Source organism: Pinus tabuliformis, chromosome J (assembly GCF_031772625.1).
Source record: "Pinus tabuliformis cultivar Carrire ecotype Pingquan chromosome J, CPIR1, whole genome shotgun sequence".
Taxonomy (NCBI): domain Eukaryota; kingdom Viridiplantae; phylum Streptophyta; class Pinopsida; order Pinales; family Pinaceae; genus Pinus; species Pinus tabuliformis.
In genome coordinates, this window is record NC_142295.1 from 148,121,405 (window position 1) to 148,193,493 (window position 72,089).

Here is a 72,089-nt window from a genome sequence, read left to right on the forward strand (position 1 = left end):
TGGAAGGGATAGCCTCAATATCATATTTCCATATGCTTCATGAGCATAAATAAATATGCTAATGAAGGGTGCAACTTAGGACATATCATTGTATTCGACCTCATAAAGCACCTTAGAAGTTAAACAAAGAGAGTTTACACTTCGTATCAAGTACATTATAGATCAAATCCAAGTCTTGTGGCTTTGTGTCAAGTCAGGTGATGGTCTCATTATAAAGGAAGATGGGAAGGGTGCAACCCATAAATGTGGGATTAATGGAAGGAGGATGCCACCTCTATTCACACACGAGTGTAGTCAATTAAGGGGGAGTACAGGGGAAGTAAGAGGAATTTAAGGCAACGAATAGTAAGTTTCCTTGGAATTGTTAGACTATTGAAAATATGCATAAACATATTATAATATAAACAAGTTAGATCTTTATTGATATAGCCTCCAATAAGCATAATAACAACATTTAATCAATAGAAAGGAGAAGAAAAAGGAGAGCACACACTGCATTTATGTGGATTGAAAATATGCATAAACATATAACAATATAAACAAGTTAGATCTTTATTAATATAACCTCCTATAAGGAGAATAATAACATTTAAGAAAGGAGAAGAAAAAGGAGAGCACACACTGCATTTATGTGGTAGAACCCCAATTGGAGAAACATCCACGGGAAGGTAATAATGCCTTTACTATTTTCATAAATATCCAATCTTACAAGAGCACCACCACAAATTCTTCACCACTTTACAATGATAAGACTATCATATATCTTCTTCTTGTGTGATTTATCAGACTCCCTAACCTATATTATATAACATGAGATATTGAGAAATTGCATTCCCATAATACATGTGGGATAACTACTACAAGGATTTGAAAATAGTTTTATGTTTTGCTTGGCTAATATTTTAGAAATGTGATCAGTGGTCCCTTTTGTTAGGGTCCCACCCTAACCCCCTTATTTATGTAATGGGATCGAGTCATAGTCAAGAGTCAATAAAGCCCATATTAATAATTGTAAGTGGTTAACCCGCAATTAATGACGGGACCACAGTTAGTTGCAAATGGGTCGTAGTATTAGATAAATGGTATTAATAAAACCCATGGTATTGATCCTTGGTATTGCATGTATGAGTCATATATAAAGGATAGAGACTCCCTGCAAGGAGCATTGTGTCTTATTTTTGTATCGAGCTCTGCTCTATTGGAGGTTGCCCCCTCGAAGAGGCCAGTGAACATTGCTTTCTGAATAATAAAATATTTGTTGTTGTCTCTCACTATTCTATGTTCTGGGTATCTTTCTTCGCATATTCTGTATTTGGGTATCTTTTTGCAGGTTAAGAGCATAACAAGTGGTATCAGAGCACTTCCCAGGGCCAGTGGGATATCCATTTCTTAGCAATTTTTTTTTTTGGCTAGAGACGTTTTTCGGCATCTTTAAACCACAGGATCTGTCGTTGAGTGCATAAACCTACGGATTTGGGGAGGCATGCACGCAGGAAATACAAGAGGTGGTCACGCTTGTTGGACTCCCTTGTAACCCTTGTGGGAACCCCTTCGAGTAGTAGCGCATTAGACAGAACCGCGTACGGACTGTCTTCCAAGTACCTTCTGGGTATATCGGAAGCCCCTTAGCTCCTCTGCAACCTCACCATAGATAAACCGTTGGTTGTCTTGCTGCTATAGTACACCGAGAACAGCACTCGGAGATATTACTCGCCTGTACAATAAGGTAGTCGGGTTGTATGGCTAAGGGTACAGTTGATCCTCCTTAGAGCCCTGAAACATTGGGCCGAGTACTACTGTCATACCCTTATGTATATTGCGATCTGTAGCACCTAACACTCCTCGAGACCATAGTTCCCTTTTCTATCTGGGGATCACGCATCATCTCTGCCAGATCAGCGCGCAAAGAGGTGCAGCAGCAGCAGACATCAGTCCCGCAGTTCCGAGTTAGCAGACCAGCCATTCCGATCTATTAGATCCATCAGATCCGCAGTAGTAGTCTGTTCCACCGCCCAGAGCTATCCGATCCGCCATTCAGATCTCTCGGATCCACTAGATCTGAGTAGTTGTGTGGGGTTCCTATGCCGGGGTATAATTTTCGCAGGACTTTTGGCCGCATTGACATTTTGAGGATTTGGCGACTGCAGTATTCATAAGGAAGGAGTAAAACTCCGTTAGGAGTTTTCAAAAAAAAAGTCTGAGATCTCCCGGGGCACTTATTGGTGATCTAGCCCATCAGAATCAGGACGACGAGCTGAGCACGGTGGTACCATTCAATTCTTAGTGAAAAAAAAAATTAGGCGGTCCCAATTTTCAAGAACATCAGGTCGGTGCATGGTAGAAACTAGAGCTCAAGCTATGGCCAATGAAAGGATGGACAAACTTGAAGAATCCTTGCAATCCCTCCACATTCAGCTTGACCAACTAAATAGCATGATCCCGAGCATAATCCCGACGGGCAAGGAGGAAGCCCATGAGGAGGCGTATATTGGCAATGGACACAGTGAGGGTGAGTCTAGCCACTCTCTTCACCTCGGGGGCCCCCACCAACAATCCCGTCCGCGACCTCCCAAGTTGGATATGCATAAATTTGATGGTTCTCACCCGGCAGCATGGATAGCACAAATGGAGCAGTATTTCAATCTGAATAACATCTTAGATAATGAGACTGAGCTTATGGTGGGAAGCATGTACTTGGACAATGAAAGGTGGTAATGGTGGGAACGACATCAATGTTGCAATGGACCTTTTAGGACTTGGAACTCCTTCAAAAAAGCTCTTACAGAACGCTTTGACCAGGAATCTTCTTTTTTGGGTCGTCTTACTAAGCTCCGACAGACTGGCACAGTGGATGAATATATTACAGCCTTTGAAGCCTTAGCCTTCCACACTAGGGGTCTCTTAGATGTGTTCTACACGGAATGTTTTATCAACGGTCTTAAAGAAGCCATAAAAGCCCACATCTTACTGCACCACCCTCCCACATGGATGGAGGCTTGTAAGGTAGCTCGTAACGTGGAACGTGCATTAGCAGCCCAGTACAATCGCCCAAATTTCACCGCTAAGGGTCGCCCCCCACAGGCTCATAGCACGACTCAAACACTTAAGGTTCAAAAAGTGTCACCTGCAGAAATGGCCGAAAGAAGAAAGCAAGGATTATGTTACTACTGTGATGAAAAATACTCCCCAGGTCATAAATGAAAGGAGCCCAAATTTTTTCCAATTGATGCCACTGATTACAGCTCATCGGAGGAAGATCCACCACTGGAGGAACATGAGGCGATGGAAGAGGACAACCAAAAGGACAATGTCCCTGACGAACCAGTTATTTTGCTGCATGTTTGGCAGGGATTTCTTCACCTCAAACTCTCAAAATCAGAGGTTTTATTAAACATCGCCCAGAAGTAGTCTTGATTGATAGTGGAAGTACACATAATTTCATCCATCAAAAAGTCGCGAAAGCAGTGCATTGTTTTGTACGAGCAGTTTCTAACTTCCAAGTCCAAATTGCGGATGGGAGCACAATGAAAAGTGAAGACCGTTGTGAAAATGTCAAACTTCAAATGGGGGATTATCAGTTGAAGACCCACATGTTTGCCATACACATGGGAGGGTGCGACATTGTCCTCGGTGCTGAATGGCTTCGCACTCTTGGGCCAATCACAATGGATTTCCAGGAATTATATATGAGTTTTAAGTAGAAAAACTCCACACATACCCTCCGTAGACTCCAGGCGGTAGCTCCCTCTATCATCAGCTCGCATAGGATGGAAAAATTGCTAAAAAAGGGCCATCATGGAGTTATAGCTCAATTTAATGCCATCCAGGAAGTCGAAACCAAGTCTCTGCCGATTCATCTTGAGATGCAACAGATTTTAAATAACCATCTGTCGGTCTTTAACAAGCCTCATGAGCTTCCACCCTCGAGAGGGGAACATGATCATAGCATCACCTTGGTTCCAGGGGCCCAACCCCCAAATGTGCGCCCATACAGATATACGTTCACCCAAAAGAATGAAATAGAAAAAATAATCAAGGAACTTTTGGAAGCAGGTGTCATTCGTCCCAGCATTAGTCCTTATTCATCATCGGTGGTCATGGTGCTCAAGAAAGATGGGGAGTGGCGGATGTGTCCAAACTTTAGGGCCCTCAATAAGTTGGTAGTCAAAGATAAATTTCCCATCCCGGTGGTTGACGATTTGCTGGATGAACTCAATGGGGCTCAATTCTTCACTAAGCTGGATCTTCGCTCGGGCTACCACCAAATTCGCATGAAGGAAGTCGACATTCCAAAGACTGCTTTCAGAACTCATGAAGGCCATTATGAATTCCTGGTCATGCCATTCAGTCTTTGTAATGCCCCCTCTACTTTTCAGAGCCTTATGAACCACATTCTCAAACCATATCTCAGGAAATTTGTCCTTGTCTTCTTCGATGACATCCTCATCTATAGTTGCACTTGGGCCACACATCTTCAGCATGTAGATCTACTCTTGCAACTGCTCCGCAAGCATAAATTATTTGTCAAGATGTCCAAGTGTTTGTTTGGCATGGAAGAAGTTGAGTATTTGGGTCACATTGTGGGGCGTGAAGGTGTCAAGGTGGACCCCAAAAAGATCCAGGCAATGCAGGATTGGCCTCAACCTAAGACCTTGAAGAGCTTGAGAGGATTTTTGGGTCTCATAGGCTATTATCGTAAATTTGTCCGCAACTATGGTCGCATAGTGAAGCCCCTCACTCAACTCCTGAAGAAAAATTCATTCTTCTGGAATGAGGACGCACAACAGGCATTTACAGCTCTCAAAAATGCCATGTGTTCCACTCCAGTCTTAGCACTACCTGACTTCACCAAATCTTTTGTCATTGAATGTGATGCTTCAGGTACAGGTATTGGGGCGGTCTTAATGCGGGAAGGGCGACCTTTGGCCTTCACAAGCCAACAACTAAGTGGGAAGAATCTGGGCCAATCTACCTACGAGAATGAAATGATGGCCATCTTACATGCAATAGAGACCTGGCGACCTTACTTATTGGGGCGACGTTTCCAAATCCGCACAGACCATCACAGTCTTAAATATTTTTTGGAGCAACGCCTATCCTTCCCACAACAAAATAAATGGCTCACCAAAATGTTGGGATATGATTATAAGATCATTTACAAGAAAGGGCAAGACAATAGTGTAGCAGATGCATTATCTTGCCAATTTGAGGAGGAAAGTACTCTGCTAGCAATTTCCCTCCCCATTCCAGAATGGATTGAAGAGGCTCGCAGGGAATGGTTTTCACATCCCGGGCTCTCCCAACTCATTTCTCAATTGCAGGTAGATCCAAATTCCACCAAGGGCTACTCGTGGCAGGATGAGATTCTTTGCTACAGGGACAGAGTCGTAATATCACCAACATCCACCCTCAAAAGTTTCATTTTGGCAGAATTGCACTCATCCCCCATTGCAGGACATTCAAGCTTTCAGAAGACGTATGCTCGCACCAGAAGATCATTTTTTTGGACAGGCATGAAAAAGGACATCCTTACTTTCGTAGCAGAATGCGATGTTTGTCAACGCCACAAAGGGGAGACCATCAACACACCAGACACATTACAACCGTTGCCCATCTCGGCATCAATTTGGACGGATGTTTCTATGGATTTCATTACAGGTCTTCCAAAGTCAGGAAACAAGTCAGTCATCATGGTGGTTGTTGACAGACTTTCGAAGTATGCTCATTTCTGCGCCCTACCCCACCCATTTACACCAACTTTGGTCGCTCAATCTTTCATGGATCAGATCTTCAAATTGCATGGCATGCCCACTTCTATTGTGTCCGATCGCGACCCGATCTTCACCAGTAATTTTTGGCAGGAACTCTTCAGGCTACAAGGCACTCAACTAAAACTCAGTACTTCCTATCATCCGCAAACGGATGGTCAAACTGAAGCCGTCAAAAAATGTCTGGAAACCTACCTTAGGTGTTTCACTTAAGAAAAGCAACATCTTTGGGTACAGTGGTTACCTCTGGTTGAATGGTGGTATAACACTAACTATCATGCCACCACCAAAATGACTCCCTATGAAGCAGTATATGGTAAAATCCCTCCTTCCCCTACTTCTTATATCAAGGGGTGCTCAAAGTTACAATCAATGGATCAACTCCTACAACACCGCGCAACCATGCTCGCCCATCTTAGAGACAATCTTCATCAAGCTCAAAACCGCATGAAGCAACAGGTAGACCAGCATCGCTCAGAGCGCAAATTTCAAGAAGGGGATCAGGTCTTTTTGAGGCTGCAACCATATAAGCAAACATCACTCAAAGACAAGGGTTGTCAGAAACTATTTCCAAAATTCTACGGACCATATCAAGTACTTCAGCGCATTGGAGAAGTGGCTTACAAGTTGGCTTTGCCACCTACTGCAAAAATCCATCCAGTTTTCCATGTCTCATGCCTCAAGAAAGTGATTGGGAACAATTGCAGACTTCAAACCAATCTACCTGAATTGGAAGAAGAAGGGTCAATCTGGCTCCAACCTGAATAGGTCCTAGACACACGAGACAGGCACATGTGGGGCCGCATGATTAGGGAAGTCCTCGTCAAGTGGAAAGACACCTCTCCGGAAGATGCAACTTTGGAACCAGCCACTATTCTTCAGCAATTTCCGCAGCTTCAGCCTTGAGGACAAGGCTAGTCTTAAGGGGGAGGGCATGTTAGGGTCCCACCCTAACCCCCTTATTTATGTAATGGGATCGAGTCATAGTCAAGAGTCAATAAAGCCCATATTAATAATTGTAAGTTGTTAACCCGCAATTAATGATGGGACCACAGTTAGTTGCAAATGGGTCGTAGTATTAGATAGATGATATTAATAAAACCCATGGTATTGATCCTTGGTATTGCATGTATGAGTCATATATAAAGGATAGAGACTCCCTGCGAGGAGCATTGTGTCTTATTTTTGTATCGAGCTCTACTCTATTGGAGGTTGCCCCCTCGAATAGGCCAGTGAACATTGCTTTCTAAATAATAAAGTATTTGCTGTTGTCTCTCACTATTCTATGTTCTGGGTATCTTTCTTCGCATATTCTGTATTTGGGTATCTTTTTGCAGGTTAAGAGCATAACACCTTTGATATAGGAAAGTGAAACCATAGTTCGGGGGAAAGGAGTGGGGTGGGGGTTAAAGTTGCTTAGAGGAAGGGAATCAAGTTGATTGGTATGCCTTGTTGAATTGAATGGGCAATATCAATTGTTTTTAAAGGATTTCGTTAGATGTGATTTTTCTTTGGTGACGAAATGGGGATAAAAAATGCAAATAGCCCTAGTAAAGAGGGTCTTTAAGACAACAATTTTTTTATCATGATGGTGATGGGAATGTGTAGAGGTACAAGTAAGTGTGGTTATTTTTGCAATTCACTTGATGAGAAAGTGAACCATCAAGATGTCGTGAGACCAACACATCTAGAAATGGTAATGAAGAGTTTTCTTCTAATTCCATAGTAAATTAGGTGTGAGGGGATAGGTCATTGAGGTGGTTCAAGAATCCATGAAGGGTAGGAATTCCATGGGACAAAATACCAAAATTATTATCCACAAATCATTGCCAACATTTAGGCTTAAGGTGCTAAGAGTTGATGGCATTAATTTCAAAATGTTCCATGAAGAAATTAATGATCATCGAAGATAGAGATGATTACATTGTGGTTCCTTTAGTTTGTTTGTAACATGTGCCACGAAAGGAAAAGAAGGTGGAGTTGAGGTAGATACAGAGGAGGTCGAGGGCTTTAGGATCAACAAGATTGAAAATCAATTCAAAGGTTTCAGGGACATGTTTTTTGTGAAAAGGGACACCGTGTCGAAGCTAACCATGATGTCATTTAGATCAAGGTGAAGGTGTAAGGTTTTTTGAATAAAATGGGTGGAATTTAATATAAGAATAGGAGTGTCCAATAAAGGGTTGAATATTATCAGTGAGAAATTGAGAGAGAGAGTAAGTAGGAGCTCCAATGGCGCTTTCTATGGACCTAAGTGTGTTGTATTTTTTGTGAATTTTTGTTGTCCTTAGATTCTAGGAGTTATAAGGTAGGACGACATACGATACTTTTGAATTTGGGGGAAAAGAGATGAAGATTTTATAGTTTTAATGACTACGCAAGGTAATATAATTAATAGTTTCCCTCTGAGATACTGGAAAAGGTTGGAGAGAACACATATGTATTCAATCTACTCCTATACATGCACATTTACTCAGTGATGGATGAAGAAAAGTTGCAACTCTATGAGCCTTCCATGTTGGATTAGGAAGAGGAACATGTCATCCCTTTTGTAGAGGATTTGGCACCAAATGCTTAGGTAAATTTGAAAAAGGATGTATTTTTGCAAAAGAGATCTAGAATTACAAGAGAGGGGCAACATAACCTTTGGAAGAATGTGTTGAAAGGAAAGCTTCCAAGCAAAGAGAAATGGTACTTCGGGGAGAAGGTAGAGGAAAAATTTCCTCACCTCATTCAGTAGAAGCTTTTCGGGACCAAAAGCATCCCAAAATGGGGAGGTATGATCCATATTGGATCATTATATTATTTTTCATTCATCTTGATGCTTTCAGAGTGGAAAAATTAGAGGAATCAACTCATAGACCCTTTTTACCGGGAGATCCTAGTTTGGTGAATTAAGGTTTGAAACCTTCTAAAAGTAGTTTGAGGCATTAAATAACAATTTTTGGGGGTAAAAATTTATTTCTTAAGAGTGACACCCTCTAGTGCTCTTCTACACCATATACCTTTCCAATGGCATACGAAATACCTAAAACTAAGTCTGTATGCAAAAGTTATGCCACCCAATAGTTGACCTTCCATATTTGACCACAATGATTCTAGAGGATGTCTTGTCAACTCCCATTATTTATGGAAAAGGGGATAGTCACATGACCATGATGAAGAAGACTCTAGAAGAGTCAATATTGTAACTCTAGTAACAGTTGAAGGAGTCAAACTTAAAACCACTCGTAGGCTATTAGGTTATATTATAATTGGGCCATTGGTAGGAAAAGAGGTTTCATTCTATTCTATTACATTTTGTTCCAAAGATAAGATGAGTAGTTGAGAATGGATAAAGAGAAAGAAAACATAGAGGGTTTGTGTACTGTAGCATCCCACAGGCCAATTACATTTTCTCACCTCAATACATGTTCCTTTTAATTTTATTATGGGAACTTTTGTCAAAACTTTAGCATTATAAGATTAAATGGCCCTTTTGAAGGTTATATATCAAGGACAATACAATTTCCTTTTGATTTTATGATGGGTATTATTGTTAAAACTTGCAATTTATAGGTTTTAATGGTTGTATATCAAGTACACATTACAGTTTCCTTTCATTATAGTTTACTCTCATTCTTAATTGTTTTGCGTTGTCATGTACCCGTGTGTTAAGTTACCCGAAGGATGATGTATCTTGTATGATTCAATTGTTTCTCATTACAACAAGGTTAAACACCTTAGGTTATTGGTAATGCAATGTAAAGGCATACAATTTCCTACAACTACGTGAAATGTATTTTAATTCTCTCTGATTCCTTTAAGAAGATATCTATTACAAAGTAATACACACACACACACACATACACAACATTTGTCAATTGAGTGTATCTAAGGTGGTTAGGAGGGTTTAATGATAACCTCCTCACCCTAGATTCAAGTCTCATTGGCATGATGCTCCTTTGGGAGTCACCTATGTATTGTTTATATCAACTATGTTTACTATGCAACTCTTCCTTGATTCTTGTGAATAACAGGAAGATTTATAAAAAGGCTCAAGGGTTAGCTCAATTGGTTGAGTCCACGATATTAAGGTACCTTTTCTATTGAGAGGTCATGGGTTCAATTCTCTCAACAATCTTGGAGTTACGATCCATGGGTGAACCGACTGGAAGTGATCCCTTTAGTTGGATCTACCTGAACTCACTCTCTCTCTCTCTCTCTCAAGCATTTCATTATTTTTTTACTAATTCAATTATTCCATCAACTATGTTGTCTTTCCTTTTTTTTATATAGTAATAATAATATAATTTTAAGGTCAAAATCAAATTAAAAACCAATTTGGTATATGATATTTCTTTGTTTGTGGGACAATGGACTTGTTGGGCATGGAATCCCCCCACAACATGTTTTGGGGCTCAGAGCCCAAGTTTTGAGTGATATTAGTGTAAAGATCCACAAATTGTGGGCGCAAGATGTATGCTAGAGTCATAGGGTTATCCGCCCTAAGTTTGAATGTAATGTCGGCCTACCCATGGTCCATGGACCATGGGATTGTATAAATAGAGTGAAGCTCTAAGTGTAAAAGATATTTAGAAGTTAGAGCGAAGTATGAGATAGAAGTACAGAGCAAGTGTCTACATGTGTCTTGGGTTGTAGAGTAGGAGAAGGCTCTGCAGCTGAGTGCGCAGAGGCCTAGTAGTCCATAGTTGAGTGCGTGGACCCCTGTAGCTGAGTGTGCGGGGCAGAATAGAGTCTGTAACCGAAGGAAGAAAGTAATAATGAGAAGTTTGATCTGAATTCCGTGTATCTGTTCTTTAGTTATTACATGTTTGATATCAATTATTAATGTACTGTTTATTTACTGCGCGCACTTGTATGAATGATTTCTATTGTTAATCACTTAATATTGGAATACTAGTAAGGACTTGGATAATAACATTGTTCGACCCCCGAGTAGGGCTGCACGAAGACAACATCACAGGCTGCGAGGAACAGGTAAGTGCGAGTAGCGAGGTGCGCATAGGGTCGAACCACGGACCACTTGAAACCATCAAACATCCCCAGGGTGCGGAAACCTGGTTCTAGCACCCTCAAATACTACTTCGGGTGAGACTTTAGTCTGTGCTCCATATGGGAATGAATATGCTAAAAGACTTGCGATAGCCTCCAATGTTTCAACACTTTTCCAGGTGTTGTTCCATTACACATTTTCTTGGCCACATTAATGACCAATTCAGAGTCAGCGCCAATGATGGCATTGTGTGGATTTGACTCCACCAGGATTTCCAGGCATTGCTCTAGGGCCATGAGCTCCACCATGTTGTTTGTGGCATTCCCCAAATGACTGTGAAAGATATCCTTTATGTGTCTCTGCTCATCTCTGATGACACCACCAAATCCAGCCATCCTTGGGTTGCCCTAAGAAGCTCTGTCTATATTGATTTTCAAAAAACCATGAGGAGGAGGCTTCCAGATATCTTTACTAGCAGTTGTTTTTTCACACCCTTGTCAATGCCTTGGGGAACCAGAGAATGGAGACCTAACTGCAGTAGTATTCTAGCATCTTGGGGCAATGGAGGGTCATTGGGAATTTTCCAAATTAAGGCTCCTACTGTATCTTTGAGTTGTCGTAAAATTTGGACAATGATGTTCTGGGTCGAGCCTGTTTTTTTCTTGAAAATCCTGCCATTGCGTTCTTTCCAGACATCCCAGATAATAAAGCCTGGAACCAGAGTCCAAGCCTTGTTAATAATTTCATTACTTGAGAAGTCTTTCCTCAAAGTCTTCAAAGTTTTGGTGATGCTGAGTTTGTCCCTGTCAATTTGCCTGAAGACTAAGGCCGCCCAATCCCACAAGGTTGAGGTGAAGGGGCAGAGGTTTAGTAAATGTTCCATCGTCTCCTCCTATAGGCCACATATATGGCATTTTGATGGGCCCACAAAACCATGTTTCAAAAGATTCTCCCATGTGAGAATTTTCTTTTGGTGAACCAGCCACATAAACAACTTGATTTTCATCCATTACGGGTTCTGCCATAGGTCCTTCCACACCTGATCAGGGTTTGGATGATTAAAACCTAGGGCCTTGCATTTAGCTTCTTTGAGGTTAAAGGTGCCTTCGGTGTTTCGACCCCATCTCAGTTGGTCAAATGAGGATGAAACCAAAATCTTCCTCTGTTCTAGGTCAAAAGCTAGGGAATCTGCCCGGGCCTTCAAAGGACTCGCTTCACTATAACCAAGATCCTTCCACATTCTCCATTTACCACTGTCCCTTACCTGATCCCAGAAGTCACTTACCCTAAGTAAACCTTTGTTGCCAGTGTCATTTTTTAGAGCAGTTAGTTCTTCTCTAAAAAAATTTGGTTTCTGCTACCAGTTATCCTCCCAAAACCGTACAAGGTTCCCAGCTCATATCTCCCAGAAACTATGTTGTTGGACAATGGCTCTATTCTCCCAAGCAAGGTTCCAAATGTGGGAGCCTTTGATGAGCCCAGAAATCTGGATATGATCCTCCCCTGCCAATTATATGCATATTTTTGTTTTCAAAGCTTGGCCCAAGGGGTAGCCGATTCCTTAAGCCACCTCCACCAAATTTTTTCTCCTGAAACTCTGCTAAGGGTTTCAGGGTTAGTAAGCCCCAAACCACCATGGTCCTTAGGTTTTCCGAGCTTGTCCCAAGCTACCAAAGCCCACTTCCTTTTCTCTTCCCCTTTGCCCCAAATAAAATCTCGTTGAATACTCTTGATTTGTTGCATAACTCCTTTAGGAGTAGGAAGATATGAAAACATGAAAATGGAAATAGCTTGCAGGATAGCCTTTGTAAGCACAAGACGCCTCGCCAAATTCAAAGACCTGTAGGTCCATTTCTTGACTTTGTCCTGCAGTTTATTAGTTACCGACTCCCACACTCCCTTGCTTAGAGGTTTGTCTATAAGAGGCATTCCAAGGTACTTAGATGGTAACTGATCCCTTTGAAACCCAAGAATTCTGGTGAGGTTCCTCTAAATAGCAATGTCAGTGTTAAAAAAGAAAACTTTTGATTTTTCAAGGCTTATCTCTGTACCAGCGGCCAAAGCAAAGTCGTTCAGGATCTGTTTGAAAGCTCTGGCTTCCTTGACCATGGGAACACCCTACAGCATTGTGTCATCCACAAATTGTTGATGAGTAGAAGCATCACCCTCAGGGGTAAGTTTCGGACCTTGGATTCTTCCTTCAGCATTTGCCATTTTGATCGCTCTACCTAGCCCTTCCATCATGAGAACAAAGAGGAAGGGGGAGAGCGGATCCCCTTGTCTGAGACCCCTGGAAGGCTTAAAGGTTCTAGAGGGAGAGCCATTAAGAAGAATGGAGAAGCTAGTCGTGGATACAAGGGCCATAACCCATCTTATCCAGTTGTGGTCAAATCCATAAGCTCTTAGCACTACCCTAATGTAAGACCAGCTTAGCTTATTATAATATTTCGCTAGATCAAGCTGCATGATCATACCAGCTTGTTTATTACTCTTAAGAGAGTGTACCACCTCGTGAGCTTGTATAAGGTTGTTGAGAATTTGTCTCCCTTCCAGAAATCCAGTTTGCTCCTCTAAGACAAGAGTAGGAAGAAGGGGCTTGAGTCTATTAGTGATCACTTTGGAAATAATTTTTTATATCACATTACATAAGGCTATTGGTCTGAATCTATCCGAAGTCATAGCTTTTTCCTACTTCAAAATCAAAACTATGAAAGAGGCATTAAGAGCCTTTAGGACTGTTTTGGATCTTCTAGAGTCCTCCACAACATCTAGGATGTCTTCTTTGACTATTTTCCAACAGGATTTGAAGAAGTCCACATTGAAACCATCAGGGCCAGGAGCTTTCCCATTTTGCATCTCATTGATAACTTCACTGACTTCCTCTTCAGACACTGGCCTGTAAAGATTGTGGTTGTCTTCCTTGGTTACAAGCTTAGGAATGAACTTTGTGAAGTTGTTAATGAACCGAGATCTGTCGACGAGAGGCTCCTCTGCTATGCTAAGGAAGTGTTGAACTAGGACAGATTCCATTTCTTTGTGAGAGACGAGCTCTTTCCCTTGAGAATCTTTAAGTTTTGAAATTCTATTATGTGATCTGTGATCCAAGGTTGATTTATGAAAAAACTTCATGTTTCTTTCTCCTTCTCTAATCCACTGCACCCTCGATTTCTATCTCCAGAAAATCTCCTCTTGCATGCACCGATCTTCCCATTCATTCTGAAGAGAGTTAGCCTGAATTTTCCATTCCTTGGTAAAACCTTCTATGATGATGATCTGATTAATCCCCTGGAGTTTCTGCTCAACTTCTTTTTTGGCTTTAAAAATATTACCAAACTCTTTTGCGTTCCAATCTTTAAGCCTAGATTTGATGTGTTTAAGTCTCTGCTGTAACATGAACATTTTAGTGCCTTGAATGGGCATATCTTCCTTCCACCATTTTTCAATATTGTTGGTGAAGTCAGGGTGAGAGAGCCAGACATTTTCAAACCTAAAAGGTTTGTTCCTCGGTGTACCCATAAAAGTAGCTTCAAGTTGGATAGGCCAGTGGTCCGAGCCTCCGAAGGGAAGGATTACAGTTGACACATCAAGGCCTGTTAGAAGGAGGTCCTTTGAGATTATGAATCTATCTAGTTTAGAGGAAACTTGAGAAATCCCTCCCCTCTTATTGTTCCAAGTAAAAGTGCCATTCACTATTTCAGTATCCATTAGCCCCATGTTATTCATGAAGTTCTGGAAGGCAATGGAGTCTCTGCCTAGTTTTCTGGTACCACCTTTTTTCTCTGTAAGAGATCTCATCATATTAAAATCCCTTGCCAGAATCCAGGGCACATTAGGATATCTCTCTCTCAGCTCCTCAAGTGAGGTGAGAAGCTTAAGTTTGTCTTCTAGTTTTTGAGGACCATATACGTTAGTGATCATGTAGATCTCCTTATCACCCAAAGGTTGAATCACCAGTGATAGATAGTTCCTAGAAGCTTCAGCATCCAGGATTCCAAGTTTTTGAGGATCCCATAGCGTAAGAATCCCACCCGCCGAGTTGTCAGCTTTAACCTCTAGATACTCATACTTGATTAACCATTTGCTGTGTATCTCTCTGATCTTGTCCATCGAACATTTTGTTTCCTGAATAAAAACCATATTAGGTTTTTCTTCTTTTATTCTATTGCTAAGATTTATTTGTTTCCTTTTACTTCCTAGACCCTAATGTTCCAGGTTGTAAGCTTCATTAAGAAAGGTTTGCAAAGGAGTAACTAGTTAGATCCCTCATCTTACCTGAGTTGATCATAAGTTTCCCACATTCCGTCAGCAACTCATTCTGTTTTTTTCTTCCTCTTTTCCTACCCGGGTTCTTGGAAGAATACATCGGTGTGTCCTCCATCATTTTCACCCCTCTGTTCTCCTAGCTATCATGGTTTCTTTTGACTCCAGAACCCTTCATTTGTGATCTCCAGAGGAAGAGTTGTTGAACTTTGTCTAACTCCTCTTTTGGCAGAGAGTCTACCCCTTTAGTGATTCCATGCTCCAGAAACTTTTCTAGATCTAAATTCTCCCTCTCTAGAATCTCCTACAATTCATGGTCTTCCGTTCCAGCCTCACTTGGGGTCATCTCATGCTCCCTACTGAGCTCCATCATGCTCGGAATATCATCCTTTTGTTTGTTGTTCTCTGGTATATCCTCCATATTGGCATCCCTTTCCTTCTCAGTGGGATTATTCTCTGATTCCTGGTTTATCCCATTGTTTCCATCTTCTTCTTCTAATATCTTGAAATTATTGTGGCTTGGTTGTTTGTCTTCATTAATTTTCTTTTGGTACCTCTTGCCTCCTTTCCCTTTACTCCCCACCTTAGTAAAACCCTCGGGATCTTTTCCTGCAGTGTCTTTTGTCTTGCTTTCCAGCTTGTTCAATGGGCAGTCCTTGTATAGGTGCCCGTGTTCATGGCACTTACGACATCTAAATGGGATGTGTTCATAGTCCACTGCCTACACCCATTCCTCGTCATACACCTCTAAAATGATTTCTTCCAGAAGTGCCCCAGATAAGTCCATTTCCACACATATCCGAGCGAAGGAGGTATATTTGCCTCTTAGAGTAGCATTAGAGATATTTATAAAATGCCCTAGCTTGTTGTCGATAGCCTTTAGAGACTCTGATAGCCAATAATCTAAAGGAAGGGAGTAGAGTCTTATCCATACCGGTACCGATGTGAAAGTTTCTCATTCCGGGACAAATTTCATTACCCATGGTCGAATGTAAAGGCCTGCAGAAACGTAAAAATAGGGTCCTCCCTCGAAAACTCTGTCTTTATCCTCTAAGCTTGAGAACACCACTGTGAAGAAACCCTTGGACCCAAGGTGAAGGTTGATTTCCCCCTTTGGTTTCCAGTGGTTCCTTATCCATGCTTGCATGGCCTTCTCCGTCGGCCAAATCCCCATAAATTTGCAAATAACCACATATTCTGCCATGTGATCTCTGTGCACCTGTAGCGCTGGATCACTTAAAACGACCCGAGGAATAGTGGTCGACTTGGGTTTACATACCCCTATTTTACTCATAGGAGCAACTTTCTGACTGCTAACCTCTGTCCTCTTCTCCTTACTAGCTTCCTCATGATTCTCCTCCTATCCATGAGGTCTGATATTTTCCGCTTTTTCTGTATTCGTAGCCTCTGAGGCCACCTCCGTTGGTTTCTTGAAGCTATGCGATCTAGTTCCCTTGCTCCTGTCCGCAACCACTTGTCTGTAGGAGGGAGGTGAACTCCCTCCTTCGCGCCCCGCCATGGTGACCAACAACAAAACCCTAACTCAAAACCCTAGTTCAGGTTCTTTCTTGCTCACATTGTACAAAATTCTCGAAACACATAGTTGCATTCAATGCCCAGTCATCTACGAACCATATTTAGAACATTATGCATCTTTATTATTTAAACCCTTGGCAAGATCAAATCTTTCATCTTGGTCCTGATAATGTAAATAATGACATAGGACAATATTAATATACAACTAAATAATGATATAATTATGAGTGATGTTAATACGAAGATGAAGATAGGTCGATATAAATAATAACAATCACAAATTCTAAAACTGGGTTATAATATTTAAATTCTAGGTGATGTTTCATAATTTTTCATAACATATATTTTATTATTATTATTATTATTAGTATTATTATTTTGTAATTTAATATATAATTATTGGTGATGGTATTACGAAGATGAAGGTAAGCAGTTATAAATAATAATTATAAATACCGTAATCTAAAAATTATGCTTTTTCTTCGTGAAAGTTATGGAAATTTTGGCCATATTTTGAAAAAATCCGATAAGAATTTTTGTAAATCCAAGTAAAAGTTGTTAAAATTCGTAATTTTAGGTGCCCTAAACATTTTTGATGGTGTTGAATCCATTTTCACCATAAAAAATATGATTCAAACACTGCATCTACAAGTTTTTTGGAAATATTTTTGTCTGGATTCCGACCACTTTTGACCGTGCCTCCATGGAAGACTCCATACATTAATATGGTCATATGCCATTTTTTTAAAAATAATTTTCCAGTCATTATTTATGCACCAGTTATATATTAATATTGTCCTACTCTTCGAAGGATTTCCCTGTTACCATTATATTAAACAAAAAAATAATAATTATAATAATAATAAATATATGTTAGGAAACATCATTTAAAATTTAAATATTATAACCCATAATTTGTAATGGAGTTGTTTATGGAGGCAGAGGAATTGCCTGGACGGTCAAAAGTGGCCGAAATCCAGGCAAAAAAATTTCAAAATATCTTGTAGATGTAGTGTTTGAATCATGTTTTTGATGGTGAAAATGGATTCAGCACTATCAAAAACGTCTAGGCCACCTAAAATCTCGAATTTTAACAGCTTTTAATTGGATTTACAAAAATCCCTACTGAATTTTTTCAAAATATAATGATATACTTATTAGTGATCTCAATACTATGATGGTATTGAAAGTAAGCATACAATTATAAATAATAATCACAAATTATAAAATTTGATTATAATATTTAAATTCTGAGTGATGTTTCATAACCAACTAACATATATATATTTTTATTTATTATAATAATAATAATAATAAAAAAAAGTAAAGTGTTTCAATAAGCTTTATATTTTTGTTTATTATAATAATAATAATAAAAAGTGAAGTGTTTCAATAAGCTTGATTGGATAATTTTTTGTTAAAAGATTAATTAATTTTTTAAATACCATATAATAATATAAAACAGAAAATATTTATAAGGAAACACTCTGAATTTATTAATAATATTATATTAAATAAATAATAAATATAATTTTAAAATAATTATTAATATTATTAAAAAATAAATTACAATTAAAAAAATATATATATATATATTATTAATAAGGAAATAGATTTATCATTATAAAAAAGTAGAATCACAAAATTATATTAAATAATAAGAAAGAAATAAGAGTTAAGCTCGTATCCCTTTAGATTCTATCTCCAATTATAATGAAACACTTTGAATTTATTAAAAATATTATATTAAATAAATAATAAGTATAATTTTAAAATAATTATTAGTATAATTTTAAAATAATTATTAATATTATTAAAAAATTACAATTAAACAAATATATTTTATATTATTATATCTCTTTAAGTCTTAATCTATTTTCTTTTTTATCTCTCAATTAAATCACAATTAAATCTATCCCATTTTTAATTTATATTTAATAATAAATTAATTCTACATTAATTTTATCCCAACACAATTTGAATTTGACTTATTTGTAACATATATTAATAAATAATTTTCATCAACAATTACAGTCTCTCTTTTTAATCCCTCTACGGTCATATTTAATTTCTTTACACCTTTTATACTTAGTTTGGCATTTTTCAACATATCATTTCAGCTTATCGTTTTTGAAAATGGGTGAAATATTTATCCTATGGACACCATATTCAATTAACACATTGTTCTAAAAGCTCCGAGCAACGGAAAAAAAATCTATATTTATTTCAAAATAAAAATAAAAATAAAAAAATTGAAAATTTTTACTCATCTTTTAAATACTAATCTTAAAATAATTAAGAATACTATGTTTATAAAAAAACCTTTACTCACTATTATATTTAATTTTTTTTATAAATTTTATATAAATTAAAAATATATATATATATTGAGAAAAAAATATTTTAATATTATATTAAATGCGATTGATCAATAAGTAAGTACTACTTCGGATCTCGGGACATTTTGAAGAATATTTTGGAAATCCAGATATGATGTAGAAGACTTTAATATTAAAAGTTCAGTTGATCTACAAGTGCCTCTTTTATTCATTACGCCCTTCTCCCTCCTCATTTATGTTACCATTACGAACTATTGACATAATTTTGTAGGTCTCCCTTCCGTCATTCATCATACTAAGAGTACCCTGCATCTATTACATCAATGAGGATCGATGATCTGCCCCCTTCTCACGTTCCTATCTTTAAATCATTTTTAAAAAAAATACTATTTTATTCAGATTAAAAATATGAAAAATTTGTTTATAAATATATATATATATATATATATATATATATATAAAATTTTTAATATTTTCTAATTAAAAATATTAATATGAAATAAAATCCAAAATTTATATCTTAATTGCCCTTATAAGCTAGTTTGTAAATTAATTTAATTGTAATTTAATAATAAATTATTATACATGGTCATGTTTTATTTTCAATGCAATTTATTTCGGTCACATAAAGTTTATTAAAATGAAAATTTTTAATAGGATAGTTACAAAAATTATATTAAAAAAATAGATAATTTGTAATTATGATTATATAGAGATCTGTTTTCCAGATCCATCACATAAATTAAAAAAAATATAGATATAAAATACAAAATTCTATTCACAAAAGCCTCCATTCAAATAATTATAATATTTTAAAAAATTACATCTTAAAACTAATTTCCAAATTAACAAATTTTTAGTGCGAATAATGATCATGAAGTACCTTTCTTTCATTATTTTTATTGGTGAGATAAATTATGGTAATCATCAATAAATCAATTCTTAAATAAAATCAGCATAGATCCATCTTTATTCTAGATCTACCAAGCACTGAGAGGGATCAAATCTTTTTTCACTCTATGCTAATTTGTATATCAGGATATTTGATCCCTCTCGGGCTTAGTAGATCCAGAGTAAAGATGAATCTTTGCTAGTTTAATTCACCATGGGTTAATACCATAGGTCAATACCATTGGTTCTCAATACCATGGATCAATACCATGTGCCATTTTTATTAATATTAATATTAGGGTTAATAATGTTTTTTTTGCATGGTATTAATAATAATTTGGCCCATGGTATTTGGTCCATAGGCTTTACCTAAATAAAACCTCATTTTTGAGTGTTTGTAAATATAAAGTGAATTATAGAGTAAATATAAAAAAAATGTTTTATTTATTTACCATACCTCTGGTTTATTTATATTTTTATTAATTTACCATACCTCTTTTATAAATATGCTATTTGGCCCATGGTATTAAAATGGTATTTGGTCCATAGGCTTTACCTAAATAAAACCTCTTTTTTGAGTCTTAGTAAATATAAAGAGGTTTATGGACTAAATATAAAAAGAGATTTTATTTATTTATCATACCTCTAGTTTATTTATATTTTTATTTATTTACCATGCCTTTGGAGTAAGTATAAAAAGAAGTTTTATTTATTTACCATACCTCCAATTTATTTATATTTTTATTTATTTCCCATACCTAATTTTTTTAGTATTTATAAACCTCTTTATATTTTAAATTTACATTGTGTTTATATATAATAATAATTAAATTGATTTCTAAATAAAGCGCACATTAAATTAAAAATGTTAAATGTTAAATATTACATGTTAAATGTTTACATTTACATTTACATGTTTATGTAAGATCTACCCCCAATATGGGCTCTAAAATAATTATATTTTAATGTATTTATATTTTTTATTAACAATATTATTTTGAAATATTTTGATCATTTCATTCACTTATTTAAAAATATAATATTATTATTTTGTAAGCTTGGTAAGACTACATTTTCATCATGTCCAACTTCTCACCCCAATAGAGGGGATAACACAAGATTCGAACCCAAGACTTGATTTCCGGTTCAGTGAGACTTCATTTCCACGACCATTGCCAATTGAGCTATCCCAAGCAAACATTATTATTATTATTATTATTTCTAAAATTAAAAATTGGTTTATTAATTAAAATAATATAACCATTATTTTATAAAATGTTATATTATAGTGTTTAAAAAAAATATATTTAGAAGAAAAATTGAGGATATTAAAAAAGAGAATAGAATTGATGTTAAATTCATTGAGCTCATTATACAAAATATTTATTAAATCAGTATTTAAGATGAATTTATCTCTTAGATCCATATTTAAAATAGATCTATATTGATATTAGATACAAAAATAAAATAATAGATCTATATGATTTTGATATTAATAAATTTAAAGGAAAAGATAAAACCACTCGTCACAATCCGGTTGAATTCACCCAACGCCTAAATGTTGACTATCATATTTGTTACTTTAAAATTTAATCATATTAGTGACTTTAAAATTTAATCATACTTTGGTCGAATAGCTTGAACAAAGCGACTCTCAAACCTCCAACATAAATGGTAGGTATATAAATCTTTAATATTTAGTTTAGACATTTTATCTAACCCAAGTTTGTTAATAAATCAAAACAAAAAACAATCTTTTAATATAAAATTTAGAAGGGAATTTTTTTATTATTATAAAAATACTTTTATATTAAAATAATAAAACAAGGATGAAAATTTCAGCCATCTTTTATAATATTTATAAAACAAAAAAACTATCTTTTTAATATAAAATTTAGGGGAATTTTTTTATTATATAAAAACACCTTTATATTAAAATAATATAAATACCACGAGAGAAAACAAGGATGAAAATTTCAACCTTATCTATCCATCTTGATGCAAGTGGGAAAGAAGTTTGAAGATTACACCATAAAATGGAAAACCCCTCGTGTTTATTCCCACGCCTTTTTATATTTAGAAAAGGGTGCTTTTCCTAATATAACTAAAAATTTGCATTACACTTGCCCGACAAATCAATCATGAAAGCTCGGGCGAATCAATTCCCGGATCATAACATTTTGAAACAAATAAATTAACTTACATAGGGTTTGCACACCTCCAATGCTATGATTGATCAAATCAAGGTCTTTATATGCCCAGAGATTTCCTTTAAAAAAGGAGCATTACTATATACTAAATGTCTCGGTGATTTCAATTTTAATTTAAGATGAAGTTTTGTTTTATTATATTTATTTAAAAAGTGTAAAGTTGTGTTTTAATATATATATTTTAAAAAAATATTTTCATACAATAAAATAATAATAAATTTTTTATTGTAAGTTGAGGTGGTACTCTTTCTATTACTGAATAGAAAATAAAACATAACATAGTATCAAAAACATATTAACTCGCCCTCGTGGGGAAACCGAGTAATTAAGCCATCTAAAGTTTTTAATGGCCGACCAAAAATAGAAAGCCCAAAGTCTGATTATCCTTGCAAGATGGACTAAACATTCCTGAGAACTCCTAATCCTACTGGTCTGCATAAAATATATTCCCTTATCTAGAACATGCAAAAAACTATAATTGACTATACTATGAACTTTCTTGTACATATCTTTCCTCAGACATCTTCAGTTGCAGGTTGCTGGTTTGCTCCTCCGTCTGCTCCCTGATGTTCTCCCTTCAATAGCTACTGTAATTCATCCAATTTCTTCTCTTGCCTCTCTAGAGCAATGTGTATGAACCTCAGTTCCCTACGCAATTCAGGGCCTCCCTGCGCTATTTCCACCATCTCAGTAGCAACTTGCTCTAATGCTTTTGCCAATAACCTTTTCATTACCCAGTAAATGTGGAGAGATTAATTGAATAGAGATATTCTGCCCCTGGTGTTGCTTGGGTCATGCAGTAAGAATTCCCAGTCCTCCATTTCTGCATCAGATTGGCCTTGAAGAGACTCCTCCTCTAAATGTTGCATAATTCTTCTAACCTCTGGATTTGTATTCTGCTGATAGGCCCTCTCAGCCTGGTGAATTTTCTGTTCCATCGACCTCCTCGTTTTTTTGGCTGGTCCCGCTTCCTGCTTGGTGTTCTCGCCTTTTTCACCTTCATTTCTGCTCGGCCCCCGACCTCTCTTGCCGCCCGTATCCACCCTACTTCCCGCTCCCCTATCACTTCTTCTCATGCCGTATCTTCTTACGCGCTCCATCTGCGGTGCTGGCTGATCCTCTTTCGACTGCTGGTTCCCACCGCCTGCTGATCTGCCCTGTGCGTTAAACTTCCTGTTAGCTTCGCGGCGGGGTTCTTCCTCCTCAGACTCGTCCGTAATCTCAAAAATTTCGGCCGGGAGCTCCTCTTTCGCAACAGCCTTGCCTTTCCTGTCCCTGCTCTTGTCAGCTGCAATATTCAGCTCCTCTGCCACCCTAGACTTCATCCTGGTTTCCATGCTATCTCCAATTATGCCACGGGGTATGCTCTGGTGCCGGCTAAAAACTCTCCTGTCTCGCTGTCTCACTGCTGTTCTGACCTCTGCTCGCTGAATTGGGGAGAAACTAGTCTGCTGCCTTCCCTTACCCGTCTGGGTACTTATTATCTTTCCGCCCCCGAAGTATGCCACTATATCGGCGCTGCATTGCCGCCGTTTATTATCCGGGATGATGCCTCTTCTGGCCATCATTCCTTGTTTATCATTTACCGTCTGAAGTTCTGACATACCGCTCCACCATCCTCTCCGATCGCGCGCATTAATTATTTCACGGTGGGGGTGATCCTGAGATGCCTTCCACGCACGCCGCCGGTGTACTGCATTGTGCATTACCATCATATCAATCCTCTGTCCATACTGACCTGCATTCATTAACCGAGATCTCCAGTCCCGCTCACCTATCCAGCTCATTAATCCTGGCGTTCTCGCTCGTTGCCTGATCATGATCTTCATTTATAATCTTTGCCAAGTCTACCCAATCTCTGCTGGCACACACCGCTTTCCATTGGCTGTCTACAATGCTGCCTCGTCCTTTACAACCCCAGTTCGCCAGGAAGTCGGCCGCGCGGTTCCCATTCCTCCTTACATGATTAACTAATTTGTATTCTATCCTTTTTAACAGACCCGCTATCTCTTGGACAATTCCGGCAGTTCTCCAGCTGCTTGTAATTCGTTCCCAATCTCTTCCATTGCTAAGTTTCTTCAATATTTCAATCGTGATCTGGGAGTCACCAACTATTTCCCAAAATTCAGCCTCATTATTCGTCATTTCCCCGCCCCATTCAGCGTAAATCCACCTTACCTGCTTCTGACTATCGTGAAATATGCCTCCGAAACCAGCATTGCCAGGATTCCCTTTCGATGCTCCATCAAAGTTTAATTTGATGAAGTTATCTCTGGGATAAATAAATTTATCTGAATTTTGGATTCGCGCACTATGCCTGATGTCCTGCTTATGATACACCATCTCATATTTTAAGTTTAAACTGTTCAGGATCATCTCCTCAGTTTGATTAGCCTTCCAGTCCTCCACGTCCCATTTCTCCACCAAGATTGTTTCCCTCATTAGACTGACCGCTCGTCTCCATATAGTTTCTGAATCCTTTATTTTGTCCTGGAATATTCGGCGGTTCCTTTCTTTCCATATCATCCATAGCACGAAGCCTGCAATAAGATCCCAAGCTCTGCTAACAACTTTACATTGGAATTTCTCTTTATTCCATTGGAAAATTATTGCGTTAATGTCTCTGGGAGTTATCTCAGATTTGCCGAATATCTTTCTTGTATCAACCCATAATTTCTTAGTGAACGAGCAATTAATTAGGAGGTGATTTCGGGTCTCCTCTTCGTTTTTACAGAGACAGCATCTTGAGGGTCCACTGAAGCCTTTTTTTTGAATTCTGTCCCAAGTTAGGATCTTGTTCTTAGCTGCAAGCCATATGAATAGGGATACTTTCGGCCACCAGTTGCTTCCCCAAATAATCTTCCATTCAAGATTCTCCTCATTTATAGCCTGAGTGTCCGCTAAGTAGTATGCCTCTTTGACGGTGAAAGATCCTTTCATGGAGTTCCCCCATCTAAGAATGTCCCTTCCTGTACGAGCTCTAATTTTCCTGGAATCCACCTCTTTCATGTAAGCTTCTTGTTGCTCTTGATTTAGCTCACCGTCCCATTCAATTGGTTCTATCCATTTTCTCCAGATTCCGTCCAATTCATTATCTTTCCAATAGTCTTTGACACATTTTCGATTTCCCTCTATTCTTTCCTGAAGCTGTTGGACCGTCTGAATTTTGTTCATTTTTTCCTTCTGCTGCCATTTGTCATCCCAGAAGTTGGCTTCCTCTCCGCCTCGAATTTCCCAGAATGTATGGTTTTCTACTATATCTCTGTTCTGTCGAGCTAGATCCCAGATTGTTGAACCCTTGGGGGTTTCTCTCTGTCTTAAAATGTCAACTATTGTGTCTGGCATATTGTATTTGAGTCTCCAAATGGCTTTCCACAGGTCATTACCCTCTCTTAACCATCGCCACCAGAGCTTCGCTCCTAACACTTTGTTGAGTTTTTCCGGGTCGCGTAAACCCAATCCTCCTTTTTCCTTCCTCTCTGTTAGGTGTTTCCAAGAAACTAGGGCCCATTTTTTCTGTTGATTCGCCCCTCCCCAGATAAACTTTCTCATGATCTCTCTAATCTTTGAACAGACTCCTAAAGGGGCCGCCATTATCGACAGAGGATATATGGGAATAGCTTGGAGGACTGATTTCACCAGCACTACCCTTCCTGCCATGTTTAAAGTTCTAAAAGCCCAGTTCGCCACTCTGTTTCTCAATTTGTCCAAGACTCCTTGCCAATTTTTCAATTTTTTGGATGTGAAGTCCAATAAATTCCCCAGGTATTTCGTAGGCAGCTCTCCTCGCTTAAAGCCCATCAGTCTTGTAAGATGAGTTTTAATCTGTTCCATAGTATTAAATATAAAAACACAGGATTTGTCTCTATTAATTTCCAGTCCAGAAGCTTTAGCAAATAAGTCCAAAATCCTCTTCAGCTGTCTCACTTCTTTTACAGTTGGTTCCCCAAATAACATAATATCGTCAACGAATTGCTGATGGGTTAAGGGCAGATTATTACCCCATAGCTGCAAACCCTTGATTTTGTTCGCTGCCCGTTCTTTTTTAATATATCTACCAAGGCCTTCTGCTGCCAATATGAAAAGAAACGGAGATAATGGGTCTCCCTGTCTAATTCCTCTAGACGCATTAAAAGTTTTTGAGGGGGTTCCATTAACAAGTATGGAGAAGTTCGGAGTTGAAATTAGACTATGAATCCACTTTACCCATCTCTTGTTGAAGCCAAAACTTTCCAGGACTTCTTCCAAGTATTTCCAATTCAGTCTGTCATAAGCTTTCGACAGATCTAATTTAATCATCATGCCCTTTTGTTTTTTCATTTTTAATGAGTGGATAACCTCTTGGGTTACTACAAGGCCATCTAGGATTTGTCTACCTTCTACAAAACCCGTTTGTTCAGTAGATATTAACTTGTCCAGCAAGGGTTTCAGTCTTTTGGCGATCAAGGTTGTTATTATCTTGTAAATAACATTACACAATGCTATGGGTCTAAAACCGTTGGCATCTTCTAAATTATCATTCTTAGGAATCAGAGCATAGAAGGTAGAGTTAATGGCAGGCCATACCTTCTGGTTCATCCGAGATTCTTCTATCAATTCTAGGATTTCTCTTCCCAAAAAATGCCATCCCGCTTGGTAGAATTCAATCGTGAAGCCATCTGGACCTGGAGCTGTACCTTTTTTCATGGATTTTACTACTTCTATCTCCTCTAAGTTGGCAGCTCTCATCAGAGCCTTATTTTGGTCTTCTGTAACTAATCGAGGAATGGCCGAGCATATTTCCTTTATTGCTTCCGATCTGTCAACTAGAGGTTCTGCTAGGATATCTCTGTGATGTTCCACCAGCACTTGCTCGATTCCTTCTTGCTCCACTACTCTTTCGCCATTCTGGTCTTTGATGGATAATATCCTGTTTCTTTGTCTGTGTTGAATCATTGCCTGATGAAAGAATTTTGTGTTCCTTTCCCCTTCCCTTAACCATTTTATTCTTGACTTCTGCCTCCATAGAATTTCTTCTTGCTTTCGCCTTTCCTCTAGTTTTCCAAGAATTATCCCTTCTTCTCTAATGCTCTCCTCTGACCTACCTTCTGTTATTATCTTTTGTTGCAGTGATTCCATTTCTCCCTCTAATTTTTGTTTGTCTTCCATAATGTTACCGAATTCCTCCTTATTCCATTTCTTGATTCTCCCTTTCAACTCTTTAAGTTTCAGTTGGAATGTATGCATCTTTCCTTTACCCTGAACTGTACTTTGCGTCCACCATTCTTCCATTTTCTTTATGAATCCCGGGTCCCTTAACCAAAAGGCTTCAAATCTGAAGGGTCTCCTTCCACGATTCCTTTTAATATCCACCTCTAGTCTGATAGGCCAATGGTCAGATCCAAGAGATGGCATGATCTTCGCTTCAACGAAAACATCCTTGTTCATAATAGCTTCTGATACTAGGAAGCGATCAAGTCTCGATGCTATCTGATTCTTGCCTCCCCTCCTATTGTTCCAGGTGCAGATTCCATTGATAGTTTGAATGTCTACAAGTCTTAAATCATCTATCATATCATTGAACATATCCATGTATTGATCTGACTTTCTTATCCCTCCTTTTTTCTCCTCTAGGGATCGGATTAAGTTAAAATCGCCTCCTATAACCCATGCAGCCTCTGGATAAATTCTACGAATTACTTTCATGTTTTTTATAAAGCTTTCTTTTTCTCCTGGGGAATGTGGGCCGTAAACCCCTGAGATGACTACCTTTTCTTTCGTTCCTACTATTCTACCAATGCCTGTAAGGATTCTGGTCATACTGGTCCAGCCTTCTAGGATGATGTCGTTTGGGTTCCACAAAATTGCAATTCCTCCCGCAGATCCAATAGCATCTTGCCCCATAACTTCGTATTGAAGCTTATTTTTGTTGATTATTTCTTCCAACTGCTGCACTGTAATTTTCGTTTCCTGAAGAATCATAATACTCGGCTTGTCCTTTTTCAATTTCTCTTTCATGTACCTCTGTTTTCCTTTACTATTCAGACCCCTAATATTCCAGCTGATGATAATCATTTAAAACTTTTGATAGGAGGGGAAGAATACCTCTGACAGAGGTATCACTTTACCTGAGTTTATCAGCGTTTCTCCCACAGTCTGAATGGCTTCACTCAACGTTTTCCGTCCTCTTTTCCTGCTGTTTTTGCCAGAGCCGTCCATTCCAATCTGACCATTCTCCTGTTCACTTACTATGGTTATCTGTTTATCCATGTTCTCCCCTTTTTTTTCCTTGTACTTTTGAAATGCTTCTTTGTACAGTTGTTTCTGTTTCTCTGGTATGAATCTGCTATCCAGGTTTTTCCATTCCTGAATTAACTGTTTCATGATTTTTTCCTCCTCCACCTCATTTTCCATCTGGCTTTGGTTTGTTACTGTTTCTGACTTTTCCACAGCCCGTTCTTCAGCTGCTTTCCCCGTATCTGTTTCTTTTCCCTTAATTTCTTTAACTATTTCCATTGGCGTATTTCCAAGATCTTCATCATCCTCCAGGTTCACTTCATAATCCTCGTTTTCGTCTTGGAGGATTTGAAACTTGTTTTGACTCGCTGTATTAAGGGGCTTTTCTTGTGTCTGAGTTTTGGAGCCCTCTTTGCCTTGTTTCTTCCTTCTTGTAACCTGTTGAAAGTCCCTATCTGCCTCCTCCATTTTTTCTGATTCTCTTTGATGTTCCTCTTGATTTCTATTTAACCCTTCCTCCTTATTCAGCGGACATTGTCTATATAGATGGCCGTACTCATGGCACTTTCGACACCTGAATGGAATATGTTCATAGTCTATTGGCTGTTGCCAGATTTCATCATGATATTCCAGCTCAATATATTCTGGAAGGGGTTCTGCTATATTCATGTATACACAGAGCCTTGCATATGATGTATATTTGCCTCGCTTTGTTGCTTCTGCTATTTTGACAAAGCCCCCGATTGTTTTCCCAATCCCCTCTAGTATTTCAGGATCCCAAAATTCCACTGGTAAACCAAACAATCTAACCCAGATTGGGGCGGCTAGCATTCTTTCTTTTTCAGGGTTATATCGTTCTTCCCAGTATTTCATAAACAGACCTGCATTGTTCATAAAATATGGTCCTTCCTCAAAAACCCTTTCCTTGTCCTCCAGATTCGCGAAGATGGCTGTAAAAAACCCTTTTTCTCCCAGTTTCAGATCTATATGTCCTTTTGGTCTCCACCTTTGATAAATCCACCTGTACAGTTCTTTCTCAGTTGGCCAATACCCTACAAAATTGCATATCAGTGCATGGTCCTTCATGTAGCAGTTATATTCCTCAAGTTTGTTGCAGGTAATGACATATCTAGGTTGTTTTTGTGCCCTTGGAAGGCATTTCCCACCCATCCTCTTTTGCCATAGGTTACCCATCACTGGTGCGTAGTTTTCCTTCTAATTACGCTGCATTCCGCTTGCACTGGTTTCACCTGCTACAACATTTTTATAGCAGGGGATCTCTCCCCTCCCCTGCCGATTTTCCATTTCCTACTCAGCTCTAATACTTTTAATGTTTAACCTTGTCTCTCTGCTGAAAACTTATCACTTAAATTCGTTTATGCTTCGAGATTACCTTGCTCAATCCGCCTGCCGTGCCTCTCTTCGACTTCTGCTCCACGATTTCCACCTGCAGCTCTGGAGTGCTGCGCCGTCTGCTTACCCTAGCCTGCAAACGCGCCCGTGAACCCTAAGCGCCGTCCCCCCAAAATAATAATAAATTTTAATTAGATTTTATATATATATATATATATATTAATTTGCTTAAAAATAAAAGGTAGGCAAGACAGGAGGGGTGTTATATTATTCTAAAGAAGTAAAAGTAGCAATGTCTTTATGAGGCTTTGGATGTATGTCAAACAATCTAGTTGAAGTTTATGCTCTTCTTCACGGGATTTAGATTGCCAAAGAATATCAAGTCACCTTTCTCACGGAGTTGGAGGACTCTCTCCTCATTCAACACTTGGTGAGAGGATATTGTCTAAAAGATGAAGCAATGGATAATCTCATGAAACGAATTCGACAAATAGTGGAAGGGATAGCCTCAATATCATATTTCCATATGTTTCATGAGCATAATGAGGAGGCAAATAAATACGTTGATGAAGGTGCAACCTAGGACTAGGTGACATGATCATAAATAAACAACTCAGGTTCTCTCAAATCCCATAAGGCTCACAACTATGTATTTTTAAAAAGAAACAAATCCTATGCATCATAACCATAGGAAGGCATGTATTAAAAGGGAAATTTGAGGACCTGATGGCAACATGGCCTCCCCTTGAAAGGATAATGCAATTAATAGAGCATATAACACCAAGTCATCATATTCGACCTCACAAAGCACCGTAGAAGTTATGAAACAAAGAGAGTTTACACTTCGTATCAAGTACATTATAGATCAAATCCAAGTCTTCTGGCTTTGTGTCAAGTCAGGTGATGGTCTCATTATAAAGGAAGATGGGAAGGGTGCAACCCATAAATGTGGGATTAATGAAAGGAGGATGCCACCTCTATTCACACACGAGTGTAGTGAATTAAGAGGGAGTACAAGGGAAGCAAGAGGAATTTAAGGTGACGAGTAGTAAGTTTCCTTGGCACTGTTAGACTATTGAAAATATGCATAAACATATAACAATATAAACAAGTTAGATATTTATTAATCTAACCTCCTATAAGCATAATAACAACATTTAATCAATGGAAAGAAGAAGAAAAAGGAGAGCACACACTGCATTTATGTGGTAGAACCCCAATTGGGGAAACATCCACGGGAATGTTATAATGCCTTAAATATTTTTAGAAATATCCAATCTTACAAGAGCACCACCACAAATGCTTCACCACTTTACAATGATAAGACTATCATATATCTTTTTCTTGTGTGATTTATGGGACTGCCTAACCTATATTATATAACATGAGGTATTGAGAAATTACATTCCGATAATACACGTGGGATAACTACTACAAGGGTTTGAACATAGTTTTATGTTTTTCTTGGCTAATATTTTAGAAATGTGATCAGTGGTCCCTTTGATATAGGGAAGTGAAACCATAGTTCGACGGGGCGAAGGGAGGGGGGGGGGGTTAAAGTTGCTTACAGTAAGGGAATCAAGTTGATTGGTATGCCTTGTTTAATCAGGTGGGGAATATCCATTGTTTTTAAAGGATTTTGTTAGATGTGTTTTTTCTTTGGTGAGGAAATGGGGATTAAAAATGCAAATAGCCCTAGTAAAGAGGCTCTCCAAGACAACAATTTTTTTGTCATGATGGTGATGGGAATGTGCATGGAGGTACCATCCAGTGTGGTTATTTTTGCAATTCACTTGAGGAGAAAGTGAACCATCAAGATTTCATGAGACCGACACATTTATAAATAGTAATGAAGAGTTTTCTTCTAATTCCATAGTAAATTAGGTGTGAGGGGATAGGCCATTGGGTTATATTATAACTGGGCCATTGGTAGGAAAAGAGGTTTCATTCTATTCCATTACATTTTGTTCCATAGATAAGATGAGTAGCTAAGAATGGATAAAGAGAAATAAAACATAGAGGGTTTGCGTACTGTAGCATCCACGGGCCAATTACATTTGCTCACACTCAATACATGTTCCTTTTAATTTTATTATTGGAACTTTTGTCAAAACTTCTGCATTATAATATTAAATGGCCATTTTGAAGGTTATATATCAGGACAATACAAGTTCCTTTTGATTTTATGATGGGAATTATTGTCAAAACTTGCAACTTATAGCATTTAATGGTTGTATATCAAGTACACGTTACAGTTTACTTTCATTATAGTTTACTCTCATTCTTAATTATTTTGTGTTATCATGTACCCATGTGTTAAGTTCCCCGAAGGATGATGTATCTCATATGATTCAATTGTTTCTCATTACAACAAGTTTAATCACCTTAGGTTATGGGTAATGCAATCTAAAGGCCTACAATTGCCTACAACTACGTGAAAGGTATTTTAATTCTCTCTGATTCCTTTAAGAAGACACACACACACACACATACACAACATTTGTCAATTGAGTGTATCTGAGGTGGTTAGGAGGGTTTAATGATAACCTTCTCACCCGAGATTCAAGTCTCATTGACATGATTCTCCTTTGGGAGTTGCCTATGTAATGTTTATATCAACTATGTTGACTATGTAACTCTTCCTTGGTTCTTGTGAATAATAGGAAGATTTATAAAAAGGCTCAAGGGCTAGCTCAATTGGTTGAGTCCTCGATATTAAGGTACCTTTTCTATTGAGAGGTCATGGGTTCAATTCTCTCGACAATCTTGGAGTTACGCTCCATGGTTGAACCGACTCGAAGTGATCCCTTCAGGTGGATCTACTCTCTCTCTCTCTCTTTCTCTCTCTTAAACATTTCATTATTTTTTTTACTAATTCAATTATTCCATCAACTATGTTGTTTTACCTATTTTTTTATATAGTAATAATAATCTAATTTTAAGGTCACAATCAAATCAAACACTAAATTGGAATATGAGATTTCTTTGTTCGTGGGACAATGGACCCCCTACTCATAATGATTTCACTAAGAAAATCTATGAAAGTAGATATTCTACCCCTTTGAATTTGAATCCATAACCTCTTACAAAAAAATCTTAATTCCCTTTTATTCAAAAGAAAATCTTAACTTGCAAATGATTTAAGATAAAGGTTTCACCACATTGAAGTTAGTAAGTTAGTAGTTGTGATTTCATTTACAACTCAAAGTAAATTTGTGTTGCTATCATGCACTAATTTCTTTAACTCGAATACTTATTGATATAGAGATGGTTCATTGAATTTAACACACCTTTTCTTTTCTTTTTTTGCATCATGATTGTCTTTGTTCATAACTTTTGATAACACACATGTTCTATGGGTTTTTATTAAAAAAATTCAATGTATTTTTTCTCGTTGAATTAGGGTTTTATTTGAGTGGTTAAAATTTAGATAAATTTAACTTTTCCCTTAAATTTAATAATATTTCCAATAAAAGTTATATACTGTTATCTAATTAATGGAAATTTTAGCTATAAAGCTTTGATCTTAGGATTTTATTTCAATTTGAAAGATTCAAATGACTGGAATTTCAAAAATATAAAAAATTAGGGTGGAAATTTGCTTCATTTAAAATAATAAATAAAGTTGAATCTATCCACTTGTTAACTTACTCTTGTAAATATACTTATTTTTCACTTATTACACCAATAGGCGAGTTTGTTCTAGAATAGGGCTTCTACAATTTATATTTAATTATCAATAATTATTAGGTGTATGGTAGGGATTTCACTTCCACACAATATTCTAAAATATTTATAATAGTATTCACAAATCAAAGGTTGAGATTTATCTCCAAAGTAGTTATGCCACTTTTTCCTTTCTAATTAAATTTATTAATTAAAAAAAGATGTCATATGAACAAATGTCATATGAAATGAGATATGGGTTTTAGGGCATTTGGCATTTATATGCCATGTATTGGCCTATGATATTGTAACGAAGCCTATTTATAGATTAAAAATCACCATGATAAAGTGGGGGTGAATCTCCATCGTTAAGAATCTTATTACATGTTTTTTAAAATGTATATATGTTTAACTTAGATATTAATTCTTTTTGTAATTAATAATAATAATAATTTAAAAGTTATAATTTTGTTAATTTTTATTTTGGAATAAGTCTTCCAAAATTTAAATTTAATTATCAATAATTATTAGGTGGATGGTAGTGATTTAACTTCTACAAAATATTCTAGAGTATTTATAGTAGTATACACAAATCAAAGATTGAAATTCATTTGTAAAGTAGTTATTTCATTTTTCCCTTTTAATTAAATTGATTAATTAAAAAAATGTAACATGAACAAATGTGATATGAAGTGAGTTGTGGTTTTTTGGGCACGTGGTATCGAAATAAAGCCTATTTACAAAGTAAGTGTAACATACCCCCTTACCACCCATAGCCCATACTAAGAGTAGAAGGAGGCAGTTACTATGATGACTCAACCTCCACGGTTCATTTATGGAAACGGGGTCAGAAAATTTCAATCTTCTCAAAACCCAGAATAAACAATTCCATTGTGTTTGTCTTGTCGAGACTATTCCAATGATGTAAAATTTTCCTTAATCCGACATATGGATCAAGAGTTGTGACCATGTTAAATCAGGCCTATTTAATCCTGTCACGTCACTAGTGGCTCCCACATGGCACCCACATGACATTCTGCTTGGTGCCTACATGGTCGTTATGTCAGTGTCCAAGAATCCACGTAAACTACATGCATCCTTGGCATAGTCGGAAGTCGGCCATCTCGGGTAATAACACAGAACGTGAAATCAACCGAAGTCCTAATCCCAACCTAGCCAGCTCGTCCCAACAACACTACCTTCCAAACTAGCTCGCTAGGCCTTGGTTGACCTGATCCTTGAATAGCAGCCTAGTCGACTGCAATACTAACCCTAACTCATCATTGAGACCATCCCCAACTCATCATCGAGCCTCGACTAGGCTGATTTCTTTCCTTTGGTCAAGCATAAACTTGCCCCGAAATTCACCTCCTGGCCAACTTGCCTGACCTACAACTTGCTTACTAAATTTTCTAGCCCAACCTACTGACCTCCGACTACCGACTAGGGTCGAACCACCAGTACTCGAGCTGTTAGGCCAAATTTGATTTCTATTCCATTTTTCTAGCCAACTAGCCGAACTTGGCCTTGTGAGTCCCACCAACGAGTTCTCAACTTGTTTTGCAAGCTTTTATACTTAGATGTTTTTCTAAATCTCTTCCTGACTTTACATAGGCCTGAATCCTTCCATCTCTTCAACCACCACAATTCCCAATGCACCAAGGCCACGAAATCCATTAAGCATTTCATCAGTAAATGTGCTTGTACCAACGTAAAAACCTATGTTCAAAGTCTTCTATGATCCTCTCCAACATTAGCAAAGGTGAATCCCTTCAACGATATATATATATATATATATATATATATATATAAAGTCTTCTATGATCCTCTCCAACATTAGCAAAGGTGAATCCCTTCAACGATATCTATATATATATATATATATATATATATATATATATATATATATATATATAGACACACATTTAACGTGCTACCTCTCTTGAGCTTTCGAAGCCCTCAACTTGACTTGGAATTACATGCATGTTTATAGCTATACAAAAGAGAGCTATCTCTCTTGAATCATTAGATAAATTTTGAGGTCTAAAATGGGCCTCCTAAGGAGTATTATAAAATAATAGTGGAAATAATAAAATAATATTATATTACATAATCAAATTTTAGAGGGAAAAAAGAAAAAACTATTTTTTTCAACTCGTATTTTCAACTTATCTCGCTACAATTTTGTTGAAATTTCAAGTGAGACCACCCGTTGCATGCAAAATTTAATTCCTCATCAAAGGAGTATCCATGTTTCATACTTTCGATGGACCCTCCTACACGAAATTATAAATACATGAAAAACGTGATTGTAATTTCATGTAGGAGGGTCCATCGAAAGTATGAAACATGGGTACTCCTTGGATGAGGAATTGAATTATGCATCCAACAAATGCTCCCACTCAAAATTTGAGTAAAACTATAGGGAGATAAGTTGAAAAAGTAGTTTTTTTATTTATATTTTTACTTTTTTACTCAAAAAATGGTGAATAATCCCCCATGGTTGACATCATCATCTTGAATCATATTGGTTTTGATAAAGTTGATTTTGGTTGTACATTTTTGTTTTGAGGCCCTTTTTAGACCTCAAAATTTCTCTAATGGATTTACTTAGCCATAAGGCCCTATACTCATCTCTTGACATAGAATGACTAAGTAGGGTCAATCGAAGACGACCCAACCAATCAACTTACCTTGATTAGATAAGACCATTCAGAATGACCTAATTGGTCAACTTACCTCAACTAGACAAGATTTCTTGAAATGGCCCAAACAAGTCATCTTACCTCGACTAACAATACTAGTTGAGCGACCCAAACCAGTTAACTTACCTCGACAAACAATACCAGGCAAACGACCCAAACCGGTCGACTCACATGACTACACAAGACTAGTTGAAGCCTTCGTCTAGTCAGTCATGATGAATGTGTCCCAGGCTCCTTAGGAGAGTCTATCCTATGCTGACAAATCTATACATGTAAAAGTAATGACCAAGCACAACCTCATCAGTTGATGACCTCAAATGGCTACCATACCAACCATCTAGGTCCACCAACAATGGACCCCACATTAGCTACCGAGCGTCAACTCGAGCCCCAACTAACCATATAATTCGAGTACCCTTCAGTCAACCCAGAGTGAAGCTATGTCAGATTCCTCACCACCAACTCATGCCTTAGCTTCTTTCCACTAAAAAATCAGTAGTGCAACAACCACCTTCTTAGACCATCATCAACCTAGCCTTCTCATCGAATATATTAACTGTCGAGGCATGCACACACTTTAGCAACTTTGTCGACCATACTTCGTAGTCACATGGGACCATGCAAACAACTATGCACTTCTTGAATGTATTAACATAATGTAGACATATGGAGATAGAATTGCAACTACTCAAGAAATTTTAATCTAAATTGAGAGCCACCAATTCTACTCTACTTCTCTGCAAAAATTAATTCACAATTTAGAACAACATTCACAAACATGCATCAATCATGTACACAAGTACACATATTTATCTAGGGGAAACCAACTAGTAAAAACCCCTTAAGATTGCTTGCGTTAATCTGATGAATAGAGAATGTATTACAATTGCTTGCTTACTCTGAGCTCAACCTGCAAGTGAATAACCTTTCTCTCTTCTCAATTAGAAGTTCTGACCCAGACTTAGTCAATTTTTGCCACTACTTGAGCCCTTATTCCTTGCGCAAATACTAAGGAATTATGCCCTATTTTTTAGGTATTTTCCTCCAATTGATTGCACTATTCCCAAGGCTAGATCTTTGACTGCATGCAACACCTGCACACTCAAGACTAGTCTACAACTAATGTTACAATGCATTGGAATCTCCACCATAGCTGGGGAACTCAAATTTTCTGCATGCTTTAGCTATTTTTGGTTGATTAACTAGTTAACTAGATGATCACTGAGTTAGACTATTGTCCCACTGCACAACTGACCTCCAACTAGTTCTATCAACAGTTAGAACTAGTTTAACTGAATACAACTAGAAATAATCGAACTAGATTGCTACAAATTAGCAATCACACACACATAACTGAACTCCAAGCCCTCTAACTCAAATTTATTTACCTAATTGAGTGACAAGAGCCATGTCACCTCAGTTAACTACCTCCAAGTTGTCTGTTGATTTGGAAATTCAAATTTTCTCAATTTGACCAAGGCAAAGTCAAATTAAGACTTTCTTGCTACGCTTCTCAACACATAACACAAATTCCTCATGACCGCTTATAATCATGAGAATTACACATATACCTAAGGCATCTCATCATAGGAAGACAATAATAGCATATTCCTACATTAACGGTGTTAAGACATAAATGCATCACACAAAAATAATGTTCATCTTTTCAATGCATCAAGTATACAAGTAAGAAAGTCATGTTATTAAATTCAAATGACTGGGAACAAAGATTGGGACTTTGACTCTCCACCCAAACTTAGACAAGATACAACCAAATATTTCTTGTAGTTGTCACCCTTGAGCTAGATTACAAATCTTGATGAGGTTTGTTCAAGGGATAGAACCGATGTTTCTAGCTGAAACAAGGACTCCAAAGGACCAACCACCTCCACCCACTAATTGAATTACTGCAGTCAACCTTCACAGGGATCTAGAGGTCTGCCACCTTCACCCTTCAACTTCTCCATGAAGCCAATATCTCTCCAAAACTTAGGTTGAAACAGGGAATCCAAAGGCCTTTGGTCTCCACTCACTAGCCAAACAAGGGAATCCAAAGGTCCTCCACCTCCAATGGTGCAAGGGAAGCTAGATGCCTACCTCCACCCTTCAATTTTGTAAGGGAATTCAAAGGCCTACCTCCACCTTTTAACTCTGTAAGGGAATCCAAAGGCTCCACCTCTACCCTTAGTTATAGAAGCACAATGATTCCACCTAATAATGGGAGTCCAAAACTCACTATAAGAACCAAGAAACCAATAGAGGAGACTTTGAAATTATCCTTACCAACAATCCAAGGAACTGGCCTCCACCTTAGCTGTCAAGGGAATCCAAAGAAAAACATCTCCACCCTACAACAAAATAGGGAATCCAAATACCATTGTCCCTCACTTGAGAGAAATTATTCTAGTTCTCCTCATGCTCAACCAAAGTTTTCCTTCTTTCTCCTCTCTATAGTGATGTAGGAATTTCTTCTTGCTTCCTCTGAGCTGCTCCTTTTCAATTTTCCTTCAATTCTTAGTCATACGTTGGCTCCTCTGTGTCTCTCTATCTATGTATGTGTTGAGTGTGGAGCATGATTATTTAGAGGTTTTTGTTTCAATCGGATGTATACCCCATGAAGATTGTACACCCCTCCATGCGGGTTGGTGCGGGGGGGACTTGTCCCCCCCGCGGGGGTTTGAGGGGGCCCATCCCCCCCCTCTAGGGGGTCCGGGGCCAACGGTCCCCCGGCGGGGGTTTCGGGGGCAGCACCCCTGAAGTTAAAAACAGATGTAAAATTGCCTTGTAAAAGTATGGTAATTTCTAGTCAATCTGGGTCGTTCATTAGGCGGATGATCTGACGGTAGAATTTATGTTTAGTTTAGGGTTTTTTGCCCTAGAAGGAAACCCCTCTCTTTGTATGAGGGTATTGTATTGAGGTTGTGATATAGATGTGTATTCTCAGAGCGAGAAACAGATAGGTGAGACTGTGAGAGAAAACATAGGATATTACAGTGGATCTGCTGTAGGTTGTGTCTCTTCATTTTGTTGGATAATAAAAAGGAAGGATTGGTTATTTGGGGTGGACGTATCCCAAACTCGGTGAACCACGCATATCCGTGTCTCTCTTGTTTTAAGCATTTTTTTGTGTTTATATTTCTGCAATATTTTATGTGTTCCATTGCTCTGTAATATATAATTTTCTAACAGTATGTACCCCCATTTTTCCAATGCCTCCTATGTATTCCTTTCCTGCTCTTATCACTGTCTATCTGTTCGTACCTTCCCCACGTATGAACAATTATTTTCTCTTCTCTTCTCTTCTTTACCAATGTTTGCATGCTTTTCCCTTAGTCTCCAGAGAAACTTTGTAGCTTGTTGGGTGATGTAGCGCCTCCCCCATGGTCTCCTTCTTTATTGTTTGTTAATTGTAACTGACTTCTCACTCTTCATTTGCATGTTATGGGCATAACTACTCAACCACATTCCATCACCCATTAATTTATTTTTGTCCTCTCTTGCTTACATTTTTTCTCCAAGGGAGCATGGCCCTTGTGCTCTTGTCCAACCATTAATGGCATAATACAACCCATTAAAATGCATACCTACCATCCTCCTTAGCCATCATAGTAATTTAAAACAAATCCCAAGCAATTACCTTCCTCATCTCTAGAATCCATGTCCCAAAATCTCAGCCCATTTTAACATAATATTATAATTATTTACAATGGAGGAAAAATATCCACCGGCTGTCACAAACCCCTCTCCCTTGGGGAACACTTCCTCACTATTCAATAACCATGTACAAATAAAACACCCTTTAAAACCAAGCACAACTGATATGGAGTTGTATATACACAACTCTATACAACATTTACATTATATTTACATTTGCCTTACTTAGGAAAGAAAAAAAGGATATGTTTTCTGAATTTTATTAGCCATTTCCCATCTAGCATCCTTGGGCCCAACGTGTCTCCACTGCACTTTGACTTGCTCGATTGCTCGATTCTAGCGAGAACTCTTCCTCTTGATCCACCTGTAGCACAACATTTTCAAGCACGTGATTAGAGTCATGTACATTTCTTTTAAGCAAAGAAAAATGGAAACATCATGGACTTTTACTGATATGGGTAAGGCCAACCTATATGCCACTAACCTATCCTTTTTAACACTTCAAAAGGCCCACAAAACCGTGGTTCCATCTTGGCACATAAGCCAATGTTTAGAGAAATCTTCTTGGGCTTAATGCGCAAGTACACATGTTCCCCAACCTAGAACTCTTTGTGCACTTTATGCTAGTCGACAAATCTCTTCTTCCTATCCTAAGAAACCTTTGAATTCATTTTGATGATTTTCATTTCCTGTTCCATTTCTTAAACATGTTAGGCCCAATTAGGACCCTATTCAATGAATCACTTTAGCTGATAGGAGTATTGCAACTCCTCCCATAAACATGAGCTCATCTTCAAAGATTCTTGGTACCCATTATTGTATGAAAACTCTGCAAGTGGAAGATATTCCTCCCACCTCTTTGATTAGTGCATTACATATATACTCAATAGGTCTTCAAGGATTCTATTTATCCTCCTTTTTTTCCCATCAGTATGTTGATGATAAGTTGTACTGAAGGCCAATTTTGTCCCCAAGCCTACAAATAGTTCTTTCCAAAACCTTGAAGTGAATTCGGCATCTCTATCTGAGATGATCTTCTTGGGAACTCCATCAATCTCAAAATCTTCTTTATGAATATTTGAGCCACCTCACTCATTGAATTAGTGGATTTGACTTCCACAAAATGAGCCACCTTGCTCAATTTGTCCAGCACAACCATGATTGTGTCATGATGTTTGGATGTTTTTGGAAGCCCCATAATGAAGTCCATATAAATAACTTCCCATTTGCATTCTAGAATGGGAATGCACTGCAATAAACTGGGTAGGTGATTGCACTCAACCTTCACTAGTTGGCAATCCATGCACTTAGCAACGAAATCAACTACCTCTTTGTCTAGGTCAGACCAATAATAAAATTTCTTGATGTTGGCGAGGGTCTTTTAATATCCTAGAAGGTCGTAATATGGCTTGGTATGAAACTCGTTTAGTATGAGTTCTTTTAATTCATTGTTATTTGACACATAAACTATATTCTTGAATCAAATCAGTCCATACCTTGCAAGGTAATATTCCTTGTCCTTTTCTCCCTCACATACTTGTTGTAGCTTTTCCTTTATCTGTTAATATTTTTCATCATGCTACCCTGCATTTTCTTATCTTTTCTTCAAGGTTAGTTCCACAAGATATTATGGCTGCCATATGGTTTATTTTCACTTTCCTGCTAAGTGCACTAGCAACTCAATTTTTCTTTCCCTTTATGTACTTAACTTCGAAATCAAATTTATTGAGTATGGCCAACAATCTAGCTTTCCTTGCATTTAATTTGGGTTATTCAAACAAATACTTCAACCCTCCATGGTTAGTCATTAGAGAAAATATTCTTCCAATGAGGTAGTTCCTCCACATTTTTCATGCATGGATAATGGCAACGAGCTCTAAGTCATGGATAATAGACCACTTAACCTTCTTTCATTAAGACTCCACCGAGTCCATCCTTACATTCATCTGTGAAAACCACAATGTCTTTATCATGGTTTGTTATTCGTAGCACAGGTGCATTTGTTAGCAACTACTGCAACCAATTGAAGCTTGCTACATAATCAATTGTACATTCGAGCTTATTTCCCTTCTCTAGTAAAGTTGTAATTGGATAACCAATATTGGAGAAGTTTATAATGAATCTTCTGCAGTATGCTGTCAGTGTTGGGTCATGTTGTATTCTTTCCACGACTACCCCACGCATGGGGGGTCACAAGGGGGGCAGCTGTGCCCCTGTTGAGGGGTATGCAGGGGGGTGGTAGCCCCCCTGCATGGGGTTTGGGGCAGCACCCGAGAAATTTGTTTTGGACCCTATATTAGGTGGGCGGACCTACCTATGGTTTTGTGCATGGATTTCACACATGGTTTTGGGCATGATGGTTTTCTGTCCATGGTATTTTGTAGATCCAGTCAAGGGAACTATGATTATGTTCTAATCCAGGGTTAATGGATTGGGGTTTATGGATGCTTCGACATGTATATATATGTATTGTAACATTGAAAGGAACATAATGAAAAATCAATCTGATAGTCCCAGTTTTGGGATCTAGGGGAAAATCTTTGTGTATATATGTTTTATGTTTTATGCTCTTGCCATTGTTTATTTTATGTTTTTAGAATTCGTATGCAGGTAATTTCTATACAGGGTTAAAACCTACATTTGGTATCATATTTGTTTTGGCTTCAAGGGGATGCCTTTCCCACTGAGGGGTTTTTTCTCGGGCTTGTGGTAGAACCTGTTCAGTGGAAGATCTGCGGGATCGATTCTTGTGGAGAAAGAAGATGGTGAGAAGTGGAAAGATAGAGATTGAGAAATTAAATGGTCAGAGTTTTGAGTTGTGGAAACTCGAGATGGAGGATCTGCTGGTAGATAAAGATCAGTGGATCATGGTAGATCCGAGTACTAAACCAACAACAATGTCAACTGAAGACTAGGCGAAGTTGGATCGGAAGGCAAAGAGCACAATACGATTGTGTGTCTCAAATTCAATATTGTTGAATGTATCAGGGGAAGCTTTGACGAAGGCTTTGTGGAACAATTTAGGTACTTTGTACCAATCTAAGTCTTAGGTGAATAAACTATTCCTATGGAAAAAGTTGTATAACCTGAGGATGAAAGATGGAGACTCGGTGATAGAGCATATGAATGCATTTAATGTTGTGGTAAGCCAGTTATTATCTATTGATATTAAAATTTCAAATGAAGATAAGTGCATCAGTTTATTTTGTTCTCTACTAAATTCGTGGGATATTCTGGTTGTTGCACTAGGTAGCAATGCAACTGCCTTGAAGTTTGATGAAAGAGTCTCATCCTTGCTGTCGGAGGAGATGAGACGGAAACTTATGGAGGGCCAAAATGGTGATGCCTTTTCTATATGAGGATGATCCTAGAATAGAAACAAAAATAAGTCCTCGAGTGGGAGATCTAAACCTCTAGGAAAACCTGTAAAGGTGTGCTGGAAATACAGAAAGGAAGGGCACTTCAAAAGGGACTGTAAATCTAAAGCTCCTGAGAAAGGAAAGGGATCTAATGATGATCCTTCTGTAGAGGCAAAAACCACCTCATATGAAGGTGGGGATGTGTACTTGGATTCTTCTTCAAGTGCACATGTAGATCATGAGGCATGGTAGATTGACTGAGGTGCATCCTTTCACTTCACTCCCCATAGAGAGTGGTTCTGTGAGTATGAGAAATATGATGGTAGTGATGTCTTCTTAGGGGATGACAGTAAGGATAGAATCGTTGGTCGCTGAAAAGTCAAGTTGAAGTTGCAAGGTGGAAGGATTAGAACACTTCTGGGTGTTCTGCACATTCCTGCATTGGCCATAAGTTTGATTTTTGTAAGCAAACTGGATGATGCAGGTGTAAAAACAGTGTTCAAGAAAGATACTTGCAAGATGGTTCAGGGAGCATTGGTATTGATGCGGCGAGTTCAAATTGGAACTCTGTACAAGATTCAAGGTAGCACTATTATTGATGGGTACAACAGTTTTGTGGTTCCTAAAAGTGGAGTAGAAAGTCTAATGATCTCTGGCGAAAAGACCATGCTATGGCATCAAAGGCTTGGACATATTGGAGAGAAGGGCCTTCGAATACTTCATGGTAATGGTATGATAGAAGGTATGTCTAATTGCTCTCTAGATTTTGATTTATGTGAAAATTGTGTATATGGGAAGCGGAATCGGGTGAGTTTCCCCTCTGGTTCTAAGAGGGTGAAACAAATATTAGAGCTTGTGCACAGTGATGTGTTTAGACCCGTGTCGGTTCCATCACTGGGTAAGTCTGTGAACTATGTATCATTTATAGATGACTTCTCAAGGAATACATGGATATATTTCCTCAGGAAGAAATCTGAAGTCTTTGATAGGTTCAAAGCATTAAAGGCTCTAGTGGAAAACCAGACAAAGAAGAAGATAAAGGTCCTGAGGACAGATAACGGTGGAGAGTTTTGCAAGAAGGAATTTGAAGAGTTCTATAAGGAGTGTGGTATAGCATGGCTGAATAATACTCCATACACACCTAAGAAAAATGGAGTTGTAGAAAGAATGAACAAGATGTTGATGGAAAGGGAAAGAAGCATGCTCAGTGGTGCCGAGTTAGGACATGAATTCTGGGTAGAGGCGGTGGAGACTGCATGTTACTTGGTCAACAAATCACCTTCATCAGCGTTGGAGGATAAGACTCCACAAGAGGTATGGACTGGTAAGAAACCTTCTCTCTCACATCTGAGGGTATTTGGATGTGATGCATATGTACATGTTCCAAAGGAGAAAAGAACAAAGTTGGATAGTAAATTTGAAAAGTGCATCTTTATTGGGTATAAGGATGGTTTAAAAGGTTATAAGCTTTGGAATGCAGAAACAAGGAAGGTTGTGTACAACCGAGATGTGGTGTTTAGAGAGGTGAAAGATTTTATTAAACATGAATTCCTACCAAAGGAACCTGATAAGACAGAGTTTGAGCTAAAGGAGAAGGAATTAGACTCTACAACAGAAGAGGAATCAAAAGATGAAGAGCCACAAACTTCGGCTGTGAGAAGATCAATTTGAGAAAGAAGGCAGGCAGAAAGGTATAGTCCATCTACTTTCTGTTCAAATTTTTCTTTATCTATTACTAATGATGACCCTATAACTTTGAGGGAAGTAGTAGATTCAGAGGATGGAAAACTCTGGAAAGAGGTCATGGTTGCTGAAATGGCATATTTGCACAAAAATGAGGCTTGGGATCTGGTGGAGTTGTCGACTAGAAGGAAACCCATTGGTAGCAATTGGGTGTTTAAGAAGAATATGAATGCAGAAGGAAAGGTGGAGAAATACAAAGCTCAGTTGGTAGCAAAAGGTTATTCCCGAGTGTCGGGAATTGATTTTGGTGATATTTTTCTCCTGTTGCCAAGCTAGCTTCTATTAGATTACTTTTACCTGTTGCTGCTACTTTTGATTTTTAGGTAGAGCAAATGGATGTGAAGACAACATTTCTTCACGAGGATCTGGAAGAACACATGTACATGAAGCAACTTGAAGGCTTTGCGATGAAGGGTAAGAAAGAACTAGTATGCAAGTTAAAAAATTATTTGTATGGGTTAAAACAGTCACCAACTATGTGGTATTAGAAATTTGATACATTTATATGAGGAATTGGCTTCACCAGAAGTGAAGCAGACCATTGTGTGTATTTTAAGTGACCATGTTATTTATCTGGTCTTGTATGTGGATGATATGTTGCCGGTTGGAAATGACAAAAGAATTATCCAAGATTTGAAGACCCAATCGTCCTCCAAATTCGACATGAAAGATTTGGTGCTACAAACTATATCTTGGGAATGGAAAAACGAGATTGGGCAAAGAGGAAGCTCTAGTTAAATCAGAGGAAGTATGTCGAGGAAATACTGCAAAGGTTTAATATGTAAGATAGTAAACCAGTGAAGGTTCGTATGCCTATGGGTGTAAAGTTGTCTGTTGAACAATGTCCCAAGACACAAGAAGAGGAAGATGACATGTCTCGTGTTCCATATGCAAGTGCAGTTAGTAGCCTAATGTATGCAATGGTCTGTACTAGACCAGACATTGCACATGCAGCGGGAGTATTGAGCAGGTTTATGTAAAAACCAGGGAAGGAGCATTGGACAATAATGAAGCGGGTTTTCAGGTATTTGCATGGCACTAGTGATTATGGTTTGTGCTACCAAGGAAGACGAGGATTGGAAAAAGTTTTGGAAATCCATGACTTTGTTGATGCAGACTAGGCTGGAGATTTGGACCATAGAAGATCTACAAGAGGGTATGTGTTTAACGTATTTGGAGGTGCAGTCAGTTGGATGAGTAAGAGACAGTTTGTAGTGGCAGTTTTAACTAGAGAGGCATAATACATGGCAGCCACTCATGCAAGCAAGGAAGCAGTTTGGTTGCAGAGATTGTGTTCAAGTATGGGGTTAGTACAACGAGCTATAAGGATAGACTGTGACAGCCAAAGTGCAATTTTCTTGGCAAATAACCCTGCTTATCATTCAAAGACGAAGCACATTAATGTTCAGTATCACTTTGTGAGGGATATGGTTGAGGAACAAAAGGTGTTGCTGGTAAAGGTGGACACTTTGAAGAATACTCTAGATGCATTGACAAAGTCTGTGAGCACTAAGAAGTTCTCTTGGTGTAGAGAAAACAATGGGCGTTGTAGGGCTGGATCAATGACTAAGCTCTCTTGTGGCCCCCTGTGGAAAGAAAAAAACAAGTGGGATAATTTTGGGTTGTGTTATATTCTTTCTGCGACTACCTATGGTTTTTTTCATGGATTTCACACATGGTTTTGGGTACGATGGTTTTCTGTCCATGGTATTTTGTAGATCCAGTCAAGGCAACTACGATTATGTTCTAATCTAGGGTTAATGGATTGGGGTTTATGGATGCTTCGACATGTATATATATGTATTGTAATATTGAAAGGAACATAATGAAAAATAGATCTAGTAGTCCTGGTTTTGGGATACAGGGGAAATCTCTGTGTATATCTGTTTTATGTTTTATGCTCTCGCCATTGTTTATTTTTTGTTTTTAGAATTCATATGAAAGTAATTTTTGTACAAGGTTAAAACCTACAGTCAGCCCCATGAAGGACCTTATTTTAGTCGCATCCTTCGATGTTGGACACTACATGATGGCCTTAACCTTCTGTAGATCAACAACTACCCCCTCCTTTGAGGCAATGTGTCCCAAACAATGGATTTGTTACTAGAAGATGTCACTTTACTAAGATTTGTGTAAATATTTGATCTCTTAGCAGTTGTAAGACTACAACTAAATGCTCTTCATGCTCGTCCTTGGTCTTTAAATAGACCAAAATGTCATGACAAAAACCACTACAAATATGTCTAGGTAAGGACGCATCACATTGTTCATATAAAACGTAAACATTACAGGTGTGTTGGTAAGCCCAAAGGGAACTACCACAAACTTTGATAATGCTTGTACCTCGTTTGTAATGTGGTCTTGTGAAAATCGTCATCTTTAATGTGTACATGATGATCTCTTGATCTTAAATCAATCTTGGAGAAGAATTTTTCTCCCCACAACTGACCAAATAGGTCATCAATTCTTGGCAAGGGATACTTGTTCTTGATGGTTACCTTATTCAATTACCTGTAATCGATGCACAATATTAGTGTGCCATCCTTCTTCTTCATGAATACGACTGGTGCTCCCCATCACAACACACTTGGCCTTATGTAACCCTTGTCTATCATCTCCTTGAGCTGCAACTTCAACTCAATTAACTCAAGGGTACTCATTCTATATGGTTCCTTTGATGTTGGAGTTGCTCCTGGTATTAGTTCAATGGAGAAATCCACCTCCCTATGAGGAGGAAACCCAAAAATTTCTTATGAAATACATCTTGAAATTGGTTCAAGATAGGGTATTTTAACATAACATCACTGTCATTACTCCCGACGTTGTTGTTAGCTTCATCATTGTTGGAAATTTTCACAAAAAATAAGAGAATTCCCTTCCTACGAGTTCTCTTGTATCTCATGACCAGAATAAATCGAACTATCATGGGATTTAATTTTCCCCACAATACTTTGTGCTCTCTGGCCTCATCAAGGCATTCCTTTTCGTAATATTCCACCTTCATATGATGCCTGAATAACCTCATGCCCAATAGTGTGTCATATGTTCCTAGTGGCAACACATTATGGGCAACAATCGACATGCCATTTTGTTTAATTGGGCTAGCTCTCACCCAATGCTCCACTCTTTTTCTCATTCCTGTGGCCAATTGGACCACCCAGGATTCTTCATGTTGTTCCTTGGTCAATTGGCATCATTCAACAAGCATTGGGTTGTTATAGTTATAATTATGACCATAACCAATCATAACATAAATGGTTTGATTATAGATCTTACCTTCTATCTCGATTATGGAATCCATATGGTTAGCTTGGCAATTAGCCACTGATGTGTGGATATTGGGCATATTACAGGCCATATCTCCCACAATTTGAGCTTCCTGTGCATTGTAAAGTCATGGCCCTGCACCCCTCTGATGTGGACAATCCTTCTTGTGGTGGTTTTCTTTGGATGTCCAACATCTCAATGGTTCCTTAGCATCGACTTTTCTTTGCCCTCCCACAGGCTGGTTTACACAACCTTTCTTAGCTTAATTGAATTTTCGTTGTGGTTGGCATGGATTGGATGATACCACATCTTCTCTCTTTCCTAAAGCTTGTAATCTCCCTTCCTTTTTATGCCATTTTCCCTTATTTTTCATGTTTCCCTTTGCCTTCCAATCACGTTTGAATTCAGGTCTGTGTTTTGACTACTCGTAGCAGTGTTTCAATTTTCTTGGCATCCTCTAATATTTTTGTTTCATCAAATTCAATATGATATTTGAATGATAGTGGAAACCCATGACTGATGAACCTTTGAACCTTTGTCTTCTCGTCCTTAAGATAAGGCACATATCTCAACAACTCCAGAAACTTGGTGGTGTACTCCTCATTTGACATCTGTCGCATTTTGAGCTTATAAAACTTCATTTCCTTACTGTCAAAGTACCTATCTGATAAGTAATTTTTCTTTAAAATCCCTTCAAATTCACTCGAAGACAGCTCCTCTTCTCTTATTTCTTTTACATTTTTTAAATCTTCCCACCATACTTCTTTTCCCTTCAGACTGAAGGTCGCTACCTTTGCCTTCATGTTCTCATAATAGTTATGAATTATGAAGAAATTTTTTATTCCAAGCAATCATGATTTTGTATCTTCAGATTTCTTCATCTCACCATCAAATTTGGGGGACTTGGCCTTCTTAAATTCTTCTAGCATATGTTCTCTTTCCCTCCTTCTCGGGTGATGGTGATGCCTCCTAGTAGTAGAACCAGAGTGGTGCCCATGGGTACTAGTTCTCCTCTCTAGAGTACTCAATGGTATACCTCCTCTTACTGTATCTTCACTTTCCCACCTATGCCTTTTTCTGGACTTGGTTTCATCCACCCCATCAATCCTATCTTCTTGGTTTCTTAGGTTTGATGACCTCCTCCATCTCTGGTGACTAGCTCCCAACTCATGTTGCTTCTGCCTCTATAAATTTGAGAGGCTTTGCAGTATGAGTACATTTACCTCAAATTATCTCTCCTATGCTCTCATCAACCTTTCATTATTTTCCTTACAACTCCTTATCTTAGCCCTCTAAATCCTCAAGGTATCCATCCATTCAAGAGAGTTTGCCTCTCCTCTTTTCCCCATTGAGTTTTTCCCATGCCCATGTTGTGACCTACCAGAGTTGTATTGCACTATTATGCTGCTTGTTCCATTGTTCTTTATTTTCTTTAACACAATTACCAATCAAATGGGAATTGTACCAAGTTCTCATGTTTTAGAGGTAGCAAAAAATCATCCAACTTTGAAAAGCGTTGATTTAAAATACACCTTTTTTTTCGAGCATATTTTTGACATTTTCAATTTTCTTATGTATCAAGTATAATTTTTTTTTTTTAAATGTTATTGCTTTTCATGCCATTTTCGAAAAGCGTAGATGCAATATCAACATTTTTTTTAGTGGGCTTACTTTTGACACTTTAATTTTTCTAATGTATTAAGTGTGCATATTTATTTTTTAGATTGAACAATTTTTGAAGTAGTCGTCTTCTTCTTCTTCCTTGAGATATTTATTTTTAAGTGTTTTTCAGGTTTGTGTTTTTTTGTTTTTCTTTTCTATTTTTTGTAATGAAATCTTCATTTTTTTGCGTAGTTTAAAAAAAGGGTCAATATTCTAAACTTCATATTTTCTATATATTTATGTATCATTAATTAATATTTCAATGTACATTAGCTAATTGTCACTAAAAAACAATAGTTTTAAACATTTGACAAAAAAATACACATTTCGAGACTTTTTTTGCTAAAATTACATGTCAAATAATTGATTTTATGGGAAATTTTAATTAAAAAGGTTTAAAAAATAGCATTTTTTATGAATTTCAGAAATTTACTTGAAGAAACTATTATGATCAAAGCATAGTTGAACATATTACATGTTGTCATATTTATATGGAGAGGAACAAAACTTCCAATCAGTTGTCCAAAGAAGGTGTGCAACAGGAGCAGGGTACATGGGTAATTAATGAACATAATGGAACATAACATTACCAGTATCACCATCATTCTTTCATCGACCTCACAGGAGATGCTGATAGAGATTACTTATGACAATCATAAGATATAACAACATTATTTTTTACACTACTTTTATACTTATGTTATTATGCACAGTCTCTTATTTTTTGAATATATGTATATAATTGTATCTATGACGACCGATGGTAATGGTGCAAACTTTTTTATAACTACTGTAATTTTTCGTTATTTGAAACAATAGGATATCATAGTTTGATATGGATAGAGACATACAATGATTGTTTACAGAGACATATGGATATGCTATAATAAGCACCTACTACATGTAATTCTCATTTCATCATTAATGGAAATTACGATTTTTCCTTGGGGAAAAGACATTTTTTTATGAATTTTATGCCAAGAAATAATAATATTCACATTTTTTTCAAAAAATAATGATTCACATAAAAATTAAAGAGAAAATCAAATAATCCAAATATTAAACATATAACAACAATAATTGAATACTTATTCTTCTCATAAAATCTCAAAGTCAAAACATTACAAGTATAACAAATGAATAATTCTCAAAATTGAGCTTGATTTGCAAACATAACTTAAATTTAATCAACAATATCATATAATCCATGCTCATCATCTTCTAAAGTTTCATTATTATCTTCTTCCATAGTGTTTTGTCCTTCAGTTTGGTCATTTTCCTCTTCTGATGGATCTTTGATGTCTGCAAATCTCCCAAAGTATCCATTTCCAATCATTCCATCTAACGGTGGTTGAGGTTCCTTTGTCTTTTTTCCACATGTGATTCATTAAAATCCCCTTTCCTCAAACCAACTTCTTGCATTGCATCTGGAAGAAATTGAATAACATTAATTCTTTGTTGAATAAAACTGCATTGTAGTGAGTCTTTTTCAATGGCTATGCAATTTCTTCCTTTTTGTAGGCAACATGCTAGTGTTGTACCTAATCATCAAGTACAAAAGAAATAATCAAGTCAATTAGTATAAATACATAAAAATTAAAAAATTAAATATTGAAATTCAATTGTATATAATAAAACTTACATGAACTTGAGAATAACTCCAAAACTCAAGCTCCTTCATTTGAACATAAATCTACAAGATAGTTAATCAATGTTTGTGGTTTTTGATAAACGCTAATTGTCTCTCCTTTTGCATCTTTATTCTCACATATTAGTTTTTTTATAACAACATCATGAACTAGTACTTGGCTATGACACTTTCCATCCACTCGATTCAGAAGAATAGGCTTATAGCTATCATCTTTTGTCCAAGATTCAACATGAATGAACTCAAAATCACTTATAATTGGTTAATCTCCACAACCAATAAGATTTGATTTTTGCCTGTAACATGAAATAATAAAAATTCAATTACATGTACATAAATAAATTTTTTTAACATTAATCAAAAATACAATTTCAATGACTTACCATGTAAGATGCATCTTTGAGTTTTCTTTTCCTTTGAAGCTTGAGAATAATATGGCAAATTGCGTGTCCGAATGAAATGTCACAAATATCCAAAGTGGTGATGTTGTGACTTTTTGAAATCCCGTAACCACTTTATTAAAAACTTGATAACTATAAGACTCATTATCATATTCAATGTTTGAGAAATTGAAACCATGAGGAATATCTACAATAACTAGGGAATATTCCCTTTTAGGTATGAGATTTGCAATGTCTTCACAATCACCCTATATTATTTGATATTGGACAATGTCGAGCCCATTCCAAATGTAATGATTAAGACGAGGATAAAGATCAAAATTCTTAAGGCGTTGCTTTCTCAACCTTTCCAACTTAATCTTTTCAATAAACTATCTGGTACTCCATGTGCATCCTTATTTGACATTTTTAATGAAATAAACAAATATATGTATAACTAATAAAATAAAAATAGTTTACATATGAATAAAATGAATGTACAAAGAAACATACCTTTTTGAATGCAAGATAAAAATGCAAGATAAAAATATTTTAGTGTTGTTGTAGAACTTGAATCTGCGTAGTTGCATACAACATCATCCCAACTGTTTTCATTCAACATTTTAACCATGTGTTCTTGTATTTTCATATAAACCTTATGGCTGAATAAATAAAGTAAAAAAATGTTAATATAGTGAGATGTATAACAAATACTACCAACAACAATATGTTATATTTAAAAGAAAATTATAATTCAACAAATTTACTTTTGAAATTCCTCGCACATTTCATCTAATGATAATTCCCTTGACTTCACACAGAATAATATTAATTTGACAAGTTTGTCATCCTTCACTCCTTGCATTTATCTCCAAGGTGTGATAGTCATATCATATAGAATATTCTTGATTTCAAGACTTGTCTTACTGTTGGTACATATTAAGGGTTTAGACTTTTTAACCTTCTTATTTTTTATGCCAATATTTTCCCACATGTTGAAAATATCATCAATCAATTCCCATATCTCCCCAGTTCTAAATGCCATCTCGAAATTTCTATCCATAACTATGAATACATATGAATTTACTTTGCCACCTTTTGCATTGATTTTGTCCTCAATTTGAAAACATATTTCCATACAACATTCCTTCTTAAAGCTTAGAGAAACACTTTCCTTATTCCCATCACATTTTTCTTCAAATTCACTATGAATAAATCTAACCCTTTGAATGAAAGTCATAGATATCGTATGATCATTATGTATAGTATGATCCCATGCCAATAACTTTGCTTTTGTATGTATTAAACCAACATAGATGATACATTTCAATGTTTCAAAACACAGGTTATTAGATATTCCTCCATCAATTGTATTCTACCCTCTGCAGAATGGTTCCCCCCAATTACATAATATTAAAGTATTCAAAACATATTGACCTATCAAATGCCTCTTTGTTGGGAACTTGAATTGGATCAACAAGAACCACATAATCAACAACATGTCCATATGGATTGTACCTAATAAATGTTTTCCAATTATGAACATGCAGGTGGTGTGGCTTTTTAATTTGATATTAAGATTGTCCTTCATTTGGCTTATAGAATTGGATAGCATTAAGCTAAAATGTATGACTGCCATCAATTAAGTTTCTCTTCGTCAACTAATTTCGAATGGAATTTTGCTTTATTTTAATAATATCATCCTCTAAATCAACACTTGGTGTTATTGTTTCCTTGCTGCCTTTAGAGCTGATCAGGTGCTTAGTATTTAGCTCAAAACGATTCTAACACAACTCGTTTTATCGAAAACCGAGGTCGTATGAGAAAGTTATTGTGTTCTGATCGTTTTTCTAAACATGCGAAATTAAAAAAAAAAATGCCTAGTCACTGTACAGTCAGCAATCCGTACTGCTGATGTGGCAGGTGACTAGGCATGGTCAGCGTAGGTCAATGGTGAATCAGGGATGCACAAATGGTATTATCTGGTTGGGTTGTACAAGTGATTTGTTGGCGTGTTCTTATTGGTGGATTTTTGGGCCAACGGAAGAATGCCACATTGAAAGCCCGGAGGCCGCCATGTGGCACCTCCCAAAGGTTGGGTTGTGTTAGTGTCAATCTTTGAAGCCTTCCTCTAGTGATCAAACATGCTCTTACAAAGTGATTTTAAGGTGTCAAGGTCAAATTTTGTCATTTTAGTGAGTCTTCAAGTAAAATTTGGTCACTAGGTATTAGGTCTAGGGTTTGCTTTTACTCCTTTCAAAGTTGTCCAAATGTCGGTCCATGTCACCATTCAGCTGAGTGTACCATCATTCAGAGGGTTGTCATCATCATGTCAAGTTCCACTAGGTCATTTTACGCTTTGTACGTGCTTCAGTTGTGCCTAGGTAAGGTTCATTTCCCTCTCCTAGGGTTTTGAAGGTAATTTCTCTTGGATGGTCAAATCACCAGCAAAACTTGTATCCTGATGTTCATACACCTTCCCCTATCCTTAATGTACCTTATTAAACACTTTCCATCATTGATATCCCTCAAATTCCTCATTTTCGCACAAACCCTAGTTTCTTGCTACAACTTGACAATTTTCTAGGATAGGCCTATGTTTTGCCCTTTTGGACCCCTTCCCCTCACTAAATATTTGAAATTCCACTTTCCCCTGCTTCCTAACATCCCTCCCTACTTCTAAAAATTTTCTCAAGAATTTAGAAGCCCCTTATCCCCTTCATTTCACTTCATTTCGACAAATCCCCTGTTCCACACATCGGGATAGGTTTTACTCCAATGATGTTTCTGAGCAAGAAAAGATGAATTTGGGAAAAATGAGAGAGGGTTTTGTCCACAATAGGCCAAGGAAGAAAAAATTCCTTCACTTTTTACACAAGTGTCATGGTTTTAGAGAAATGTCAAAAATACAGTTGCCTCAAGAGAATTGATGCACCTTTGAAGTGACCTTGGGAAAATCAAGATTTATCCTAGCTTGGTTGGCCTAATGACTTTCTTGATGAGTCAAATGATAACTAGACACAAAGATATTTCCAATGAGCTATCATGAGCTCAATTTGGGGTTGAGGAAGACCTTCAAAAGTTGACTGCAACAGCACTCTGCCTTTAGGCAGCCTCATTTTGCACATTTTGACCAATCTTGGGAGATTTGATTTTTGACAGGGAAAATGAACTCCAAATTGAAAAATTATAGTTGGGTTGGAAATTAGACTCAATAATATTTCCAACGAGCTATCCCGTGCCCAATTTTGACACCGGGAAGGCCTCCAAAAGTCTCCTACAAAAAGCGCGACGCATTGGGTTTGGAGCGCGGCGCATTGAAAGGGCACGACGCATTGGGCAGCGCTCTGCAGTGTAAATTTTGAACGGGCGCGACGCATTGAGAGGGCGCGGTGCATTGGGTTTGTGGCATGGTGCACAGGGCTTCAAGCCTGATTTCACCCACAAACTCTCCCAAATTGCAAAATTTGCTCAATCCTCACTTGTTCAAGTAAGTCAAACATTCCTCCATGATCAGTGAATGAGTTTCTCTTGATGTTTATGGTGATTTAATGAGAAAAACTTGAAACCCTACCTCCTTGCAATTTTGATCAAAAACAATTGCATAGGGTTTAAAAATTGTGTTTTTTGCTGCCAATTTCACTCCTAGCTATTTCTCACTTCCTCACTCTTTCATTCCCTCCCTCTCATTACATTTTCATCTACTCACTCCCTATTCCCCATATCCCTAAACTACCACCCTAAATCCTTAATCCCACTATCCCAAGTTAATCCCTAAATGTTATTCCCTAAACCCTTTCATTCCCCAAAAACCTATAGCTAGCATCAAATCCTCCCCTCATCAGTATCACTCATCCATGGAGCTCAAAAACATAAAGAAAAACCGGCAAGCTGTTAGGAGGAGGAAAACCAAATTGACAACACTTGAAAGGGAAATTCAAGCTGATCGTGAAATTTGGCTTGAGGTGAAAAACATGCACTTAGAAAAGTTGTTCGAGAAAGCCAACAAAGAGAAAAATTTGTTGAGGAACATGTCATACCACTACTTGGCGAGAAACAAGGTGTGCTAAGCGAGAATTAGGATTTTGAAGGCCAAGTTGAAGAAAGCATTGAGGAAGCGAAAAGAGCAAGATAGACTCCAGATCTTGGCTGAGGCTTCCTTGGCCCAACACAGCACTTAATGAAGAACACTCAACCCAAATTTCAAAAACTTTGGGACACTTTTTGTAATTTTTGTAATTTTTGGCTTGAAAAACAGGCTTTTCTGCGCAATGCGCCGTGCCACATGGTGCTCACTTTTGATGGAGACATCCTTTTGAAAAAAAATCAGCATATTTGGATTTGTTATGAAAAAATATGCATGCTCACAAATGGCCAAGAAATTTTGACAGGTTTTGGGCTTCCAAAAAGGTCAAAAACATCTCAAAAATGACCTTTCTGCCCCTTTTTTGACACACAGGAAGCATTCTTGGGAGAACTCAGTTTTGGAGGGGCAAATGGAGGCCAAATTCAAAAATTCTATTTGTGCTAGAAAGTAGACAGGCATACATTTCCAACAAGCCCACTTGGAGCAAATTTGGAAACCGGTAAGGCCTCAAAAATCAGCTGCAAAAAGGCTCTATGCATAGGGAAATTAGCGCGGCGCATTGGAGGAATTTTGCTCAGTTTGACCAAAAATACTTTGTTTTTTCCCTAGTTTCTTGACAGTTTGACTTTTTTCCTTCTAATTTTCAAACTCATGATGTAATTTAATGTGACATGATGGATTTTGATGTAATTATGCTAAATTTTCACTCATAGAGGTAGATTCATCCATCAAAAGGTAGTTTGCAACTGAATGAATCAGTTTCCTAGTTTTTAGAGGCAAGTTGTTCCACTACCTACTTTTTAGTTCTTAGTTTAGATTTTGTTGGAACAGCTCCTAATCTTATGAGCTCGACCCCTAGAGGCTAGGATGAGTTGTTGGTTTCCTATATCTTGTAATTTTTCAGTCATTAACATGGTTGGACTTTTGGGAAAGCTTGGAGCTTCATTGTATACTCATTTCAGCAGTTCAGCTAAGGAATAGACCAATGGTTTGCAGCATTTTATGAGATTCATGTGGCATCTTGCTTTGGTATTGTGTTTTCTTTTGTAATTGTAAGTCTACATGTGTTTTATGTATGCCATATCTCTCTTTATTTCATCTTAACTAAATCAAACAAGGATAAAGGTAGAATACATTGAAAATGCAGTGCTCTACCTAGGGTTTGCTTAGTTATTTATGTTTTCAGCTGTTTGAAAAGGATCCCTAAGTTTTTCATGCCCTTTTCAACTCCTCATCTATCTAAAACCTCTCCATCTCACTCAATTTGAAGTACCAAATCACTTGCCTACCTTGCCCCATAGAGATCTCTGCAAAACTGAGTCTCATCCCCAGGCCCAAATCTGCCTTTCACATTTGAGCCAACAAAACATCATCAAATTCAATCAAACACCTTTGTACACATACCTAGCCTAAAATTAGTCATTGCATCAGTCATCTCAAGCTTTCATTGGCCATCTTTTCTGAGATTGACAAGGAGAGAGCCCTCTCCCGACCTCGTAGGGCTAGCTACCAGGTTAAGCATGGTTTGATGTTACCCTAGAGCCTACCTTTCTCAGCCTGAGGTAGATTTAGGCCCTAACATAGTGGCGACCATACTGGGGAAGAAAAGTTTATTTGTTTGTTAGTGTTATTTGCTTTATAAACTACAAACGGAGCCTGAAGTTAGCCAGGTAACCTTCGAACTACACATTGCTTTGCGAGTGCATAAGTAGATAAAAATTGCTTCAGTCAATCTCCGGTCTAGTCTTATAAGCTGAACATCTGACTTGAAAATTACCCCAGTGACATGTATCAAGTTCAGATCTAATTGTTATCAGACACTGGAAAGGCTGAAATCATTCACCTAGCGACTCTAAATCAGTTTTGAGATCATATCCAAGGACTCCACTGGAGGATGAACCTGACCAGCAAAAACATGAAAGGACAATATGGAAAGATCAGGTATTCAAGTTGGAATTTCATCCAAGACGTTTTGTTCTTTGTCATAAATTATTTCTTTTCTTTTCCCGAGAATGTCAAGAAGGCTTTGCAAAGTATATTGTATTTGAGAAAAGATCATCGGCCTGTATTTGATTCCTTCCCTTTGAAGATTGTGAATACCAAAGATTTCCATGCCTTTGAGCTTGATCAAGACCCTTTTTTTGAATCTTGTGATGGTCGTCTTCAAACTGATGAACCTCAAGATACCAAGACTGATTCTACACCTTCGGTACATACCCCTATACCTTTTAAAATTCCAGATCGATAAAAGCCTTTGATTTTACCTCCTATATCCCATGCTTTCCCTAAAAATCATGACCTATATCTACTAAGATTTGATGGTGAACGGACAATATCACTGTTGAGAGACATGTATTGAATTTTGAGTCCTTTCTTAACCTTTTTGAAGTTGATTAAGAAGATGTCAGTATTAGGCTTTTTGCTCTTTCTTTGCAAGGCAAAGTCAAGAGTTGGTTCAAAACCCTGCCTGATGCAAGCATCTCAGATTTCCAGCAGTTCGTCAAAGTTTTCCTCGACATGTGGATGATCAGACAAAACCCTTTTTTGATTATAGAAGAGTATAACCAGCTGAAAAGATTGCCAAGGGAGACAGTACAACATTTTTTTGCCAGATTTAACCAAGTTTATTATTCGATGCCGGTTAATATAAGACCTCTTGGATCCGCTCTCTTGCACTACCCGGGTGCCTTTGATCCAAAAATGGAGTTTCAGCTGAGAGAAATGAATCTTGCAACACTTGAAGAGATGCAAAACAACGCAGTAGATGTAGAGGCTCATTTGCTGATCCGAAGGGCAAAGTTGAAGGAAGAAGAGATGAAAAATATATATCCGGAGGAATCGACATCTCTAGAGGTAAAGCTTGACATTTTGGTAAGTGCAATGGAAGAGATGATGCAAAGGATCATCACAAGGAATGAGTATAGTGTTCAAGCCCATCACTCGCTGATTGAATAAGAACAAGTTGTTGATCCAAAACATCTTCTTTCTTATCCCAGTTGTCATAGATCTGATAATGATTGTTTTGTAGATCATCTTGGAGAAGAGAGATCTGTTGATATGACATGTATGCTTGATGATGTGTTTTATACTGATGATTTGCCTCAGTTTGATCAGTATGATGATGATTATGTTCTCCAAATAGAAGCTAATCTTATAGACAAACCAACAGCTAGTTTGTGGGAGGAAGAAGTTCACTTTCAGCAGTTCAAATACAGTGATCAGTCGTCACATATTAGCTATGGAAATGATGAGGAAAGTGCAACAAATTTTGAAGTAAGTGAAGGATCTTTGCCTTTTTGTTTTGCTTCGTTTCAGTTCATCAAAGACAACTTTCATGCAATCAGAAATCAACTGTCGACAAGTCTTGATCTGGACCATTTTGAGGGAAATGAAAACCTTGTTCAAGACTTTTCATATCCAGAGTTGCAGCCCCCGAATCCCATTGATTGTCAAGTTGCAGATGAAGACATGGAAGCTAGACCATATGATCAAATGATGCAAGATGATTCCATACCATTTTGTTTTGAATCATTTCAGTTTTTGAAGGGAAAATTGCATAGTACATCTTCAGTAAAGAATGAGCAGCATGTAGGGAATCATGTTATCTCATCGGAACCAATAGAAAATGGGTTGTAGCTGTCTTTAAAAGTTTTTCATGATCCAATAACTGATGTGTTGGATGATGTTTATAGTCAAAGTCCTTCTCCATTGACTACATGTGAGCTTGACAAAAGTATTGATACAAACTTGACCCAACAGCTGGTTTCTTTGTCATTTTCAGTAGGAGTCTCATCACAAAGCTCAGATCAAAGTTTGCATTCATGGTATGAGGAAAAGAGAAGTAATCCATTGGATGAGCTAAGTCCCAGTGTGCATGAACTTCAAGATCCTTATGCAGTGTTTTTGGAGGCGGATAGAGAATCCATATCATTCAACGGATCTATTTCCAAGTTTTCATGGGAGTTGCCTTTCAGTAGTTCTCTCTTGTTGTTCATAAGCAAGCACTTGTGGAGAATGCAAATAGCAACCAGAATGCTTACTTGGTTGCATTGGTTGTTTCATTTCACTTGATTAGGTGATGAATGAAACTATCAGAGTAGGTTTTGATGAATAAGCTCTACTTTGAGCATCATTTCCAGTTTGTCGGTTGTGTTTAAGTATTAACTCCGTTTTTAGTTGAGTGAGATTCAGTTTGTGTCGTTAAGTCATCAGTTTTCAGTCATGCATTTCAGCTTGAGTTTTTGACTCCATTGCCCAATGGATAAGGCACTGGTTTTCTCTCTCAAAGATCTGCCATTCTTGGCACCTCCAAGGAGCTACCATCCCCATTGGAGCCAATGTTAGTGTCAGTTTTTAAAGCCTTCCTCCAATGATCAAACATGCTCTTACAAAGTGATTTTAAGGTGTCAAGGTCAAATTTTGTCATTTCAGTGAGTCTTCAAGTAAAATTTGGTCACTAGGTATTAGATCTAGGGTTTGCTTTTACTTCTTTCAAAGTTGTCCAAATGTCGGTCCATGTCACCATTTGGCTGAGTGTACCATCATTCAGAGGGTTTTCATCATCATGTCAAATTCCACTGGGTCATTTTACACCTTGTTCATGCTTCAGTTGTGCCTAGGTAAGGTTCATTTTCCTCTCCTAGGGTTTTGAAGGTAATTTCTCTTCGATGGTCAAATCATCAGCAAAACTTGTATCCTGAAGTTCATACACTTTCCCCTATCCTTAATGTACCTTATTAAACACTTTCCATCACTGATATCCCTCAAATTCCTCATTTTCGCACAAACCCTAGTTTCTTGCTACAACTTGACAATTTTCTAGGATAGGCCTATGTTTTGCCCTTTTGGACCCCTTCCCCTCGCTCAATCTTTTAAATTCCACTTTCCCCTAATTCCTAACATCCCTCCATACTTCCCAAAATTTTCTCAAGAATTTAGAAGCCCCTTATCCCCTTCATTTCACTTCATTTCGACAAATCCCCTGTTCCACACATCGGGATAGGTTTTACTCCAATGATGTTTCTAAGAAAGAAAAGATGAATTTGGGAAACCTGAGAGAGATTTTTGTCCAAAATAGGCCAAGGAATAAAAAACTCCTTCACTTTTTACACAGGTGTCATGGTTTTAGAGAAATGTCAAAAATACAGTTGCCTCAGGAGAATTGATGTACCTCTGAAGTGACCTTGGGAAAATCAATATTTCTCATAGCTTGGTTGGTCTAATGACTTGCTTGATGATTCAAATGATAACTAGACACAAATATATTTCCAATGAGCTATCATGAGCTCAATTTTGGGTTGAGAAAGACCTTCAAAAGTTGACTGCAACAGCACTCTGCCTTTAGGCAGCCCCATTTTGCACATTTTGACTAGTCTTGGGAGATTTAATTTTTGACCAGGTAAATGAAATCAAAATTGAAAAATTCCAATTGGGTTGGAAAGTAGACTAAATAAGATTTCCAACGAGCTATCCTGTGCCCAATTTGGACACCGAGAAGGCCTCCAAAGTCTCCTGCAAAAAGCACGATGCATTGGGTTTGGAGCACGGCGCATTGAAAGGGCGTGGCACATTGGGTAGCGCTCTGCAGTGTAAATTTTGAACGGGCACGATGCATTGAGAGGGCACGGCACATTGGGTTTGTGGCACGGCGCACAGGTCTTCAAGCTTGATTTCATCCACAAACTCTCCCAAATTGCAAAATTTTCTCAATCCTCACTTGTTCAAGTAAGTCAAACATTCCTCCATGATCATTGAATGAGTTTCTCTTGATGTTTATTGTGATTTAATGAGAAAAACTTGAAAACCTACCTCCTTGCAATTTTGATAAAAAAAAACTGCATAGGGTTTACAAATTGTGTTTTTTTTTTTTTTTCTGTCAATTTCACTCCTAGCTATTTCTCACTCCCTCACTCTTTCCTTCCCTCCCTCTCATTACATTTTCATCTACCCACTCCCTATTCCCCATATCCCTAAACTACCACCCTAAATCCTTAATCCCACTATCCCAAACTAATCCATAAATGTTATTCTCTAAACCCTTTCATTCCCCAAAAACCTATAGCTAACATCAAATCCTCCCCTCATTAGTCCCACTCATCCATGGAGCTCAAAAACATAAAGAAAAACCAGCAAGCTGCCAAGAGGAGGAAAACCAAATTTACAACACTTGAAAGGGAAATTCAAGCTGATCGTGAATTTTGGCTTGAGGTGACAAACATACACTTGGAAAATATGCTGGAGAAAGCCAACAAAGAGAAAAATATGTTGAGGAACATGGCATACCACTACTTGGCGAGAAACAAGGTGTGCCAAGCGAGAATTAGGATTTTGAAGGCCAAGTTGAAGAAAGCATTGAGGAAGCGAAAAGAGAAAGATAGACTCTAGATATTGGCTGAGGCTTCCTTGGCCCAACACAGCGCTTAATGAAGAACATTCAACCCAAATTTCAAAAAATTTGGGACACTTTTTGTAATTTTTGAATTTTTGGCTTAAAAAACAGGGTTTTCTGCCCAATGCACCGCGCCACCTGACTCTCGCTTTTGATGGAGACATCCTTTTGAAGAAAACTAAGAATATTTGGATTTTTCATGAAAAAATATGCATGCTCACAAATGTCCAAGAAATTTTGACAGGTTTTGGGCTTCCACAAAGGTCAAAAACACCTCAAAAATGACCTTTTTGCCCCTTTTTTGACACACAAGAAGCAGTCTTGGGAGAACTCAGTTTTGGAGGGGAAAATGGAGGCCAAATTCAAAAATTCCACTTGTGATGGAAAGTAGACAGGCAGACCTTTCCAAAAATCCCACTTGGAGAAAATTTAGACACCGGGAAGGCCTCCAAAATCAGCTGCAAAAAGGCACTACGCATAGGGAAATCAGCACAGTGCATTGGAGGAATTTTGCTCAGTTTGACCAAAAATACTCTGTTTTTCACCTAGTTTCTTGACAGTTTGACTTTTTTCCTTCTAATTGTCAAACTCATGATGTAATTTAATGTGACATGATGGATTTTGATGTAATTATGCTAAATTTTCACTCATATAGGTAGATTCATCCATCAAAAGGTAGTTTGCAACTGAATGAATCAGTTTCCTAGTTTTTAGAGGCAAGCTGTTCCACTGCCTACTTTTTAGTTCTCAGTTTAGATTTTGTTGGAACAGATCCTAATCTTATGAGCTCGACCCCTAGAGGCTAGGATGAGTTTTTTGTTGCCTATATCTTGTAATTTTTCATTCATTAGCATGGTTGGACTTTTGGGAAAGCTTGGAGCTTCATTGTATACTCATTTTAACAGTTTGGCTAAGGAATAGACCAGTGGTTTGCAGCGCTTTATGGGATTCATGTGGCATCTTGATTTTGTATTGTGTTTTCTTCTGTAATTGTAAGTCTACATGTGTTTTATGTATGCCCTATCTCTCTTTATTTCATCTTAACTAAATCAAACAAGGATAAAGGTAGAATACATTGAAAATGCAGTGCTCTACCTAGGGTTTTCTTAGTTATCTATGTTTTCAAATGTTTGAAAGGGATCCCTAAGTTTTCATGCTCTTTTCAACTCCTCGTCTGTCTAAAACCTCTCCATATCACTCAATTTGAAGTACCAAATCACTTGCCTACCTTGCCCCATAGAGATCTCTGCAAAACTGAGTCTCATCCCCAGGCCCAAATCTGCCTTTCACATTTGAGCCAACAAAACATCATCAAATTCAATCAAACACCTATGTACACATACCTAGCCTAAAATTAGTCATTGCATCAGCCATCTCAAGCTTTCATTGGTCATCTTTTCTGAGATTGACAAGGAGAGAGCCCTCTCCCGACCTCGTAGGGCTAGCTACCAAGTTAAGCGTGGTTTGATGTTACCCTAGATCCTACATTTCTCAGCCTGAGGTAGATTTAGGCCCTAACAGGTTGGAGGTCTAACAGTGGAGAAAAATATATTGGCGGAAGTCGGGGTCGAACCCACGACCTATCGCATGCAAATCTCACGCCTTAACCATCTCCTCTACACCATGTCTCTTAACCAATACATTTGCGGTGAATATTTAAGTTGTAATGGTTTGAGTTTAGGCGGTTAGGGGAGGACCAGCCTGCAGGCCAGCCCTCCCCCCATGTGAACACATTGATATAAAACCGAAAATGGTTGCAGTTTAGTTCCGACGGCTATCCACCAAACACTAAACTGTTACCATGTGAACGAAAGGTTGTGACATCAAATGGTTATCTGACGGTCAGGTAACAACCCACTCTGCGACGGTTTAAGTCTCCCACATGAGCACTATCACCATAACGCCTAACGGTTAGCACTCTGACAAACCATAACCACGGCAGTTAATGCGATGCTAACCACCGCATGTGAAAAGTCCACCAGTCGTCGAAGGTTACAATTTTGTTTAGCGATAATCCCATTTTAACATTAATTAAGAGCAATTAACAAATAGTTAACCCTTAGTTTAGTTTGGCGGCATATTTGGTAGTGCCCCCAAATTTGGGCCTACCACCAAATTTAGCAGGGCTAACTAGATATATTCCAGAATTAGAGGAGAAAATGTAGGAAAATATTGACTGAGCTCTAGAGAAGTCAATTTTCGATCAAATTGAGCTTAGAAAGAGGTGTTCTTAGCTAATTTGGACATTCTGAACACATTTTTGTAGGTATCATGAGCCATAGAGATTTTTGAAACAACATTTTGCCACTTTGAGTTAATACAGAGGCCCAAGTCATGGAAGTTGGACCAAGGAGATGTAGCCTAGGAGGGGTGAACTCCTTCATCAAAACATTGTGTTAATGTGTCCCTTTGATGGTTTGCTGCATTTTGAATGTTTGATGTTCATTATTTGTTTTTGAAGCTATTTTTCTCATGAATGTCTTTTTAAACTTAAGGAAATTTACCTGATTGTATGAACAAACAACTAATGAAACCTAAACACAAGAAGCAATAAGCAAGCACATGTTTATAAATCTGTAATTGTTATTAGCACAAAAAAACTAATCATACAAAAACAGATCAAGAGCTTTCACTATGATCTTCACTGGTGCCCAGGATTTTTTCAGAATGACCAATTTTTTTATTTCTTCTGCCTATTGAGCAACAAATTTTATTCTAAATAAACAATCTCCTCATCATCAACTAGAAGAGAGACATTGTGGGCATTCTACTTTTTGTATTTTATAGCTTTTCTCCTTTTCAACAACAGTTTCAATTTCATTGTCACTAATGGCAACATATTCTTTAGCTTTAACTTCCATATCTTCAAAACTAGCATGTTTAACTTTACTAGATTGATGCACTTTAGTGTTGATCCCATTTTTGTACTATTGTAGTTTTGTGAACTATTAATTTTTGCTTCTTTCTCCTATATTCTTCTATCTCTGTGTGGAAACTATTGATCACGTTCATAATATTTGGCTCTAGATAATAAATTCCCTCCAACATAATTGAAAGACTCTCAGCAAAATCCTATCAAACAAAATATAATATGTCAACGATAAATAAGTTATAAAAAATATAATGATACTTACAATAATGCATAACACATAAATATAAATAAGCAAACTTACAATGTTATTAGCAATGTTGATTGTGATTTCTCCACACATCTTTATAGAATCTTCATTTGTGTCATACTTGATCTTTAAGAGACGATATCTAACCTTCTCACGTGTCTTGGGCAGTTTTGTAAGAACATAATCAATATTTGTATTTGGCACCAAACATATGTCTCGTACTTTGCCCATCACCTCATAATTTACACCATTGTAAATCATACCACAATATAGATATATTTGTACATCTCCGTTGCTTTCTTTATCTTTAACATGCCATGTAAATTGTGTTTTATCTATTTATCATGTCTTCTTCCTTTTTGAAATAATCTTTTATGGATTTAAGGAGCTAGTTGTTTTACTTTTACCATGTCTCTTAGTTCTGTTTCGTTTAGTAGTATTCCTAGAGGGTTTAAATGTAGCTTTAGATGTTGTAATTATTGCCCTTGTTCTAGAAATATTCACATAAACCTTCTTTGATGTCATTTTCCTAATTAAAAAAATAAAGAAATATAAGTTTATATTTTAACATTTAATTTTAAAATAAAAAATAAAATAAAATAAATACAAAATTTAATTTTAAAACTTTAATATAAAAAAAAATTAAAATTAAAATTAAATTAAAGAAATTTAAAAATAAAAAAATAAAAAAATTTACGGCCTAATGGACCTGCCAGGGGTCTGCAGTGTCGCGGGCATGCTCACATGCGGCACGAATTCCCCCCTACATGTTAAGGGGACTCGTGGCACTATGTTCACCGCCTGCCAAAGGCCCACCTACTCGAGCAAAATTTTTAAATTTTTTTAATTTTGAAAAAAAAACTCTATTCTTTTTAACAAATGTAATTTTTTTTCTCAAGGAATAGTTTTTATTTTTATTTTTTGGTATCTTGGAGGATCCTAGCGTCCCGCGTGACATGTAACTACTAGTAAACCTCTCGAGGTTTAAAACCTGTCCTCCTTGTCATAAATCAGGTCACCTCAGGGGGATTTGAACCTAGGTCTACCTTGTTTCAATGATTTCATAAATTTTGAATTAATGAATTGCGCTGCCCACCAAGATGAATAAAAATAAATAAAAAATTTGAATGAAATAATAAAAAATTGAACATTGGTTTTTCCATTTCAAAGCCCTAAAAAGTATGTTCTTTTTTTCCCATAAAAATCCTGTAAATATGGCTTTTTTTTGTATTTTTCCCTAATAAAAAAGATATGTTAATGTTGTTTTTCTCTTAAAACATCATATTTGTAAAAAAAATTGAAAAAGAAGAAAAATAGTTTAAAAAAATTTAGTTCTCCGCAAATTCGCTCTAATAGAAGACTTGATGTGATGTAAGGAATATAAATAATAAAAGTTATTATATAGCAAAGATTGTAGGATTACTTCAAAGTTTCTTGAATGTGGGATTAAAATTAAAATTAAGAAAAATTAATATATAGTTAATATTATAGGTTTAGATTAACTTTTGTTAAATGTGGGATAAAAAAACAAAATATAAATTATAAAAATTAACTTAATTACCTAGTTAATGTTAAATAATTTAAGTAAAATATTTATTTTATTTTCGAAGGATTGCATTAAAGGAAAATTTGTGTGGAAAAATTGAATAGAAATTTGGGTCAATTTTTTCAAGACAAAATTTTAGTAAAATGTTTTGAAATAAATTTTAGAGGGAAAATTTTAGGCAAAATTTTTTGAAGGAAACTTTGGAGGGAAATTTTCATTCTCCAAGCTATAAATTGTCATTGGGAGAGAGTCCATTTGTATCATTGAACGTCTTCTATAAACAGTCATGGATTCTTCTAATAGTCAAGTTTTTCTTTCTGCAGCATCAACATTTTCCTCACGTAACAACTCTATTTATATTGATGAATATAACATGAATTATTTCATTATGAATGGAGAGTCAAATTTTCCACTTAGTCCTAATCCTAAGGATTATGAGAGCACCATTGTTGAAGGGCAGGGTGAAGAATTTCCTATAAATAGAGAGTCAAATTTTCCACTTAGTCCTATTCCTAAGGATTATGAGAGCACCACTCGCTAAGGGGAGGATGAAGAATTTCCTGTAAATAGAGAACCAAAATTTTCACTTGGTCCTAATCCTAAAGATTATGAGAGCACCACTGACGAAGGGAGAATGAAGAATTTCTAGTAAATAGAGATCCAAATTTTCCACTTAGTCCTAATCCTAAGGATTATGAGAGCACCATTAACGAAGGGGAGGATGAAGAATTTCTAGTAAATAGAGAACTAAAGTTTCTGCTTAGTCCTAATCCTAAGGATTACGAGAGCACCACTAACAAAGGGGAGGATGAAGAATTTTCTGCAAATGACAATTTTACTATGAATAGAGAGTCGAATTCTCCACTTAGTCCTAATCCTAAGGATGAGAGCACCACTGATGAAGGGGAAGATGAAGAGTTTCCTACAAATGATAATTTGACTATGAATAAAGTGTCAAAATTTCCACTTAGTCATAATCCTAAGGATTACGAGAGCACCACTAACGAATGGGAGGATGAATAATTTCCTCTAAATGATAATTTTAAAGGCACAAATGTAGGTAATGCATTTTCTCTAAGTCATAATTTCAAAGGCGCTCATGGTGATTATGAATTTCCTCCAAGCGATGATTTCAAAAGTAGAGATGAGGATGGTGAAAGATTTCCTCCAAGCAGTGATTTGAAAGGCATAAATGATGATGATGAAATTCCTCCAAGCAAGGATTTCAAAAGCACAAATGAAGATGGTGAAGAATTTCGTCTAAGTCAGGATTTCAAAAGCACAGATGATGGTAGTGAAGAATTTCCTGCAAGTGAGGATGGTAATGAATATTTTCCAAGCAATGATGGTGACGAATTTCCCAACTATGTTCAAAATTATCATAGTGAGGATAATATTCCTCCTAATGATGATGAAAATGCTTATAGAGAGGATAATGAAATGATGGGGATGTTGCAAGCAAATATTGTATCTAGGAGCAGGAGTAGACCTTTTCATATCAATCCAAGGCATTCCAACTATACAATAATATGACATAATATCTCACAAGAAGAAGTTCTATCAATGATCTAATTTCAAGTGAATGTTATCAAAAGGATTGCTTGAGACATATGGATTTCAAATTTGCATTGGAGAAAATGAAGAAATATTTGTCAATGAATAAAAGCATGAAAAAATCATATTTAGTGGGTTGCATGCAATCTACATTGGTAGGTTATGATTATCGTATTGATAATGTATTTCTCTGTAGAAAGGCTCTCAAAATGTTTCATTCAATTGGTAATTTTCGTCTATCAAGAATTCAAACAAGATTAGAATATGACCCCACATTTTATTCAGAAGTACATCATAGACGAGAGATTAGGCCATTAACAAATACTGCAATGTCATGGATGCAAAACTTATTTTCAAAGCATGAAGAATGTATGCCAAATAAAGATACAATACATATTCCAGACAGTTTTTCAAGGTGAGAAATCTACAACTTATACAAAGGATGCAGAAGGTGTTGAAGGAGATGGTAATTTTATTACATATTCATATTTTATGAGGATATGGAGGAACACAATGTTTGTATTCCTAAGAAGACAAGGATGGGGGTTTGCAATACATGTGCTTCTCTTAAATAAAAAAGGGATAAATGTTTAGGGGCAGAAAGAGGTATGCAATTATAACATTATTTTTAAAAAATGGGTAGTTATCAATTATGAAAATGCATTTATTAATAGGTTTCTTTTATGTTATTCAGAGATTCCATTTTCAAATCACTTCAAAAGCATCGTAATAAGCAAACAAGTGAAAGGAAAAATTTGTATAAGCATAGAAAGAAGTGTTATGATAATCTAAATAAATATTTGGGTTTGGTAATTGATGGTATGGACCAGAAGAAAACACTTATACCACATTTTGTCTGCACACCAGAAAATTTACCGGAGGAAAATTTTATTCAGTTTCACTTGGTCGGTTGTATGGTGTTTAATGGGAAAATGTGGCCAAGGGTATATTTCATAGCTCCAAATATTCATAATGATGTAAATCCGACCATAACCATAATTCATGATGTGTTTTTTCATTAGTTTGGTAATCTTCCTTAAGTTTTGTATCTGCAATTAGACAACAATAGTCGTGAAAACACAAATCAAATTATTTTTGGATATTTAAACATGCTTGTTGAATTGGGAATTTTTAAAAAGGTAAAGGCTATTTTCCTTATTTTTGGGCACACTCATGACCATATTGATCAAATGTTCAATCATTTTTTGGTAACATTAAGGAGGATGGATGTTGGGAACTTGCCATCATTAATTGAATGTACTAATAAATCATACATTCTAGAGCCTAATTTTCACGTGTTGGAAGAAACTATTGACATGCAAAGTTTTATTCTGGGAGCACATGGTGAGGAGAAATGCATTGAACAACTTAATGACATTAACTTCCAACATCAATTTCGTATCAATTTTTTTTTATGGGAAATCACTTATATGGGGCAAGAAGTATTCAATTGTTGTAGAATGGGGGCCATCATTAGGTTTAGCATTTTTGAAGTTCATTCTAGATCATCTAATATTTGCATCAAATATATTCTTACTACAATCAGTTGTTGAAATCCATAATGCACGAAAGCATAAGAGATATATAAATTATTATGAATGCCTGGAAGAAATTAAAAAATCTATTAGAAATACATATGAGTACTTTGATGTTGCTGACCTAGTTCAGTAGGAGTCTTTTTTTCAATAATCAAAGCAATATCATTTCAAGATCAATAAATAAATATATACTTCTGAAGACTCCATTTATTTGGCCACAAAATATGCCAAATGAACATGAGGAAAGAAACATTGTTGAACAACAACAATCTCAAGGTATTATTAATTCTTCACAGGTAGAGGAAAGAGAAATGTATATTGGTTCTAGAAGATCACGTGCACAACGTGAAGCCATGGAAGAACTTTACCAAGGTTTTGTGGAGGATGTTAAAAAGGGTTGCATGATCGTAATGTTAGCATATGGAGATCCACATGGTTATCCATGATGGGTTGCCAAGGTTATAAAGGTCATTAAAGAAAATGAAGATCTTACAGTTGTTGAAGTACATTGGTATGTTGCAAATACACATCCATTCAATGGTGTGTACAAGCCAAAGATGGTGGTTTTTAAATAAATTAGCAGAAAGAGAAAAAGAAAGGGTACAAATATAAATCTTCACCGCACATACCTCTTGAAATTGGAGGATGTTGACATACTTGTTTATGAATTCAATTTAACAGAGAGAGGAACTCTTCACTTTAGGACCATAGGAACTATGAAGAGTTTGCTACCAAAGGAAACAATGTTAAGATGGGATTCCATTGAACCCAGTCGTAGATATAGCATAATTTTGAAACTTGAAATGGTGGGCATGCATGTTGAATCATATGGGGGACTAGTTGATGAAAGAGAAGAATATGGATCATCTTTATCTACATCCAGTCATTCATCTGAAGCTGTTGTAGACTCTAATGGTGTGCCAAAACCTATAAGTGATTTTGAATAATTATCGAAGACATTTTATGTAAATGATGTTTGCATGGTAACTTGAAATAAATATTTTAACTTCCATATTATCTTAGATGAAGTGATGGGTCCTTTCTATGTTTGTTGGATTATATGTTTTAATTATGAAGAATTCATTTGTTTAGAATATCCACAATGCAACAATCACTTAGAGAAATAATTATGCCAAAAGGATTTTTTCTCTGTGAGCTTTCGGTGTGCAAACATTGTTCACCCAGACCAATGGCAGAGGCTCATTTTCATCCTCCTTTGTTAAATAAAAAACTAACACGTGAAACTGAATTCGGGCCTCAAGAAAAAGACAACAACATGATGGTCTACTTGGGAGGCACCAGTTGGGATTGACCCACAATCAACCCCTGTCCAGTAGGATGCCCACTAAGAAAGGAGCATGCTCCAATACCCTCTAGTTCATTGTTTCAAATCCCATATTTACATACTACAAGACGATGTCGATGCGCATGTATTTGTGGAAGGGGAGCATGATGATGGTGATCTGCTTCTCATCTGCAATGTTGCAGATATCTTCATGCATCTCGTGGAATGAAAATATAGCTGTCACGAATGCAAAGTTCTAGATTCCTTTTGCCTTTGCATGTAAAGCCCCACGCCAATCGACAAATAGGTCACACAACTGATTTGGTTCCAAATATAAAGTTGCAATGTGTACCTTTTGTGTGTTTGCACATTATTGAGATTGAAAAATTTCTCCATCTGTAATATCCATGTTGTGGGATCCTTGCCATCAAACTTCCTCATATCGATTTTTGGAATATGGTGGGTCTTCGATCCAACATTAGAGTCTATGGAATCATTATTAACATTTCTTTTGTTCTCATCATGAGTTTCCTTTGCTACCCTTTCACCATTAGTGACCATTTCTTGTAGCAACTTATTCATATTTATCTTCAATTCTTCCATGTCTGTCTTCAAATCTATCTTCAAATCGTCCATCTTAGCTTCCACGTCATTCATCTTAGCTTCTACACCTTTCTTTAAACAATCCATCTTAGCTTCTACGCCTTTCTTTAAACAATCCATCTTAGCTTCTACACCTTTCTTTAAAACATCCATCTTAGCTTCTACATCTTTCTTTAAACCATCCATCTTAGATTCTGTTCCTTTTTGTGCAAGTGACACTTGTTGCACTTGGTCTCGTAATTTTGATATATCATGTTGCATTTCTTCCTCTTCTTCATGAGTCATGCTAGAGATTTCAGGTTGCCTACTAGGCGTT

The 72,089-nt window shown here is 37.0% G+C and overlaps 1 protein-coding gene across 1 annotated transcript; it reads right to left on the reverse strand.

The window, feature by feature from the left end:
* Positions 1 to 23,770: 23,770 nt before the first annotated feature.
* LOC149226068 (uncharacterized) lies at positions 23,771 to 29,302 on the reverse strand. Its single transcript, XM_089380094.1, has 3 exons — positions 28,422 to 29,302; positions 28,108 to 28,322; positions 23,771 to 27,933 (listed from the first exon to the last, which is right to left on the reverse strand). Exons 1-3 carry the CDS (start codon positions 29,300 to 29,302, stop codon positions 23,771 to 23,773), a joined length of 5,259 nt encoding a protein of 1,752 aa, XP_089236220.1.
* Positions 29,303 to 72,089: the final 42,787 nt, after the last annotated feature.

What these genes read in the sequence shown, in the direction of transcription:
- LOC149226068 (XM_089380094.1), bottom strand. Translation starts at nt 29,302, where the DNA reads ATGAAGGACCATGCACTGATATGCAATTTTGTAGGGTATTGGCCAACT. An exon ending in GAAGAACGGGCTGTGGAAAA is followed by an intron (nt 28,323 to 28,421) that starts GTCAGAAACAGT and finishes CCTGGATAGCAG; the next exon opens with ATTCATACCAGAGAAACAGA. An exon ending in AGAAACGCTGATAAACTCAG is followed by an intron (nt 27,934 to 28,107) that starts GTAAAGTGATAC and finishes CGAAAATTACAG; the next exon opens with TGCAGCAGTTGGAAGAAATA.